The sequence below is a fragment of the Arachis ipaensis genome, chromosome B10 (genome assembly GCF_059453495.1).
Source record: "Arachis ipaensis isolate K30076 ecotype BB chromosome B10, ASM5945349v1, whole genome shotgun sequence".
Classification (NCBI taxonomy): Eukaryota; Viridiplantae; Streptophyta; class Magnoliopsida; order Fabales; family Fabaceae; genus Arachis; species Arachis ipaensis.
In genome coordinates this window covers 27,003,322-27,075,410 of record NC_142435.1, presented here as the reverse complement: position 1 = coordinate 27,075,410, position 72,089 = coordinate 27,003,322, and the positions used below count along the sequence as shown (strand labels likewise).

At 38.5% G+C, this 72,089-nt stretch overlaps 3 non-coding genes across 3 annotated transcripts; 1 reads left to right on the top strand and 2 right to left on the bottom strand.

Moving 5' to 3' along the window:
• Nucleotides 1–1,018: 1,018 nt before the first annotated feature.
• On the bottom strand, nt 1,019–1,126 carry LOC148579484 (small nucleolar RNA R71). The gene has a single exon (XR_015898735.1). It is a non-coding gene; the product is annotated as a small nucleolar RNA R71 (small nucleolar RNA).
• Nucleotides 1,127–27,601: 26,475 nt separating this feature from the next.
• On the bottom strand, nt 27,602–27,709 carry LOC148579483 (small nucleolar RNA R71). Its single transcript, XR_015897672.1, has one exon. It is a non-coding gene; the product is annotated as a small nucleolar RNA R71 (small nucleolar RNA).
• An 8,346-nt stretch (nt 27,710–36,055) lies between these two features.
• LOC148579482 (small nucleolar RNA R71) lies at nt 36,056–36,163 on the top strand. Its single transcript, XR_015899510.1, has one exon. It is a non-coding gene; the product is annotated as a small nucleolar RNA R71 (small nucleolar RNA).
• Nucleotides 36,164–72,089: the final 35,926 nt, after the last annotated feature.

Below are 72,089 nucleotides of genomic sequence, written 5' to 3'. Positions count from 1 at the left end.
TTTTCAAAATATCTTTTCTAACTTCCTAACTTCTTATCTTTTCAAATTTGTTTCAACTAACTAACTAACTTTTTGGTTGTTTCTTAACTTTTTCAAAACTACCTAACTAACTCTCTCTCTCTCTAATTTTCGAAAATATCTTCCCTCTTTTTCAAAAATTTCTTTTTTACTAACTAATTATTTTTATTTTTAAATTTTAAAAATTTTTCGAAAATTTCTAACATTTTTCAAAAACCATTTTTCAAAAATCACTAACTCTTTTTCAAAATAATTTTCGAAAATTATCCCTCCCCCATCCTATTCTACTTATTCATTCATATCCTAACATCTCATCTCACATCTCTTCCATCGGTACAGTTGTGTTTCTTCCTTTACATCACATTCTTTGTCTCCCCCTCTTTTCTTCCACTCACAAAGGGATCCCTATACTGTGGTATAAAGGATCTCTATTATTATTATTTTTCTGTGCCTTCTTCTTTGTCATATGAGCAGGAGCAAGGACAAGAACATTATTGTGGAAGCAGATCCAGAACCTGAAAGGACTCTGAAGAGAAAATTAAGAGAAGCTAAAATACAACAATCCAGAGATAACCTTTCAGAAATTTTCGAACAGGCAGAGGAGATGGCAGCCGAAAATAATGATAATGTAAGGAAGATGCTTGGTGACTTTACTGCACCTAATTCCAATTTACATGGAAGAAGCATCTCCATTCCTGACATTGGAGCAAACAACTTTGAGCTGAAACCTCAATTAGTTTCTCTAATGCAGCAGAACTGCAAGTTTCATGGACTTCCATCTGAAGATCCTTTTCAGTTCTTGACTAAATTCTTGCAGATATGTGATACTGTTAAGATTAATGGAGTAGATCCTGAAGTCTACAGGCTCATGCTTTTCCCTTTTGCTGTAAGAGACAGAGCTAGATTATGGTTGGATTCTCAACCCAAAGACAGCCTGAACTCTTGGGATAAGCTGGTCACGGCTTTCTTAGCCAAGTACTTTCCTCCTCAAAAGCTGAGCAAGCTTAGAGCTGATGTTCAAACCTTCAGACAGAAAGAAGGTGAATCTCTCTATGAAGCTTGGGAAAGATACAAACAGTTGACCAAAAAGTGTCCTTCTGACATGCTTTCAGAATGGACCATCTTGGATATATTCTATGATGGTTTATCTGAGCTATCAAAGATGTCACTGGACACTTCTGCAGGTGGATCCATTCACCTAAAGAAAACGCCTGCAGAAGCTCAAGAACTCATTGACATGGTTGCTAATAACCAGTTCATGTACACTTCTGAAAGGAATCCTGTGAGTAATGGGACGCCTATGAAGAAGGGAGTTCTTGAAGTTGATACTCTGAATGCCATATTGGCTCAGAATAAAATATTAACTCAGCAAGTCAATATGATCTCTCAGAGTCTGAATGGAATGCAAGCTGCATCCAACAGTACTCAAGAGGCATCTTCTGAAGAAGAAGCCTATGATCCTAAGAACCCTGCAATAGCAGAGGTAAATTACTTAGGTGAACCTTATGGAAACACCTATAACTCAACATGGAGAAATCATCCAAATTTCTCATGGAAGGATCAAAAGCCCCAACAAGGCTTTAATAATGGTGGAAGAAACAGGTTTAGCAATAGCAAGCCTTTTCCATCATCAACTCAGCAACAGACAGAGAACTCTGAACAAAATGCTTCTAATTTAGCAAATCTAGTCTCTGATCTATCTAAGGCCACTGTAAGTTTCATGAATGAAACAAGATCTTCCATTAGAAATCTGGAAGCACAAGTGGGCCAGCTGAGTAAAAGGATCACTGAAATCCCTCCTAGTACTCTCCCAAGCAATACAGAAGAGAACCCAAAAGGAGAGTGCAAGGCCATTGACATAAGCGCCATGGCCGAACCTGTGAGGAGAGGAGAGGACGTGAATCCCAAGGAGGAAGACCTCCTGGGACGTCCAGTGGTCAATAAGGAGCTTCCCTCTGAAGAACCAAAGGAATCTGAGACTCATCTAGAGACCATAGAGATTCCATTGACCCTCCTTATGCCCTTCATGAGCTCTGACGAGTATTCCTCTTCTGAAGAGAATGAGGATGTTACTGAAGAGCAAACTGCCAAGTTTCTTGGTGCAATCATGAAGCTGAATGCCAAATTAATTGGCATTGATACTTGGGAAGTTGAACCTCCCTTGTTCATCAATGAACTAAGTGATCTGGATCAACTGACATTGCCTCAGAAGAGACAGGATCCCGGAAAGTTCATAATATCCTGTACCATAGGCACCATGATCTTTAAGGCTCTGTGTGACCTTGGTTCAGGAATAAACCTCATGCCCCTCTCTGTAATAGAGAAACTGGGAATCTATGGGGTGCAAGCTACTAAAATCTCACTAGAGATGGCAGACAGCTCAAGAAAACAGGCTTATGGACAAGTAGAAGATGTATTAGTAAAGGTTGAGGGCCTTTACATACCTACTGATTTCATAGTCCTGGATACTGGAAAGAAAGAGGATGAATCCATCATCCTGGGAAGACCTTTCCTGGCCACAGCAAGAGCTGTGATTGATATTGACAGAGGTGAAATAGTCCTTCAATGGAATAAGAACTCCCTTGAGTTTAAAACTCAAGGATCTCCCTCTGCAACCATGAAGAGGAAGCATGAAAAGCTTCTCTCAAAGCAGAGTCAACCAGAGCCCCCACAGTCAAACTCTAAGTTTGGTGTTGGGAGGCCACAACCAAACTCTAAGTTTGGTGTTAAACTCCCATATCCAAACTCTAAGTTTGGTGTTGGAGAGTCTCAACAAAGCTCTGCACATCTGTGAGGCTCCATGAGAGCCCACTGTCAAGCTATTGACATTAAAGAAGCGCTTGTTGGGAGGCAACCCAATGTTTATCTAATTCTTATTTTTATTGTTTTTCATGTTTTCTTAGGGTCATGATCATGTGGAGTCACAAAATAAATATAAAAATTGAAAACGGAACCAAAAACAGCAGAAGAAAAATCACACCCTGGAAGAGCATCTGTCTGGCGTTCAGCGCCAGAACAGAGCATGGTTCTGGCGCTGAACGCCCAAAATGGGCAGCTTCTGGGCGCTGAACACCAGAACAGGCATGGTTCTGGCGTTCAACGCCAGAAATGGCACACAGATGGGCGTTGAACGCCCAAAATGGCCACCAACCTGGCGCTGAACGCCCAGAGTTGGGTACAAGGGCATTTTTACATGCCTAATGGGTGCAGGGATGTAAATCCTTGAACACCTCAGGATCTGTGGACCCCACAGGATCCCCACCTACCTCCACTCACTTCTTCTCACCACTCTCTTTCACACAACCCCATAAACACTCTTCCCTAAAAGCCCTTCACCAATCACCTCAATCTCTCTTCCCCATTAAACCTTCACCACTCACATCCACCCACTCTTCCTAATAAACCTACCTCATAAACTCCACCTACCTTCAAAATTCAAAACCAACTTCCCACCCAAACCCACCCATATGGCCGAACCAATACCCCCCCCTCCCTACCCTATATAAAGCCCTCCATTCTTCATCAACTTCAGACAACACACCCCTCTACACTCCTCTTGGCCGAAACCACATCTCCCTCTCCCTCTCCATATTTCTTCTTCTTCTTCTTCTATTCTTTTGTTTATTGCTCGAGGGCGAGCAATATTCTAAGTTTGGTGTGGTAAAAGCATAGCTTTTTTGTTTTTCCATTACCATTGATGGCACCTAAGACCGGAGAATCCTCTAGAAGAGGGAAAGGGAAGATAAAAGCTTCCACATCCGAGTCATGGGAGATGGAAAGGTTCATCTCCAAAGCCCATCAAGACAACTTCTATGGCAAGAAGAAGGTGATCCCTGAGGTCCCTTTTAAACTCAAAAGAAATGAGTATCCGGAGATCCGACATGAAATTCGAAGAAGAGGTTGGGAAGTTATAACAAATCCCATCTAACAAGTCGGCATCCTAATGGTTCAAGAGTTCTATGCCAATGCATGGATCACCAAGAACCATGATCAAAGTAAGAACCCGGATCCAAAGAACTATGTTACAATGGTTCGGGGGAAATACTTAGATTTTAGTCCGGAGAATGTGAGGTTGGCGTTCAACTTGCCATACATGGAAGAGAACGCACGCCCCTACACAAGGAGAGTCAACTTTGATCAAAGGTTGGACCAAGTCCTTATGGACATATGTGTAGAAGGAGCTCAATGGAAGATTGACTCCAAAGGCAAGCCGGTTCAACTAAGAAGATTGGACCTCAAGCCTATAGCTAGAGGATGGTTGGAGTTTATTCAATGCTCACTCATTCCCACTAGCAACCGGTCTAAAGTTACTATAGACCGGGCCATCATGATCCATAGCATCATGATTGGAGAAGAGGTGGAAGTTCATGAGATTATACCTCAAGAACTCTACAAGGTGGCTGACAAGTCCTCCACCATGGCAAGGTTAGCCTTTCCTCACCTCATTTGCCACCTATGCAATTCAGCTGGGATTGACATAGAGGGAGATATCCTCATTAAAGAGGAAAAGCCCATCACTAAGAAAAAGATGGAGCAAGCAAGAGAGCCCAGTCATGGAGCTCAAGAGGCGCAAGAAGCTCATCACCATGAGATTCCGGAAATGCCTCAAATGCACTTTCCTCCACAAAACTATTGGGAGCACATCAACACCTCCCTAGAAGAATTGAGTTCCAATATGGGACAATTAAGGGTGGAACATCAAGAGCACTCCATCATGCTTCATGAAATAAGAGAAGATCAAAAAGCAATGAGGGAGGAGCAACAAAGACAAGGAAGAGACATAGAAGAGCTCAAGGACATCATTGGTTCCTCAAGAAGGAAACGCCACCATCACTAAGGTGGATTCGTTCCTTGTTCTTCTTTCTTCTGTTTTTCGTTTTCTATGTTATGTGCTTATCTATGTTTGTATCTTCATTACATGATCATTAGTAGTTAGTAGTGACTATGTCTTAAAGTTATAAATGTCCTATGAATCCATCACCTCTCTTAAATGAAAAATGTTTTAATTCAAAAGAACAAGAAGTACATGAGTTTCGAATTTATCCTTGAACTTAGTTTAATTATATTGATGTGGTGACAATGCTTCTTGTTTTCTGAATGTATGCTTGAACAGTGCATATGTCTTTTGAAGTTGTTGTTTAAGAATGTTAAATATGTTGGCTCTTGAAAGAATGATGACTAGGAGACATGTTATTTGATAATCTGAAAAATCATAAAAATGATTCTTGAAGCAAGAAAAAGCAGCAAAAAAACAAAGCTTGCAGAAAAAAAAAATAGGCGAAAAAAAAATAGAAAGAAAAAGAAAAAGCAAGTAGAAAAAGCCAATAACCCTTAAAACCAAATGGCAAGGGCAAATAAAAAGGATCCCAAGGCTTTGAGCATCAGTGGATAGGAGGGCCTAAAGGAATAAAATCCTGGTCTAAGCGGCTAAACCAAGTTGTCCCTAACCATGTGCTTGTGGCGTGTAGGTGTCAAGTGAAAACTTGAGACTGAGCGGTTAAAGTCAAGGTCCAAAGCAAAAAAAGAGTGTGCTTAAGAACCCTGGACACCTCTAATTGGGGACTTTAGCAAAGCTGAGTCACAATCTGAAAAGGTTCACCCAATTATGTGTCTGTGGCATTTATGTATCCGGTGGTAATACTGGAAAACAAAGTGCTTAGGGCCACGGCCAAGACTCATAAAGAAGCTGTGTTCAAGAATCATCATACTGAACTAGGAGAGTCAATAACACTATTCGAAATCTGAAGTTCCTATAGATGCCAATCATTCTGAACCTCAATGGATAAAGTGAGATGCCAAAACTATTCAAGAGGCAAAAAGCTATAAGTCCCGCTCATATGATTGAAGCTCTGTTTCACAGATAGTTTAGAATTTATAGTATATTCTCTTCTTTTTATCCTATTTGATTTTCAGTTGCTTGGGGACAAGCAACAATTTAAGTTTGGTGTTGTGATGAGCGGATAATTTATACGCTTTTTGACATTGTTTTTAGTATGTTTTTAGTAGGATCTAGTTACTTTTAGGGATGTTTTCATTAGTTTTTATGTTAAATTCACATTTCTGGACTTTACTATGAGTTTGTGTGTTTTTTTGTGATTTCAGGTATTTTCTGGCTGAAATTGAGGGACTTGAGCAGAAATCAGATTCAGAGGTTGAAGAAGGACTGTTGATGCTGTTGGATTCTGACCTCCCTGCACTCAAAGTGGATTTTCTGGAGCTACAAAACTTGAAATGGCGCGCATCCAATTGCGTTAGAAAGTAGACATCCAGGGCTTTCCAGAAATATATAATAGTCCATACTTTGGCCAAGAATTGACGACGTAAACTGGCGTTCAACGCCAGCCTTCTGCCCAAATCTGGCGTCCAGCGCCAGAAAAGGATCCAAAACCAGAGTTGAACGCCCAAACTGGCACAGAAACTGGCGTTCAACTCCACAAATGGCCTCTGCACGTGCAACACTCAGGCTCAGCCCAAACACACACCAAGTGGGCCCAAGAAGTGGATTTATGCATCAATTACTTACTCATGTAAACCCTAGTAGCTAGTTTATTATAAATAGGACCTTTTACTAGTCTTTTGGACCATCTTTGGATCCTGGATTGTATTTTGATCCTGTGATCTCGTTTAGGGGGCTGGCCATCTCGGCCATGCCTGGATCTTCCACTTATGTATTTTCAACGGTAGAGTTTCTACACTCCATAGATTAAGGTGTGGAGCTCTGCTGTTCCTCAAAGATTAATGCAAAGTACTACTGTTTTCTATTCAATTCATCTTATTTCGCTTCTAAGATATCCATTCGCACCCAAGAACGTGATGAAGGTGATGATTATGTGTGATGCTCATCATCCTTCTCCCTTACGAACGCGTGCCTGACAAACACTTCCGTTCTACATGAAATAAGCTAGAATGAATATCTCTTAGATCTCCTAACCAGAATCTTCGTGGCGTAAGCTAGAATGATGGCGGCATTCAAGAGAATCCGAAAAGTCTAAACCTTGTCTGTGGTATTCCGAGTAGGATTCAATGATTGAATGACTGTGACGAGCTCCTAACTCGCGATTGCAGGGCGTTAGTGACAGACGCAAAAGGATAGTAAATCCTATTCCAGCATGATCGAGAACCGACAGATGAATAGCCGTGCCGTGACAGGGTGCGTGAGCATATTATTCACTGAGAGGATAAGATGAAGCCATTGACAAGGGTGATGCCTCCAGACGATTAGCCGTGCCGTGACAGGGCATTGGATCATTTTCCCGAGAGATGACCGAAAGTAGCCATTGACAGTGGTGATGTATCACATAAAGCCAGCCATGGAAAGGAGTAAGACTGATTGGATGAAGATAGCAGGAAAGCAGAGGTTCAGAGGAACGAAAAGCATCTCCATTCGCTTATCTGAAATTCCTACCAATGAATTACATAAGTATCTCTATCCCTATTTTATTATATAATATTCGAAAACACCATTATCACTTTATATCTGCCTGACTGAGATTTACAAGGTGACCATAGCTTGCTTCATACCAACAATCTCCGTGGGATTCGACCCTTACTCACGTAAGGTATTACTTGGACGACCCAGTGCACTTGCTGGTTAGTTGTATCGAAGTTGTGACAATTATGAATTAAGATCAGAGCACCAAGCTCTGGAGCCATTACCAGGATTTGTTCGAGCCTGGAGATCACAATTTCGTGCACCAATAGCCTAAAGGGCATTCTCCTGTAGGCGAAGACTCCAAATGGGCATGTGAAGGAAGTCTTTTCTTGATCCTTGGGATCCACCACTATTTGATTGTACCCAGAATACCCATCCAAGAAGCAATAATAAGCATGGCCGGCCAGTCTTTCCAGCATCTGATCAATGAATGGGAGGAGAAAGTGATCTTTTCTTGTAGCATCATTCAATCCTCTATAATCTATGCACATCCTCCATCCAGTCACTGTCCTGGTGGGGATCAACTCATTCTTCTCATTGATGATGACTGTCATTCCTCCTTTTTTTGGTAAAACTTGAACCGGGCTCACCCATGAGCTGTCAGAGATTGGAAAGATTATCCCAGCATTCCATAGCTTCATGACTTCTTTTTGAACCACCTCCTTCATGGCTGGGTTGAGCCTTCTTTGGGGTTGAACTACAGGCTTTGATTCTTCCTCTAACAAAATTTTATGCATACAAATGGCAGGGCTGATGCCTTTAATATCCTCAATTGTCCAACCCAAGGCTGTCTTGTGAGCTTTCAACACTTCGATCAACCTTGTTTCTTCTTCCATGTTCAAGGAGGAGTTTATGATTACTGGCAAGGATTCTGCTTCTCCAAGAAACACGTATTTGAGGTGTGGAGGAAGAGGCTTCAGCTCCTGTTTTGGCTTATCCTCATCCTTGTCTTCAATGGATATTTCTACCACTTCCTCTCCTTGTTCCTCCTGGTTGTCATCTTCCAATAACTCATCCTCCACTTCTTCTTCCTGTTGCTCTTGATAGTTGGCTTCAAATATTTCTTCTACCAGACTTTCTATCATATCCACCTTCATGTAGTTCTCTTGCTTAGGGGGGTGTTGCATTGATTTGAAAACATTGATGACCATTTGCTCATTGTGCACCCTGAAGGTCATTTCTCCCTTTTCTACATCAATAGTAGCTCTTGCTGTAGCTAGGAATGGTCTTCCCAAGATAATTGAGTTGTTTTCTTCCCCTTCTGTGTCCAAAATCACAAAGTCCGCAGGGAAGATAAACTCTCCAACCTTCACTAGTAGATTTTCTACAACTTCATTGGGTGTCTTGATTGATCTATCGACCATCACTAGTGACATCCTGGTAGGTTTGATTTCTTCTATGGCAAGCTTTCTCATCATTGAGAGCGGCATCAAGTTGATACTGGCACCTAGATCACAAAGAGCGTTCTCTAATGTCATCTTGCCTATGGTGCATGAAACCACAAAGCTCCCTGGATCTTTAAGCTTTGGTGGGATACCCCTTTGGATCACAGCACTACATTTTTCAGTGAGCATAATGGTTTCCTTCTCATGTCAGCTTATCTTTTTATTGATAAGCTCTTTCAAGAACTTTTCATATAGAGGCATATGCACTAATGCCTCAGCTAGAGGGATATTGATCTCCAATTTCTTGAAGACTTCAAGGAATTTGGAGAAGTGTTGATCCTTGATCTCTTTGTTGAACCTTTGAGGATAGGGTAAGGGAGGTGTGAAGGTCTTCACTCCCTGCCTTTGTTCCTTGGCTGGTTCTTCCATTATTTGCTTCCCTTTCCTTAAATCTTGTGGCTGGTAATCCTTTTCTTGAGCCTGCTTGCCTGCTGTCAACTCTTGTTTGTTGTTGGCATCCTCTTTCTCAGCTTGCTTCTTGTCATTCTCCTTTGGCTTCTTGGTTTCTTCTTCGTCTTTCACCAAGATCTTTCCACTCCTAAGTTGGATGGCTTTGCATTCCTCTTTAGGATTTGGAATGGTATCACTTGAGAGTGAGCTTGTTGACCTTTCAATTACAATTTGCTTAGATAGTTGCCCAATCTGCCTCTCTAGGTTTCTTATTGAGGCTTCCTGATTCTTGCTTGTTATCTCTTGGTTCTTCACCATCTTTTCTATTAATATCTCTAAGTTGGAAATTCTTTGAGTGTCTTGTGATGCTTGTGGCTAGTTGTGAGATGTTGAAGGTTAATGGTAGGTGTTTTGGTTAGTGGTTTAGTTATTGGGTGGATAGTAGCTGGAATTTGGGTGGTTGTTTTGGGATTTTCTATATGAATTATGGTTTGTGTTTTGCTGGTTGTTGTTCTGGTTGTTTCTTGAGTTGTTTTGGTTTGAATTTCTTTGTCATGGTTGTTGGTTTTGAGTGTGGTTATCTCCCCATCTTAGGTTTGGATGGTTCTTCCAAGAAGGATTGTAGGTGTCACCATAAACCTCATTTTAGCCAGAGCCTTGGTTGTTCACATATTGCATCTGTTCTTGCTGCTGATCTTCTTGATTTTCTTCATTTTACCCCCATGTGGTTGATGGCTGGATTGTATTTACTGCTGTAACTTACAGGCTATCAATCCTTTTATCCATTTGCTCAAATTATTGTTTGATTTGCTGCTGCATTATCTTATGTTGAGCTAGGATGGTGTCTACTCCTTCCAACTCTAGCACTCCTTTCCTTTGTGATGGTTGGCGTTGTCTCTGATGGCCAAAGAATTATTGATTGTTTGCCACCATATCAATGAAGTTTTGAGCCTCCTCTGCTGTCTTCATCAATTGTAAGGAGCTTCTTGCTGAATAATCTAGTGCTTCCTGAGCCTTCATAGTCAAACCTTCATAGAAGTTTTGAAGGATGTCCCATTCATTAAACATTTTAGGGGGACATTTTCTAATCAGGACCTTGTACCTCTCTCATGCCTCATAGAGAGATTCAGCATCCATTTGTGTGAATGTTTGCACCTCATTCTTGAGCCTGATGATCCTTTGAGGTGGGTAAAACTTGGCCAAAAATTTATTCACTAGATCCTCCCAGCTAGTGATGCTTCCTTGTGGAAAGGTTTCAAGTCATTGAGCAGCCTTGTCCCTTAATGAGAATGAAAACAGCAACAATTTGTATGTTTCTAGATGCACATCATTAGACTTCTCTGTATCACAAATCCTCAGAAAGGTAGACAAGTGTTGGTTTGGATCCTCCAAAGGGCTTCCTCCATATGAGCAATTGTTCTGTACCAATGTAATGAGCTGGGACTTCAATTCAAAGTTATTTGCATTGACATTTGGGGTAAGGATGCTACTCCCACAATGCCTTGGGTTAGCAAACGTGTAAGAAGCCAAAACTCTTCTCTAAGGTTGACCATTGTTGTTGGCCACTCCTACTGGTGGATTTGTTGGATTTGTTGAGTGTTCCTCCATCTCTTGGAATTCTTCTTCTGAATCCTCTTCTTCTCTAACAATTCCTTTCCCTCTTGCTTCTCTTCTTAACCTTCGAAGAGTTCTTTTGTCAGTTTCACAGAAGGGAGGCATTCCTCTCCTTGCCTCTGTCATAAAACTACAACAACAAGAAACACCAGAGCACTCTGTAGCTTGAGTGCAGTCAGAGTTAGTAGAGATAAAGTCTCAAATAGTTAGTGTGCTAGTTAAAAACAAAGAAAGTAAACAAAAATAAAGAAAAAGTGCTTAATCTAGACCACCACCTTACTTAATCATTGTCAATCTAATCAATCCCCAGCAACGGCACCAAAAATTTGATGTGTGGAAAACGATCCAACACGAAACTCACCGGCAAGTGTATCGGGTCACATCAAATAATAATAACTCACATGAGTGAGGTCGATCCCATAGGGATTGAAGGATTGAGCAATTTTAGTTAGGTGGTTAATTTAGTCAAGCAAACAAGTGGTGATTTGAGTGATTTGTATTCAACCGAAGCTAAATTGCATGAAATTTAAAAGGAGAGGGGTAATTGACTGTAAATTAAAGGGCAAAGAAAGTAAAGAAGCTGAATCTTAAAGTGCAAGTACTATAAATGACTGAAACTTAGATTACAAAAAATGTAAATAGCTGAAGCTTAGAGTGCAAGAAATGTAAATTGTTTGAATAGTAAAGGGCTTTGGGAGCTGGGATTTCAGAAATTAAACAAGAGAGAGTAGATGACAATCAACAGAGAAGTAAAAGATGAAGTAAAATGCAGCAGATCTAAACAGACAAGAAAAATTTCTTGAAGAAGCAAAACAGAAAGTAAATTCAACTCAATTTCACAAACTAAAAGAGAAGTTGAAGATCTCAGGGTTTGAATGAGACTAGAAAACAAGTCTAGATCTCAATTCCTTCCTTGATCCAACAGAGAATAATTGCAGAAGAAGTAGAGATGAAAGCAGTAAAGGAAACTTGGATCCAAATCACAATTCCTTGAAATTATGCAGAAAATAAATAAAGAGAGATCTCAGATCAAGAATGAAACAGAATTCCTCCAATTCTCAATCCAAGATTCAAAACAAGAGTGAAGAGTGTAGAAGTAAGAACAAAGAGGAAGAGAATTCAATTCTCAATCCCAATTCCCAAACCCCAAAGCAAAAATCTAAAATTGAGCTCCAAAATGAAAATGAAAAGTAAAAGTGTCTCCAAGGTAAAAAGGGAAAAAAAGGTAAAAAGTACTCTCTAAATCAAACTAACTTCTATTTATACACTTCCTATTTTTGAATTTCATAATTTGGAGTGGGCCTTTCAATTTTGTGAAGAATTGAATTTGGGCCATGGGTGCTGCTCCTAGGGTAGTGCTCGGTTGATGGAGTGAGCGCAGCACTCCCCCTTTGTTTGCCTTGCCAAATTGGTTGCGTGACAAGCTCCTTGGGCAGCCCTCCTAGCGCTCGGTTGACAAGGAGAGTGCAGCACTCCCTTGTCCGTGTCACACTCGCTCATTTCCTTAGTAAAACAAGAAGGGTAGCGCTCAGTGAATTGGGAGAGCGCAGCATCCCTTTCCTTGTTAATGAGCCCCAGCTTTGAACCTTGAGGAGAGTGACGAACTGATTTTCTTTCGGTAAAGAATTTTCACAAATATATAATCGCGTTGTAGGGATAGCTTCTAAACCAACAGAAAATCCTTTCGTACAAAAGTTTTGATTGTCACTTAAGCAAACCCAATAAAATTGATAACCGAGTATTTAAACCTCGGGACGTCTTCTCAAGGAACTGCAGGGAGGTATGTTCTTATTATTGGTTATGAGTTTTGTAAATTGGGGTTTTGAAAGTAAGGAACAAATAATTTAAATGACAAATAAAATAAATAAACAACTGTAAAATAAACTCTTGGCAAGGTATGAAAATTCGGAAGTCCTATCCTAGTTGTCCTTATCAATGGTGATGAGAATTATATTTTGCTCTCCACTAAGTCAACCTCTAACTATAAAGGTAAGTCGAGCGGGTAAATCAATTTAACGCCTAAAGTCCTAGTCAATTCCTAAGGAAAGACTAGAGTTATAGGAATTTAAATCAATCAGCAAGGATATCAGTTATCAATCACGATGAGTTTAACAACTCAAGAGTTACCAATTAATCAACCAAAGCTAAAAGGGGAAAATCTTAATTATTAATGTAAATAAAGGAAAGCAGTCATAATTCTGAAATACCTCAAATTATATTAAATAGAAAATTAAATCTAAACATGAATGGTTCATAAGCCAAATTGGCAATAAAAGTAATTAAAGGGTAACATTAAAATAACTGAAAGTAAAAGAGAAATATAAAGTAAAAGGAATGTTGAACCTGATGAAGAGTTGAAATTCTAAATCATTTAAGAGGAATCCTAATCCTAAAAACCTAAGAGAGAGGAGAGAACCTCTTTCTCTAAAAACTACATCTAAACTATGAAAAGTGAATAATTGAAGACCTCATAATGAATGGATGCATTCCCCCATTTCATAACCTCTAATCTGTTCCTTCTGGATTTGGATCTGGGCCAAAAAGGGTTTCAGAAATCACTGGGAGCATTTTCTGTATTTTCTGGTGTGTGACGTCTGTCACGCGTTCGCGTCACTGCCAGTTTCTTCAAAAACTCCATTTTGTGCTTTCCTTCCATTTTTGTATGTTTCCTTTCCATCCTTTAAGTCATTCCTGCCTTAGAAGATCTGAAACTACTCAACACACAAATCACGGCATCGAATGGTAATAAAAGGGTAATTAAAATAATTATTTTTATGGCATAGGAAACATGTTTTTCACATATATCACATAATAAGAAAGGGAAAGTAAAACCATGCAATTTACATGAATAAGTGGGTGAAGGGTTAAATAAATCACTTAAATTGAGCACAATATATATCATAAAATATGGGTTTATCAACCTCCCCACACTTAAACAATAGCATGTTCTCATGCTAAATCCAAGATAAAGAATAAGGTAAGGTTAAAGTGGTGGAATCTCATGCAATGCAATCTATTCTAAATGCAACTACCTAAATGAATCATGCAATTCTAATTGTTATTCACTTGTATATAAAACTTACATAGCCAAACCCTAGATAATGTTAAAGCACTTTTACAATTGAGATGGGTAAAAATATTTTACAAACTTGCAAGACAATCAACAGTTCAAGCAGAGATATATGGTGATGAGCTATTGAATCCTCACTGGATTTTGTGTTTACTCTGTAGTCACTCAGTGTTTATTGGGTTAATTACTCTATTCTTATTTTTATCCTTACTTTCTATAATTTTGTTCTTCATCTAACCAATCAACAATTATAGAATACAGTCATACAAAAATCATGAGGTCATTTTCAAGGTTGTAATGGGGCCAAGGTAAAGGTAAGGGTATATGTATAAGGCTAAGTGAGCTAATAAGTGAATCATTGATTAGTCTAAGATCTCACCTAACATACATATTTTGTAATTCAAAGCTTCTTAACCTATTTGCCCAAATTTTCTCACTTTGTATTGCAAGCTCATGCATTAACTTTAATTTTATCCCATGTGCATTGATTCTTTTTTTTTTTTTTTTTGCAATTGGGGAATTTTTGTATCCCCTTAATTAAATACCAAAAATAAACTTTTTTTTAATGCACATGGTAATTCAATTGTTTTGATTTCACATGAGCATGCTTTCCAAATTTTTTTTATTTTGAAACATCTTTATTCTTTTCAACTTTCTACCCTTGTTTCTATCATCCATGTTCCCATAAAGTTCCCCACACTTAAACAATACACAATTTCTATCTTAAGCTAACCAAGGATTTAACTTGGGATTTTTATTTTGTTTTTTTGCTTAAGGCTAGTAATGTGGTTTATAGAACAAGAGGGGATTAAAAAGCTCAAGGGGGCTAACAAGGGTGATGTAAAAGGTAGGCTAATTTGGGATAAGTGAGCAAATATTTCAAGCAATGGCCTCAATCATCTCTTAGTATGTATCTATATTCTATATTGGACATATAGATTAAAACAAAGCAAAGAACATCAGAATAAAAAGAAGGGCAAAACACACAGGAATGAAATTTATGGTTTGAATATAACCATACAATTAAGCTCAAAACTCAGGCTGTGTGTTCTCTAGCTCAAAAATCATATATCAGTTATACATGTCATGCAAGTAGAAATTAAGAGTTCCCATTATTCTCAATGTAAATTTTTTTTTTTTGGGTAGCTTTAAAGTTTTAGTATTCCTCCTTGATGAAATGTTGTTAACTAACTAACATGTTATGCTCTATATACAAGGTGTGTGGATTGTTTTTGATTATGTTAAAGTCTCTAGTTTACTTCCTTTTTATTTTCAATTTAAACCAAATTATCATATGCTAAAAGGGTAAACTATACTAATTAATCAACATGTTCTATAACTAATAAGTTTAGAATTGCAAACTAAACTAAATGGCTAAAATATGAACTAAAGTGAAAAATGCAGAAATAGAGTAAAAACACATGAAAAGAACAGTGTATAAGTACTGAAAGATAAAAATAAAGATAAAGATAAAAATACAGAAAAATAACCAAAATAAAATAAAAGAGTCTGTAGTGGTTCACCAAAAAGATATGCCAGAGATGGCGACCTCCCCACACTTAAAATAAAGCATCGTCCTCGATGCTCACTCAAGCTAGGTGTGAAGGAGTGTCATCACTGGAAGGATGGGCTGCTAGAGTCTCAGTGGGGACCTGAGGATCGGCAGACTGGATGAGGGTAGGAGGATCTGTCTGCTGTAGTGGCGGCTCTGACTGGATATGAATCTCTGTATCTGCGGCCTGAATCTGCTGTGGCACCTCCTGCTGTGGTGCAGCCTGCTCTGGTCTTGCCTGTGCTACCTGGGTAGGTGTCTCCTCCTCGTGATCATCCTCCTCCACCTCAGATATATCAGAAGGGGTGTCAGGCTCGGAGGGGATGTCGCCGCCGGATCGGATCATCAACTTGACGTGCTCATAGCGTCGCTTGTTGCATCGCTCCATACGACGATGAGTCGATGCACCAAATGGTAAATAGGCTCAGGAGCAGGTGGAGGTGAAGTGCGTGGGGCTGGTGCAGTAGTGGATGAAGAAGGGGCAGCTGAAGGGGTGGCTGCCTCATCAGGAGCAGTGAGGAATGGAGGCATGTAGCCTAAAGCCAGAAACTTCCTGCTATAAGGAATGATCTTCTTGCAGTCCGCAGTAGTCAGCTTCGCATCAGCATCCTCCCAAGGCACATCAGCTCAACGGCCTAGCTGGGTGACCAGGTAAGGGAAAGGAAGGGTGCCTCTGACATGGACCTTGGCCATATAGTGCCGGATGAATCGTGACAGATACAGGTCCTTACCCTCCAGCACACACCAGAGAAGGGTAATCATAGTGGCAGGCAGCTCCGTCTCATGAGTGCTCGGCATAACAAAGTTGCTCAGGATCTGGTGCCAGAGCCGAGCCTCATCATTCAGATACATAAGCTTGATTCCTTTAGGCATTGTGGTGTTCTTACCCATGACCCAGGGGACAGTCGGATCAAGGGCTATCCTCTCCTTGACAGTATCCCAGTCGAATCGTATAAACCTCATATCCTCTTCAACCTTTTGGTAACCGTCAGGCTGATCTGACTTAGGCTGAAGGTGCAGAATATCCTCAATGGCCTCTTCAGTGATCAGTATCTGTTTCCCTCTGAGGTTTACTACATCCAGGGAAGTCTTGAAATAGTTGCAGTAAAACTCTCTTACCCAAGAAGCATTGACCTCAGTCAAATTTCTCTCCAAGAAGAACCAGCCTCTTTGTTTGATCTGATCGGAGGTGTACTGCTGTAGTTCTTCTGGAATTTTTAGAGTCCTCTCCAGGTACAAATTTCTAGAGATGGCAAACACTGGATACTTCAGCTCACAGTATCGGTTTGCAAACTTAATGGGATCATTGGCAGGGAGGAGCTGGTCAGCCTTCTCTTGCGGGGTAAAGTGCTTTTCCCGCCAGGAGTCATCATGCATGATGTCCAGGATGGACATAGAGGATTCATCTCTTTTCCGTTTGCCGGTTGTTGCCTTTCCTTTTCCCTTTCTTTGAGGGTCAGACATCCTGAAAAACAGAAATCTAGGATATAATAAAAGCAGGAAAACAAGTAGGCAAATAACAAGATAAGCACAAAGTGGCAAAGGAGCAGTAGAATTATGAAATGAGTTAAAGAAATGTATATTTTGGATTGTTTCGGAGGTAAAAATCTGATATGAGAAATCACAATCCAAAATATTTTATGAGTGGAATACTTGTTAATTAGGAGCAACAATAATCATTCCATGAGTTAAAAAGTTGAAAGATTTAGTCAGAGAGCAGAGGGGGAAGTTGGAAAGTTAAAAGTGGGTAAAATTGAAAAAGAGGTTAGAAAGCGAAAATCAGTGAGTTAGTAAAAAGAAAGTCAGAGTAAGTGGCATGATGATTGGTTTCTAAGTAACAAGAATTTCACAATTTTAAGCAACAGACAACTCATATTCAAGCAAGGAAATCAAGTTATTGATGATTCATATAGATATAGAAATAGCGAAAAGTGAAATCTAATCATCAATAATGTGATTTATTAACCGGGAAAATAGAGGAATAAGAATGCTGGCCCGTGCATTCATGAATTGGTTTGGTAAAAGCTGAGGAGTGCCAAATTCAAATTGCCAAAACCAAAACATGAATGAATATCAAAACAATTTACAGAAAATTGGGCAGCATTCCGGCTAAAATTGGATGTTCCCGGGTAATAAACAGCAAGCAGAATAGTTCATATAAATTAAAGTAAAGCTGCAAATACATATACGGAATATGAACATGAAAAAAATAGTGTAAAAAAAAGCAGCATGAAACAGTGAAGAACAACATATGAACAGTATTAACATCACAGCAACAACAGAATTGCGAAAATTATAAAACAAGTAGCAAGAACAGCGCAATTAATCAGGCCTAAATCTACTAACCACATCCTAGCTACCTAACCACCTAGAATCCACTACAAACATGCATTTCTAACTAGCCTAATTTGAACATAATTGGAAAAATATGCAACTAACTACGAATGAAAGAAAAATGGCGTTCGGCGGAACCTGGTAGGCGTATGAACAAAGCTAGGGAACAGAGAGATGGCGGGGGTGTGGTGGTGGTGCTGGGAGGGGGCACAGCAGGGTGGTGGCGGAACAGGGTGGTTGGCGCGGTGGTGGGTGGCTGTTCCTGGTGGCAGGGGGTAGGGTTAACGGTGAAGGGGGTGGTTTAAGAAAATGGGGATGAGGGTGGTGGTGGTGGGAGGCGCGGCGGTGATGGCGTGGTGGTGGTGGTTGGCCGCGGTGGGGGCAACGGTGGTGGAGGGAAGAAGAGAAGAGAAAGAGAAGAAAGGGAGGGAAGGAAGAATGAGGGGGTGGGCGTCGCGGTCGTGGCTGGGTGGTCGGCGCTGGTGCGGTGGTCAGGGGTGGTTGGCGGCGGCGATGGGTGCAGAGGAAGGGGGGAGAGAGAACAGAGGGGTTGGGGAAGGCGAGTGGGGCGCGATGGGGGTAGGGTTTCGCGTCACTGGGGTTAGTGAATTTGAATCCACGCGAACGCGTGGGGAACGCGGTCGCGTGGCTAGGGTGGAATGGGGTTGACGCGATCGCATGGAATGGGTGAAAGGATGAATGACGCGGTCGCGTGAGGCATGCGACCGCATCGCTGGAAATTATGCTAAATGCACAATTCCAGCGTCGGTTTAGCGCAACTCTCTGTCTCCATTGGGGTGCCATAATATCCACGTGACACGAACGCGTCGCTCACGCTTTCGCGTGGGATGAGTTTTTGTGCAAGTGATGCGTTCGCGTGATGGACACGAACGCGTGAGCCATTTTGTGCTAAACGCACAACAGCCGCACGATTCCAGCCCAGATTTCTGGGCGTTGGATTTTTATGCCGATTTCTAGATCACGCATTCGCGTGATTGACACGGACGCGTGGGAGGTGTTTTTCGCCACTGACGCAAACGCGTTAGCAATGCGGTCGCGTCGCACGTTTTTTTTTATATATGCAGGTATGCAATTATGCAGTATGCAATGCTAATGCAAATGCTATGAATAACATCCAGGTTCAATAAAAATAATATAACATAAAATCAAATAGTACGGAATAAAAATTGAAAAAGAAACAACCATACCATGGTGGGTTGTCTCCCACCTAGCACTTTTAGTTGAAGTCCTTAAGTTGAACATTGGATGAGCTTCCTGTTATAGTGGCTTATGCTTAAATTCATCCAGAAATCTCCACCAATGTTTGGAATGCCAGCAGCCTCCGGGGTCCCAAACTAGGCATGTGAAGCCTTCGAGCAGCTTCAGAAAGGTTCTCAGATTCCCGGGGTGACGAATGTCAGAATAGATTCCAGGATCCCAAACTTTGCTTTTAAATCTGCCTTTATCTTGATCTATATGCTTCCATCCGGGCGGTTTAGAAATTGTATTCTCACCAAGATGACCAAACGTCTTCCGTGATCCATTCAATTGAACTTGATACCAATCCTTGCACTTCGAATTGAAGCGTGGAACCTTATTGGATCTTGTACACCAGCTCTGAGTGCGAGCCATTTCCCTCTTACTCTTAAAGCCGCAGAGAGCTCTAAACTGGCCATCTGTTTCAAGCAAACCATATTCAAGTGGGAAAGTAAAGATAAAGGTTAAGGATTGTACCCACTTAAAGCTTGTATTAGGTGGTAATGGCCTTGGGGTGGGTGTTTCCAGTGGTTCTGTAAGTTCTACTCCCTTGTAATTTTCTGTGAATTCCTCCACTTCTTTGCAAAATTCTTCAGTTGCAACTGCGTCCTGATCAAAGTCTTCTATGTCTTCCTCATCACTTAAGTTATACGTGGGAGGTTGAGAGAAATCTACCTCGACGTCATCTTCGTATTCACTTGGGTAAGGTTCTGCAGGCTCAAGGAATTCAGTTGCGGATGTGAATTCGTGACTAGGAGAGCTTGATTCAAGATCGTCACTGCCCATGGAATCAACTTCTTGGTCTGTTCCGTCCAATTTTTCACAAGGCATATGCTGTGGAGGTTGTGCACTGTCCTCCTTGGCATCAATTTCGGACTTCTCAGTGGAATCCTCTACGGTTCTTAATTCCCATGCAGGTTCAACATCTCCTAAATCTTCAACTACTTCCTCCTCTACAACTATCATGGCTTCCTCTACTCATTCCAGTACAAAGCCATGCTCCTCATTGTCCACCGAGGTATCTAGTGTCTCCTTCATGCTACGCTCTTCTTTTGATTCTCCACATGCAGCCATGGGAGTACCTTGAGTTCTCAGATGTTGGGAAGCTATTAAATTTACTACTTTAGTCACGGCAGTAGTGAGTTCCAGTACGCCCTTTTCTATCTTTGCTTGCCCTTGAAGAAGAACACGAAGTTTGTCATTCACTGGAGGTTAGGGTGGGTGTGAAGTTTCTGGTGCGCAGAAATCATGACGGTTCATTCCTTGGTAACGGTGCTAAAAACTTAATACGCACGTTCATAATCTTAGTTCTTTGTCACAACTTCGTACAACTAACCAGCAAGTGCACTGGGTCGTCCAAGTAATAAACCTTACGTGAGTAAGGGTTGATCCCATGGAGATTGTCGGCTTGAAGCAAGCTATTGTCACCTTTTAAATCTTAGTCAGGCGGATTCAATTGATTATGGAGATTTAATAATTAAAAGATAAATAAAACATAAATTAAAGATAGAGATACTTATGTAATTCATTGGTGAGAATTTCAGATAAGCGTATGAAGATGCTTGTTCCTCCTGAACCTCTGATTTCCTATTGTCTTCATCCAATCATTCATACTCCTTTCTATGGCAAGCTGTATGTTAGGTATCACCGTTGTCAATGGCTACATCCTGTCCTCTCAGTGAAAATGGTCCAATGCGTTGTCACTGCATGGCTAATCATCTGTCGGTTCTCGATCATACTGGAATAGGATCCATTGATCCTTTTACGTCTGTCACTACGCCCAGCACTCGCGAATTTGAAGCTCGTCGCAGCCATCCCTTCCCAGATCCTACTCGGAATACCACAGACAAGGTTTAGACTTTCCGGATCTTAAGAATGGCCGTCCATGAATTCTAACTTATACCACGAAGACTCTGATTAAGAAATTCCAGAGATATTCATTCAATCTAAGGTAGAACTGAAGTGGTTGTCAGGCATGCGTTTATAGGTTGGGAATGATGATGACTGTCATGATCATCACATTCATATTGAAGTGCGAATGAATATCTTAGAATCGGAATAAGCTTGAATTGAATAGAAAAATGATAGTACTTTGTATTAATTCATGAGGAACAGCAGAGCTCCACACCTTAATCTATGGTGTGTAGAAACCCTACCGTTGAAAATACATAAGAATAAGGTCTAGGTATGGCCAAATAGCCAGCCCCAAAAAGGTCTAAGATAGCATAAAACTGATCAAAGATGATCCGATGATGTAAATACAATAGTAAAAAGTCCTATTTATACTAAACTAGTTACTAGGGTTTACAGAAATGAGTAAATGATGCAGAAATCTACTTCTGGGGCCCACTTGGTGTGTACTTGGGCTAAGCATTGAGCTTTACACATGTAGAGGCTTCTCTTGGAGTTAAACGCCAGTTTGTAACCTGTTTCTGGCATTTAACTCCACTTTGCAACTTGTTTCTAGCGTTTAACTCCAGAATGCAACATGAAACTGGCATTGAACGCCAGTTTGCATCATCTAAACTCGAGAAAAGTGATGACATGTCATCATGTCATGTTTTTCTATGCTTTTTCATACAAGAAATTGATAATTAGTGCTTAAATATTGCATTCTTTTATGCTTAAATGGTATATTTCTTTGATCTTTTAATTTTATAAATTTGGTAGGAAATAAGAAGAAAAAGAAGCAAAGAAGCACAAAATAAGCTAAAAAGGAGAAAAAAAAGAGTTTTTGGGCACACTTTGAAGTTAGAGCACACTTTGGAACCTTAGGCCATGCTTTTAAAAGCATAGCCCATGACCATGGAACCGTGGCATTTAATTATTAATGTCATCATGATACATATGCACATGCATAAATACCACGGCTAATGAAATAATTAAAGCATGCATGCATTATTAATGCCAATCAAGTTACGTTAATGCATAAAGTAAACATATGCATGCATTTGATTATTAATTGACCAAAAATGAAAGCCTGCATGAAGCTTTAATTAATTATGCCAATTGGCAATTAACAATGCATTACATGCTTGCATTAGTTTCTACAATTAATGCATTAGCACTTTTAATGAAAGCATGCAATACAAAGGCATGGTGCTAAGTTAAGTCTCTCAACCGAGCGCCATAAGGATCTAAGGAAACAAGGCAAAAAGCATAAGCGCTCGGTTAACTCAGTTAACCTTTTCGGGCTCCTCCCCAAAGAAAAATAAAGTGGAAAACCAAGGAGTGGAGGCCACAAGGTTCGAACCTTGCACCTAAGGGACAAGAGAAGCGCTACATTCCATTGTTTCACCAAGAAAAATTGCTCCACATGGGCTTCACCAGGATTCGAACAAAGGACCTTGTGCATCCAAGCTTGAAGCGCTACTCTATAATGAAATTTGGTGAGCAAATTGCATCACCCATGGTTCGAATTAGGGGCTCATTAAACAAGAAAGGGGCGCTCAGTTCACTCAATTAACTGAGCGCTATGGAGTGTGACACGGACAAGGCTTGGTGCGCACAAGATTTGGCAAGGCCAAGGCTCGATCAAGGAAGCTTCTCCCAAGGCCATGGAGCGCTGCGCTCTTTTACTTAACCGAGCGCTATGAAGGCTGCTACGAGGGAAGCTTAGTGCGCAACAAATTGCAAGGAAACAAGGCATTGGGCGCTCAGTTAAAACACCCAACTGAGCACTCCCCTGGAAGGTGTCCATGGTCCATTTTCAATCAAAAGCCAATATCCGGATCCACTCTTCTTCAAATCCAAAGCAATCAAGGCCCAATTAACATCACTCAAAGGCACAAAGATCAATTAGTTTAGGAATTTATTTTAATTTTTTTAGAATTTCAATTTGATTTTCATTCTTGTAAAAAGCCTATGTAAGGCATCATTTTCATTTTGGTAAAAGGGGGTTGGCTCCACTAAGGAGAATTAGCATTAGAGAGCTCTCTCTCTTTAGTTTTCTTTTCTTTGTTTTTGAATCTTGGGTGGAGAATTGAAGGAGTTCTGTTTCATTCTCCCTCTGAGATTTTCCTTTGTTTGCCTTGATGCATAATTTCAGTGAATTGCAATTTGAATCAAAGTTCTCTTACTGCTTTCATCTTCATTTCTTCTTCAATCTGTCTGCTGTTGAATCAAGGAAGGGCTTGAGATCTAGACTTGTTTTCTAGTCTCTTTGATTCCCTGAGATCTTCAATTTTATTTTGCAATTGAGCTGAGCTCTTGGCTACTCTTCTATTTTTGTTATTTCATTGAAATTGTTGATTCCTCTTAAGGATTTGAGAATTGATCTAAGTTTTCTTGCTGCTTTTAATTCTCTTGCACTTCTACATTTCTGTTTTGATATTGAATTGATCTGTTTCGGAATTTCAGCATCTGAGCATTCTTTAATTCACTGCACTTCACAATTTCAATTCTGTTTTAATCCCCAGCATCCAATTTCCTTTATTCTTCCGGTAATTTAAATTTCCAGTTGCTTGATCTATTGCTTTCTTTAATTTCCAGCACCCACTCCCCTTTACTTTTCATGCAATTTACTTTTCTTGCAATTTAAGTTTCGGCTATTTTACTTTCTTGTTCTTCAAGTTTTCTGCCCATTTACTTCCTGCACTTTAAATTCTCTTGTTATTTACTTTCTGCTCCACCAATTATCACACAATTCACTCAATGTTAGCTTGACTAAACTAATCACCCACTAAAGTTGCTTGATCCATCAATCCCTGTGGGATCGACCTCACTCTAAGTGAGTTTTACTACTTGATGCGACCCGGTACACTTGCCAGTGAGTCTTGGGTGTTTGGAAATTCGTTTTTCCACAAAAACCCCATCAAAAAGTATGAACTATTATATATTGCTGGAAAGCCCTGAATGTCTACTTTCCAACGCAATTTAGAGCGCGCCATTTGGAGTTCTGTAGCTCCAGAAATTCCACTTTGAGTGCAGGGAGATCAAAATCCAACAGCATCTGCAGTCTTTCTTCAAGCTCAGCCCAAGCACACACCAAGTGGGCCCCGGAAGTGGATTTATGCATCAATTACTTACTTCTGTAAACCCTAGTAGCTAGTTTATTATAAATAGGACTTTTTACTATTGTATTAGACATCCTGGATTGTATTTCTGATCCTGTGATCACGTTTTGGGGGCTGGCCATTTGGCCATGCCTGAACCTTTCACTTATGTATTTTCAACGGTAGAGTTTCTACACTCCATAGATTAAGGTGTGGAGCTCTGCTGTTCCTCAAGGATTAATGCAAAGTACTACTGTTTTTCTATTCAATTCAACTTATTCCGCTTCTAAGATATTCATTCGCACTTCAACCTGAATGTGATGAACGTGACAATCATCATCATTCCCTATGAACACGTGCCTGACAACCACTTCCGTTCTACCTTCGATTGAATGATTATCTCTTGGATCTCTTAATCAGAATCTTCGTGGTGTAAGCTAGATTGATGGCGGCATTCATGAGAGTCCGAAAAGTCTAAACCTTGTCTGTGGTATTCCGAGTAGGATTCTGTGATTGAATGACTGTGACAAACTTCAAACTCGCGAGTGCTGGGCGTAGTGACAGACACAAAAGGAGGGTGAATCCTATTCCAGCATGATCGAGAACCTTAGATGATTAGCCGTGCTGTGACAGAGCATTTAGACCATTTTCACAAGAGGATGGGATGTAGCCATTGACAACGGTGATGCCCTTGCATAAAGCCAGTCATGCAAAGGAGTAAGACTGATTGGATGAAGACAGCGGGAAAGCAGAGATTCAGAGGAACGAAAGCATCTCTACACGCTTATCTGAAATTCTCACCAATGAATTACATAAGTGTTTCTATCCTTAGTTTATTATCTATTTTCGAAAACTCCATAACTATTTTATATCTGCCTGATTGAGATTTACAAGGTGACCATAGCTTGCTTCATACCAACAATCTCCGTGGGATCGACCCTTACTCACGTAAGGTTTATTACTTGGACGACCCAATGCACTTGCTGGTTAGTTGTATCGAAGTTGTGACAAATTATGAATTGAGATTAGAGCACCAAGTTTTTGGAGCCATTACCAAAGATCATAATTTCTTGCACCAAGTTTTTGGCGCCGTTGCCGGGGATTGTTCGAGTTTGGACAACTGGCGGTTCATCTTGTTGCTCAGATTAGGTAATTTTCTTTTTGTTTTATTTTCAAAAAGTTTTCAAAAAATTTTTTCAAAAAAAAAATTCTTTCAAAAATTTCTCTTTTGTTTTCAAAAAAAAAAAATTTTTTAAATAAAAATGTTTTCAAAAAAAAAATATATTTTTTCTTCAGAATTTTTAAGAATGAATTCTAGTGTTTCATGAAGCATGTTGAAGCCTGGCTGGCTGTAGGGAATGTCAGGCGTGTCATGTCTGAGTTACATACTAAAGCTTGGCTGGCTATTAAGCCATGCCTGACCCTTTGATAGGAGCTTTAGACTAAAGATTGTAAGATTCCTGGAATTCATATTAAAAATTTTGGAATCCTTATTTTTCTTTTTCAAATGATTTTCGAAAAATATAAAATAAAAATACCAAAAAAATTTCATAAAATCATAAAAATAAAAAAAAATTATTTTATGTTTCTTGTTTGAGTCTTGAGTCAGATTTAAAGTTTGGTGTCAATTGCATATTCATCTTGCATTTTTCGAAAAATTCATGCATTCATAGTGTTCCTCATGATCTTCAAGTTGTTCTTGGTAAGTCTTCTTGTTTGATCTTGATGTTTTCTTGTTTTGCATCTTTTCTTGTTTTACATGTGCATTTTTGCATCCATAGAGTCTAAACATGAAATATTTCTAAGTTTGGTGTCTTGCATGTTTTCTTTGCATTAAAAATTTTCAAAAATATGTTCTTGATGTTCATCATGATCTTCAAAATGTTCTTGGTATTCATCTTGACATTCATAGCATTCTTGCATGCACTCATTGTTTTGATCCATAACTTTCATGCATTGCATCATTTTTAATGTTTTTCTCTCTCATCATAAAAATTCAAAAAAAATATATATCTTCCCCTTTTTTCTCTCATAAAATTTGAAAATTTGAGTTGACTTTTTCAAAACTTTTTAAAATCTAGTTGTTTTTATGAGTCAAATCAAATTTTCAATTTAAAAATCTTATCTTTTTCAAAATCTTTTTCAAAAATAAAATCTTTTTCATTTTTCTTATTTATTTTCGAAAATTTTAAAAATATTTTTCAAAAATCTTTTTCTTATCTTTATCTCCTAATTTTCGAAAATAACATCATCAATTAATGTTTTGATTCAAAAATTTCAAGTTTGTTACTTACTTGTTAAGAAAGATTCAAACTTTAAGTTCTAGAATCATATCTTGTGATTTCTTGTGAATCAAGTCATTAATTGTGATTTTAAAAATCAAATCTTTCTCAAAACTAATTTCAATCATATCTTTTCAAAAATATCTTCTTATCTTATCTTTTTCAAAATTTGATTTTAAAATATCTTTTCTAAACTTCTTATCTTCTTATCTTTTCAAAATTGATTTTCAAATTTGTTTCAACTAACTAGCTAACTTTTTGTTTGTCTCTTATCTTTTTCAAAACTACCTAACTAACTCTCTCTCTCTAATTTTCGAAAATATCTTCCCTCTTTTTCAAAATTTCTTTTTAATTAACTAATTATTTTAATTTTTTTTTAATTTTCGAAAAAAAATTACTAACCTTTTTCAAAAACTATTTTCGAAAATCACTAACTCTTTTTCAAAAAAATTATTTTCGAAAATTCTCCTTCTCTCTCATCTCCTTCTATTTATTTATTCATCTACTAACATCTCCTCATCTCACATCTCTGCTCTCCTCACCCTTGTGCTTCTTTTCTTACATTACATTCTTTGTCCCCTTCCTTTCTTCCACTCACACAGAGACTTCTATACTGTGGTATAAAGGATCCCTACTATTATTATTATTATTATTTTTTCTGTGCCCTCTTCTTTGTCATATGAGCAGGAGCAAGGACAAGAACATTCTTGTTGAAGCAGATCCAAAACCTGAAGGGCCTCTGAAGAGAAAACTAAGAGAAGCTAAATTACAACAATCCAGAGATAACCTTTTAGAAATTTTCGAACAGGAAGAGGAGATGGCAGCCGAAAATAATAATAATGCAAGGAGGATGCTTGGTGACTTTACTGCACCAAATTCCAATTTACATGGAAGAAGCATCTCCATTCCTGCCATTGGAGTAAACAACTTTGAGCTGAAACCTCAATTAGTTTCTCTGATGCAGCAGAACTGTAAGTTTCATGGACTTCCATCTGAAGATCCTTTTCAGTTCTTAACTGAATTCTTGCAGATCTGTGATACTGTTAAGACTAATGGAGTAGATCCTGAAGTCTATAGGCTCATGCTTTTCCCTTTTGCTGTAAGAGACAGAGCTAGAGTGTGGTTGGATTCTCAACCCAAAGACAGCCTGAACTCTTGGGATAAGCTGGTCACGGCTTTCTTAGCCAAGTTCTTTCCTCCTCAAAAGCTGAGCAAGCTTAGAGTGGATGTTCAAACCTTCAGACAGAAAGAAGGTGAATTCCTCTATGAAGCTTGGGAAAGATACAAGCAGCTGACCAAAAAGTGTCCTTCTGACATGCTTTCAGAATGGACCATCCTGGATATATTCTATGATGGTTTATCTGAGCTATCAAAGATGTCATTGGATACTTCTGCAGGTGGATCCATTCACCTAAAGAAAATGCCTACAGAAGCTCAAGAACTCATTGACATGGTTGCTAATAACCAGTTCATGTACACTTCTGAGAGGAATCCTGTGAGTAATGGGACGCCTATGAAGAAGGGAGTTCTTGAAATTGATACTTTGAATGCCATACTGACTCAGAACAAAATATTGACTCAGCAAGTCAATATGATTTCTCAGAGTCTGAATGGAATGCAAGCTGCATCCAACAGTACTCAAGAGGCATCTTCTGAAGAAGAAGCTTATGATCCTGAGAACCCTGCAATAGCAGAGGTGAATTACTTAGGTGAACCTTATGGAAACACCTATAACCCATCATGGAGAAATCATCCAAATTTCTCATGGAAGGATCAAAAGCCTCAACAAGGCTTTAATAATGGTGGAAGAAATAGGTTTAACAATAGTAAACCTTTTCCATCATCCACTCAGCAACAGACAGAGAACTCTGAACAAAATACTTCTAATTTAGCAAACTTAGTCTCTGATCTATCTAAGGCCACTGTGAGTTTCATGAATGAAACAAGGTCTTCCATTAGAAATTTGGAAGCACAAGTGAGCCAGCTGAGTAAAAGGATCACTGAAATCCCTCCTAGTACTCTCCCAAGCAATACAGAAGAAAATCCAAAAGGAAAGTGCAAGGCCATTGACATAACCACCATGGCCGAACCTGTAAGGGAAGGAGAGGACGTGAATCCCAAGGAGGAAGACCTCCTGGGACGTCCAGTGATCAATAAGGAGTTTCCCTCTGAGGAACCAAAGGAATCTGAGGCTCACCTAGAGACCATAGAGATTCCATTAAACCTCCTTATGCCATTCATGAGCTCTGATGAGTATTCCTCCTCTGAAGAGAATGAGGATGTTACTGAAGAGCAAGCTGCCAAGTTTCTTGGTGCAATCATGAAGGTGAATGCCAAATTATTTGGTATTGAGACTTGGGAAGATGAACCTCCCTTGTTCACCAATGAACTAAGTGATCTGGATCAACTGAGATTGCCTCAGAAGAAACAGGATCCTAGAAAGTTCTTAATACCTTGTACCATAGGCACTATGACCTTTGAGAAGGCTCTGTATGACCTTGGCTCAGGGATAAACCTCATGCCCCTCTCTGTAATAGAGAAACTAGGAATCTCTGGGGTGCAAGCCATTAAAATCTCATTAGAGATGGCAGACAATTCAAGAAAACAGGCTTATGGACAAGTAGAGGACGTGTTAGTAAAGGCTGAAGGCCTTTACATCCCTGCTGATTTCATAGTCCTAGATACTGGGAAGTATGAGGATGAATTCATCATCCTTGGAAGACCCTTCCTAGCCACAGCAAGAGCTGTGATTGATGTGGACAGAGGAGAACTGATCCTTCAAATAAATGAGGACAACCTTGTGTTTACAACTCAAGGATCTCTCTCTGCATCCATGGAGAGGAAGCATAAAAAGCTTCTCTCAAAGCAGAGTCAAACAAAGCCCCCACAGTCAAACTCTAAGTTTGGTGTTGGGAGGCCACAACCAAACTCTAAGTTTGGTGTCAAACCCCCATATCCAAACTCTAAGTTTGGTGTTGGGAGGTCTCAACAAAGCTCTGCACCTCTGTGAGGCTCCATGAGAGCCCACTGTCAAGCTATTGACATTAAAGAAGCGCTTGTTGGGAGGCAACCCAATGTTTATTTATCAAATTTTCATTGTTTTTCATGTTTTATTAGGTTCCTGATCATGTGGAGTCACAAAATAAATATAAAAATTGAAAATGGAATCAAAAATAGTAGAAGAAAAATCACACCCTGGAGGAAGACCTTACTGGCGTTTAAACGCCAGTAAGAAGCATGTTTTGGGTGTTCAACGCCAGAACAGAGCATGGTTCTGGCGCTGAACGCCAGAAATGGGCAGCATCTGGGAGTTTGAATGCCAGAAATGCACCCTGGAGAAGAGCTGGCGCTGAACGCCCAAAACAAGCATGGTTCTGGCGTTCAACGCCAGAAATGGGCAACAAATGGGCGTTCAACGCCCAGAACAAGCACCAATCTGGCGCTGAACGCCCAGAGTTGTGTGCAAGGGCATTTTGCATGCCCAATTTGGTGCAAGGTTGTAAATCCTTGAACACCTCAGGATCTGTGGACCCCACAGGATCCCCACCTACCTCTACTCACTTCTTCTCACCCTCTCTTTCTCCATTCATGGTCATCCCTTCTGTTTTCCATTTACCACTCACATCCATACACCCACCTATCTTCAAAATTCAACATCTCTTTCCCACCCAATCCCACCCATATGGCCGAATACACACATCCCTCCATCTCCTCCATATCTTCTTCTTCTTCTTCTATTCTTTCTTCTTTTGCTCGAGGGCGAGCAACATTCTAAGTTTGGTGTGGTAAAAGCATAGCTTTTTTGTTTTTCCATAACCATTAATGGCACCTAAGGCCAGAGAAACCTCAAGAAAGAGGAAAGGGAAGACAATTGCTTCCACCTCTGAGCCATGGGAGATGGAAAGATTCATCTCACAAGCCCATCACTAAGAAAAGGATGGAGCAAACAAGAGAGCCCACTCATGGAGCTCAAGAAACACATGAGGAAGCTCATTATCAAGAAATCCCTGAGATACCTCAAGGGATGCACCTTCCTCCACAAAACTTTTGGGAGCAAATCAACACCTCCCTAGGAGAATTAAGTTCCAACATGGGACAATTAAGGGTGGAACATCAAAGAGCACTCCATCATCCTTCATGAAATTAGAGAAGATCAAAAAGCAATGAGGGAGGAGCAACAAAGACAAGGAAGAGACATAGAAGAGCTCAAGGACATCATTGGTTCCTCAAGAAGGAAACGTCACCATCACTAAGGTGGACTCATTCCTTGTTCTTACATTCTCTGTTTTTCATTTTCTCAATGTTAAGTGCCTATCTATGTTTGTGTCTTATTACATGATCATTAGTAGTTAGTAACTTTGTCTTAAAGTTATGAATGTCCTATGAATCCATCACCTCTCTTAAATGAAAAATGTTTTAATTCAAAAGAACAAGAAGTACATGAGTTTCGAATTTATCCTTGAACTTAGTTTAATTATATTGACGTGGTGAAAATGCTTCTTGTTTTCTGAATGTATGCTTGAACAGTGCATATATATTTTGAAGTTGTTGTTTAAGAATGTTAAATATGTTGGCTCTTGAAAGAATGATGATAAGGAGACATGTTATTTGATAATCTGAAAAATTATAAAAATGATTCTTGAAGCAAGAAAAAGCAGCAAAGAACAAAGCTTGCAGAAGAAAAAAGAGAAAAAAAATGGCGAAAAAAATAAAAAAAAAAAAGAAAGAGAGAAAAAGCAAGCAGAAAAAGCCAAAAGCTCTTAAAACCAAGAGGCAAGAGAAAAAAGCCAATAACCCTTAAAACCAAAAGGCAAGGGCAATAAAAAAGATCCCAAGGCTTTGAGCATCAGTGGATAGGAGGGCCTAAAGGAATAAAATCCTAGCCTAAGCGGCTAAATCAAGCTGTCCCTAACCATGTGCTTGTGGCGTGAAGGTGTCAAGTAAAAACTTGAGACTGAGCGGTTAAAGTCAAGGTCCAAAGCAAAAAAAGAGTGTGCTTAAGAACCCTGGACACCTCTAATTGGGGACTTTAGCAAAGCTGAGTCACAATCTGAAAAGGTTCACCCAGTTATGTGTCTGTGGCATTTATGTATCCAGTGGTAATACTGGAAAACAAAGTGCTTAGGGCCTCGGCCAAGACTCATAAAATAGCTGTGTTCAAGAATCATCATACTGAACTAGGAGAATCAATAACACTATCTGAACTCTGAGTTCCCATAGATGCCAATCATTCTGAACCTCATTGGATAAAGTGAGATGCCAAAACTATTCAAGAGGCAAAAAGCTACAAGTCCCGCTCATCTGATTGGAGCTATGTTTCATTGATAGTTTGGAATTTATAGTATATTCTCTTCTTTTTATCCTATTTGATTTTCAGTTGCTTGGGGACAAGCAACAATTTAAGTTTGGTGTTGTGATGAGCGGATAATTTATACGCTTTTTGGCATTGTTTTTAGTATGTTTTTAGTAGAATCTAGTTACTTTTACGGATGTCTTCATTAGTTTTTATGTTAAATTCACATTTCTGGACTTTACTATGATTTTGTGTGTTTTTCTGTGATTTCAGGTATTTTCTGGCTGAAATTGAAGGACTTGAGCAAAAATCAGATTCAAAGGTTGAAGAAGGACTGCTGATGCTGTTGGATTCTGACCTTCCTGCACTCAAAATGGAATTTCTGGAGCTACAGAACTCAAAATGGCGCGCTTCCAATTGCGTTGGAAAGTAGATATCTAGGGCTTTCTAGCAATATATAATAGTCTATACTTTGCCCAAGTTTAGACGACGCAAATAGGCGTTCAACGCCACCTCTCTGCCCAATTCTGGCGTCCAGCGCCAGAAACAAGTTGCAAAGCGGAGTTCAACGCCCAAAATGGCACAAAAGCTGGCGTTCAACTCCAAGAATGACCTCTCCATGTGCAAACTTCAAGCTTAGCCTAAGCACACACCAAGTGGGCCCCGGAAGTGGATTTATGCATCAATTACTTACTTCTGTAAACCCTAGTAGCTAGTTTATTATAAATAGGACTTTTTACTATTGTATTAGACATCCTGGATTGTATTTCTGATCCTGTGATCACGTTTTGGGGGCTGGCCATTCGGTCATGCCTGAACCTTTCACTTATGTATTTTCAACGGTAGAGTTTCTACACTCCATAGATTAAGGTGTGGAGCTCTGCTGTTCCTCAAGGATTAATGCAAAGTACTACTATTTTTCTATTCAATTCAACTTATTCCGCTTCTAAGATATTCATTCGCACTTCAACCTGAATGTGATGAACGTGACAATCATCATCATTCCCTATGAACGCGTGCCTGACAACCACTTCCGTTTTACCTTCGATTGAATGATTATCTCTTGGATCTCTTAATCAAAATCTTCGTGGTGTAAGCTAGATTGATGGCGGCATTCATGAGAGTCCGAAAATTCTAAACCTTGTCTGTGGTATTCCGAGTAGGATTCTGTAATTGAATGACTGTGACGAACTTCAAACTCGTGAGTGCTGGGCGTAGTGACAGACACAAAAGGAGGGTGAATCCTATTCCAGCATGATCGAGAACCTCAGATGATTAGCCGTGTTGTGACAGAGCATTTGGACCATTTTCACAAGAGGACGGGATGTAGCCATTGACAACGGTGATGCCCTTGCATAAAGCCAGCCATGGAAAGGAGTAAGACTGATTGGATGAAGACAGCGGGAAAGCAGAGATTCAGAGGAACGAAAGCATCTCTACACGCTTATCTGAAATTCTCACCAATGAATTACATAAGTGTTTCTATCCTTAGTTTATTATCTATTTTCGAAAACTCCATAACTATTTTATATCTGCCTAACTGAGATTTACAAGGTGACCATAGCTTGCTTCATACCAACAATCTTCGTGGGATCGACCCTTACTCACGTAAGGTTTATTACTTGGACGACCCAGTGCACTTGCTGGTTAGTTGTATCGAAGTTGTGACAAATTATGAATTGAGATTAGAGCACCAAGTTTTTGGAGCCATTACCAGATATCACAATTTCGTGCACCAGAGGTGTTGATTTGCTCCCAATATTTTTGTGGAGGGAAGTGCATCGTGAGGAATTTCCTCATGCTCTTGTTGGGGTCCATGATCTCTTGTTTTGCAGTCAAATGCTCTACTACTGAGCTATGGACCCTTGAGATGAATCTCTCCATCTCTCATGACTCAGAGGTGGAAGCAATTGCCTTCCCTTTCTTCTTTCTAGAGGTTTCTCTGGCCTTAGGTGCCATAAATGGTTATGGAAAAACAAAAAGCTATGCTTTTACCACACCAAACTTAAAATGTTTGCTCGTCTCCGAGCAAAAGAAGAAAGAAAGAAGGAGAAGAAGAAAAAGAATGGAGGAGATGGAGGGAGAAGGTTTATTCGGCCAAGGGTAAGAAGAGAGGGTTGTGTTGTGTGAAAAGGAAGAAAGAAAGAAGGGTTTATATAAGGGTGGGATGGGATTTAGGGTTCGGCCATTTGGGTTGGGGTTGGGAGGATGGATGTGAGTGGTAAAGAGGTGATGTGAAAGAGTGATTGAGGTGATTGGTGAAGGGTATTTGGAAAAGAGAGTTATGAAAAAGTCTGAAGAGGAGAGAAGAAGATGTGGGGATCCTGTGGAGTCCACAGATCCTGAGGGGATCCTGTGGGGTCCACAGATCAAGTGGGGTCAAGGACTTAACATCCCTGCTCCAATTAGGTGTGTAAAACGCCCTTGCTGTGCAATCCTGTCGTTTAACGCCAGACTGCTGCTTGTTTCTGGCGTTGATGCTTGTTTCTGGCGTTAAACGCCAGACAGATGCTTGTTTCTGGCGTTTAAACGACAGACTGCTCTCCTCCAGGGTGTGCTGTTTTCAATGCTGTTTTTCATTCTGTTTTTGATTTTTCAGTAGTTTTTGTGACTTCACATGATCATCAACCTAATAAAACACGAAATAACAAAAAGAAAATAAAATAGATATGATTAAATAACATTGGCTTGCCTCCCAACAAGCGCTTCTTTAATGTCAATAGCTTGATAGTGAGCTCTCATGGAGTCTCACAGATAATCAGAGCAAGGTTGGAACCTCCTAACACCAAACTTAGAGTTTGACTGTGGGGGCTTTGGTTGACTTTGCAGTGAGAGAAGCTTTTCATGCTTCCTCTCCATGGTTATAGAAGGAGATCCTTGAGTTTCAAACACAAGGTTGTCCTCATTCAGTTGGAGGGCCAACTCTCCTCTGTCCACATCAATCATAGCTCTTGCTGTGGCTAGGAAGGGTCTTCCAAGGATGATGGATTCATCATCATCCTTCCCAGTGTCTAGGATTATGAAATCAGCAGGGATGTAAAGGCCTTCAACCTTTACTAACACGTCCTCTACTAGTCCATAAGCCTATTTTCTGGAGTTGTCTGCCATCTCTAATGAGATTCTGGCAGCTTGCACCTCAAGGATCCCAAGTTTCTCCATTACAGAGAGTGGCATTAAGTTTACTCCTAACCCTAGGTCACACAGAGCCTTCTCAAAGGTCATGGTGCCTATGTTATAGGGAATTAGGAATTTACCAGGATCCTGTTTCTTTTGAGGTAATTTCTGCCTATCCAATGCATTCAGTTCATTGGTGAGGAAGGGAGGTTCATCTTCCCAAGTCTCATTACCAAATAGCTTGGCATTTAGCTTCATGATTGGACCAAGGTATTTAGCAACTTGCTCTTCAGTAATGTCTTCATCCTCTTCAGAGGAAGAATACTCATCAGAGCTCATGAAGGGCAGAAGGAGGTTCAATGGAATCTCTATGGTCTCTAGATGAGCCTCAGATTCCTTTAGTTCCTCAAAAGAAAACTCCTTATTGATCACTGAACGTCCTAGGAGGTCTTCCTCACTGGGATTCACGTCCTCTCCCTCCCATGTAGGTTCGGCCATGATGGTTAAATCAATGGCCTTGCACTCTCTTTTTGGGTTTTCTTCTGTATTGCTTGGGAGAGTACTATGAGGGATTTCAGTGACTCTTTTACTCAGCTGGCCCACTTGTGCCTCCAAATTCCTAATGGAGGACCTTGTTTCATTCATGAAACTCACAGTGGCCTTAGATAGATCAGAGACTATATTTGCTAAGCTAGATGGGTTCTGCTCAGAATTCTCTGTCTATTGCTGAGTGGATGATGGAAAAGGTTTTCTATTGCTAAACCTGTTTCTTCCACCATTATTAAAGCCTTGTTGAGGCTTTTGTTGATCCTTCCATGAGAAATTTGGATGATTTCTCCATGAGGGATTATAGGTGTTTCCATAGGGTTCACCCATGTAATTCACCTCTGCTATTGCAGGGTTCTCAGGATCATAAGCTTCTTCTTCAGAAGATGCCTCTTTAGTACTGTTGGATTATTCCTTCAATCCATTCAGACTCTGAGAGATCATATTGACTTGTTGAGTCAATATTTTGTTCTGAGCCAATATGGCATTCAGAGTATCAATTTCAAGAACTCCCTTCCTCCGAGGCGTCCCATTACTCACAGGATTCCTTTCAGAAGTGTACATGAACTGGTTATTTGCAACTATGTCAATGAGTTCTTGAGCTTCTGCAGGCATTTTCTTTAGGTGAATGGATCCACCTGCAGAATGGTCCAGTGACATCTTTGATAGCTCAGACAGACCATCATAGAATATATCCAGGATGGTCTATTCTGAAAGCATGTCAGAAGGACACTTTTTGGTAAGTTCCTTGTATCTCTCCCAAGCTTCATAGAGGGATTCACTTTCCTTTTGTTTGAAGGTTTGAACATCCACTCTAAGCTTACTAAGCTTTTGAGGAGGAAAGAACTTGGCTAAGAAAGCCGTGACCAGCTTATCCCAATAGTTCAGGCTATCTTTAGGTTGAGAGTCCAACCATACTCTAGCTCTGTTTCTTATAGCAAACGGGAAAAGCATAAGCCTGTAGACCTCGGGATCAACCCCATTGGTCTTAACAGTATCACAGATTTGCAAGAATTCAGTTAAGAACTGAAAAGGATCTTCTGATGGAAGTCCATGAAACTTGCAATTCTGTTGCATCAGAGAAACTAATTGAGGTTTAAGCTCAAAATTGTTTGCTCCAATGGCAGGGATTGAGATGCTTCTTCCATGTAAATTGGAATTTGGTGCAGTAAAGTCACCAAGCATCTTCCTTGCATTGTTATTATTTTCGGCCATGTCTCCTTCTTTTTCGAAAATTTCTGTCAAATTTTCTCCAGAGAGTTGTGCTTTGGCTTCCCTTAGCTTCCTCTTCAGAGTTCTTTCAGGTTCCTGATCAGCTTCAACAAGAATGTTCTTATCCTTGTTCCTGCTCATAAGAAAAAGAAGGAAAAAAAAAAAAGAAAATATAGAATCCTCTATGTCACAGTATAGAGATTCCTTTATGTGAGTAGAAGAAGAAGAATCCAAACACAAGGGTGAGGAGTGGGTTCGAATTCTTAGATGAAGAGGAGTGTTAGTAAATAAATAAATAAATAATTAGAAGGAGATGAGGGAGAAAAATTTTCAAAAATCATTGAAAAGAAAAGAAAAATATTTTTGTTTTTAATTTAAAATTAAAATTAGAATTCAAAAATTAATAAAGGAAAATTGAATCAAATTAAATTAAATTTAAAACAATTAGTTAATTTAAAAAGGAATTTTGAAAAAGAGGGAAGAGATTTTCGAAAATTAGAAAGAGAGAGTTAGTTAGGTAGTTTTGAAAAAGATAATAATCAAACAAAAAGATAAGATTGATTGAAAAAGATTTGAAACTTAATTTTTGAAAAGATAAGAAGTTAGAAAAAAAGTTAGAAAAGATTTTGAAATTGATTTTGAAAAAGATGTGATTGAAACTTATTTTGAGAAATATTTGAAAAAGAAGTTTAAAAAAAGATTTGATTTTGAAAATTAAAGTTGATTACTTGACTAACAAGAAACAAAAAGATATGATTTTAAAATTTAAAGATTGGACCTTTCTCAATAGGCAAGTAACAAACTTAAAAATTTTTGAATCAATCACATTAATTGTTAGTAAAGATTTTTAAATTATGAAATAAAATAAGAAAAAAGATTTTTGAAAATCAATTTGAAATTTTCGAAAATCATAAAAGAAAAATGAAAAAGATTTGATTTTTGAAAAAGATAGAATTTTTAAATTGAAAATTTGATTTGACTCATAAGAAACAACTAGATTTTAAAAATTTTTGAAAAAGTAAACTCAAATTTTTGAATTTTATGAGTGAAAAAGGGAAAGATATTTTTTGATTTTTGAATTTTTTAATGATGAAAGAGAAAAACATCAAAAACACTCAATGCATGAAAATGTTGGATCAAAACAAATGATGCATGCAAGAACACTATGAGTGTCAAGATGAACACCAAGAACACTTTGAATGTCAAGATGAACACCAAGAACTTATTTTTGAAAAATTTTCAAGAAAAGAAAACATGAAAGACACCAAACTTAGAAATTTTTAATTTTTAGACACTAACAAATTGAAAATGCATATGAAAAATAAGAAAGGATGCAAAGCATGAAAATGCAAAGATCAAAAAAAGAAATTCATCAAGAATGACTTGAAGATCATGAAGAATACAATGCATGAATTTTCAAAAAATTTTAATGAAATTAAAAAGATGCAATTGACACTAAACTTAAGAATTGACACAAGACTCAAACAAGAAACATAAAATATTTTTGGTTTTATGATTTTATTAATTTTTTTGGATTTTTCGAAAATTAATTTGGAAAAAGAAAAATAAGGATTTCAAAATTTTTAATAGGAATTCCAGGAATCTTGCAATGTTAGTCTAAAGCTCCAGTCCAGGAATTAGACATGGCTTACTAGCCAGCCAAGCTTTCATTGAAAGCTTCGGTCCAAAACACTAGACATGGCCAATGGCCAGCCAAGCTTCATCAGATATTGATACCTCCCATGTATACAACAACTATGTGTGTAACTGCCAAATGGGTGAAGATCAACAAGCTCTTGTGATGATAAATTGAAACCCCGGTCCAAAAGATTAGACATGGCTTACAGCCAGCCAGAATTCAACAAATCATTATGAAACACTAGAATTCATTCTTAAAAATTCTGAAGAAAAATATATTTTTGAAAATATTTATTTTTATAATATTTTTTGTATTATTTTCGAAAATAAGAAATAAAAGCTTAAAAATAAAATAAAATTACCTAATCTGAGCAACAAGATGAACCGTTAGTTGTCCAAACTCGAACAATCCCCGGCAACGGCGCCAAAAACTTGGTGCGCAGAAATCGTGACGGTTCATTCCTTGGTAACGGCGCTAAAAACATAATACGCACGTTCATAATCTTAGTTCTTTGTCACAACTTCGCACAACTAACCAGCAAGTGCACTGGGTCGTCCAAGTAATAAACCTTACGTGAGTAAGGGTCGATCCCACGGAGATTGTCGGCTTGAAGCAAGCTATGGTCACCTTGTAAATCTCAGTTAGGCGAATTCAATTGATTATGGAGATTTAATAATTAAAAGATAAATAAAACGTAAATTAAAGATAGAGATACTTATGTAATTCATTGGTGAGAATTTCAGATAAACGTATGAAGATGCTTGTTCCTCCTGAACCTCTGCTTTCCTATTGTCTTCATCCAATCATTCATACTCCTTTCTATGGCAAGCTGTATGTTAGGCATCACCGTTGTCAATGGCTACATCCTGTCCTCTCAGTGAAAATGGTCCAATGCGCTGTCACTGCATGGCTAATCATCTGTCGGTTCTCGATCATACTGGAATAGGATCCATTGATCCTTTTGCGTCTGTCACTACGCCCAGCACTCGCGAGTTTGAAGCTCGTCGCAGCCATCCCTTCCCAGATCCTACTCAGAATACCACAGACAAGGTTTAGACTTTTCGGATCTCAAGAATGGCCGTCCATGGATTCTAACTTATACCACGAAGACTCTGATTAAGAAATCCCAGAGATATTCATTCAATCTAAGGTAGAACTGAAGTGGTTGTCAGGCACGCGTTCATAGGTTGGGAATGATGATGACTGTCATGATCATCACATTCATATTGAAGTGCGAATGAATATCTTAGAATCAGAATAAGCTTGAATTGAATAGAAAAACAATAGTACTTTGTATTAATTCATGAGGAACAGCAGAGCTCCACACCTTAATCTATGGTGTGTAGAAACTCTACCGTTAAAAATACATAAGAACAAGGTCCAGGCATGGCCGAATGGCCAGCCCCCATAAAGGTCTAAGATAGCATAAAACGGATCAAAGATGATCCGATGATGTAAATACAATAGTAAAAAGTCCTATTTATACTAAACTAGTTACTAGGGTTTACAGAAATGAGTAAATGATGCAGAAATCCACTTCTGGGGCCCACTTGGTGTGTGCTTGGGCTGAGCATTAAGCTTTACACGTGTAGAGGCTTCTCTTGGAGTTGAACGCCAGTTTGTAACCTGTTTCTGGCGTTTAACTCCACTTTGCAACCTGTTTCTGGCGTTTAACTCTAGAATACAACATGGAACTGGCGTTGAATGCCAGTTTGCGTCATTTAAACTCGGGCAAAGTATAGACTATTATATATTGCTGGAAATCCCTAGATGTATACTTTCTAACGCAATTAAGAGCGCGCCATTTGGAGTTCTGTAGCTCCAGAAAATCCACTTTGAGTGCAGGGAGGTCAGAATCCAACAGCATCTGCAGTCCTTCTTCAACCTCTGAATCTGATTTTTGCTCAAGTCCCTTAATTTCAGCAAGAAATTACCTGAAATCACAGAAAAATACACAAACTCATAGTAAAGTCCAGAAATGTGATTTTTATTTAAAAACTAATAAAAATATACTAAAAACTATGTAAAAACAATGCCAAAAAGCGTATAAATTATCCGCTCATCAGTTTCATTGGTTGGGGGAGAGGGTTCAAAACAAGAATGTGGTGGTTCTTGGGAGTAATTGGATTGGGATTGTGGTAGATAAGGGTCATATGGTGGTGAATGGTGAAAAGGAACTTGTGAGTGTGGTGGTTCAAATCTACATTGAGAGGATGGTCTATAAGCACAGGGTGGGGGTTGTTGGTGATTACAAGGGGATCCACCATGTCTATTAGCTTGGTATGCATTGTATAGTGGTCCTCATCCATGATATCCTGGAGGATGTTGTTGCCTAAAGGGTTGATCAGATCCTCTTGGCTCCATCCATCTTTGATTGCTCTGACCTTGATGCATGTTCCTGCTATAACTTCTGTTCCCTTCAACAATATTAGAACCAAAATCAAAGCGAGAGGGATGAGAATTCATAGTAGCTAATAAAATAAAAAGGAAAAAAAACAAAAATAAATAAACAAGTAAAAGAAAAATATTTACAATAACCAATAATAAGGCACACGTTTGCAGTTCCCCGGCAACGGCGCCATTTTTGACGAACTGATTTTCTTTCGGTAAAGAATTTTCACAAATATATAATCGCGTTGTAGATATAGCTTCTAAACCAACAGAAAATCCTTTCGTACAAAAGTTTTGGTTGTCACTTAAGCAAACCCAATAAAATTGATAACCGAGTATTTAAACCTCGGGTCGTCTTCTCAAGGAACTGCAAGGAGGTATGTTCTTATTATTGGTTACGAGTTTTGTAAATTGGGGTTTTGAAAGTAAGGAACAAATAATTTAAATGACAAATAAAATAAATAAACAACTGTAAAATAAACTCTTGGCAAGGTATGAAAATTCGGAAGTCCTATCCTAATTGTCCTTATCAATGGTGATGAGAATTATATTTTGCTCTCCACTAAGTCAACCTCTAACTATGAAGGTAAGTCGAGTGGGTAAATCAATTTAACGCCTAAAGTCCTAGTCAATTCCTAAGGAAAGACTAGAGTTATAGGGATTTAAATCAATCAGCAAGGATATCAGTTATCAATCACGATGAGTTTGACAACTCAAGAGTTACCAATTAATCAACCAAAGCCAAAAGGGAAAAATCTAAATTATTAATGTAAATAAAGGAAAGCAGTCATAATTCTGAAATACCTCAAATTATATTAAATAGAAAATTAAATCTAAACATGAATGATTCATAAGCCAAATTGGCAATAAAAGTAATTAAAGGGTAACATTAAAATAACTGAAAGTAAAAGAGAAATATAAAGTAAAAAGGAATGTTGAACCTGATGAAGAGTTGAAATTCTAAATCCTTTAAGAGAAATTCTAATCCTAAAAACCTAAGAGAGAGGAGAGAACCTCTCTCTCTAAAAACTACATCTAAACTATGAAAAGTGAATAATTGAAGATCTCATAATGAATGAATGCATTCCCCCACTTCATAACCTCTAATCTGTGCCTTCTGGACTTGGATCTGAGGCAAAAAGGGTTTCAGAAATTGCTGAGAGCGTTTTCTGTATTTTCTGGTGCGTGGCTGATGAGCAGATAATTTATATGCTTTTTGGCATTGTTTTTAGTATATCTTAGTTGGTTTTTATTATGTTTTTATTAGTTTTTAAATAAAAATCACTCTTCTGGACTTTACTATGAGTTTGTATGTTTTTCTGTGATTTCAAGTATTTTTTGGCTGAAATTGAGGGACCTGAGCAAAAATCTGATTCAGAGGCTGAAAAAGGACTGCAGATGCTGTTGGATTCTGACCTCCCTACACTCGAAGTGGATTTTCTGGAGCTACAGAAGCCCAATTGGGCGCTCTCAATTGTGTTGGAAAGTAGACATCCTGGGCTTTCCAGCAATATATAATAGTCCATACTTTGCCCGAGATTTGGTGGCCCAAACAGGCGTTCCAATTCAGCTCAAGAATTCTGGCGTTTAACGCCAGAACTGGCACAAAAGCTGGAGTTAAATGCCCAAACTGGCACAAAAGCTGGCGTTTAACTCCAAGAAAAGTCTCTACACATGGAAGCTTCAATGCTCAGTCCAAACACACACCAAGTGGGTCCGGAAGAAGGTTTCTGCATTAATTACCTATTTCTGTAACCCTAGGCTACTAGTTTTCTATAAATAGGACCTTTTGCTATTGTATTTTCATCTTTTGATCATCTTGGAATCATGTTTTGATGATTGAACCCTCTTTGGAAGGCTGGCTATTCGGCCATGCCTAGACCTTTTGTTCTTATGTATTTTCAACGGTGGAGTTTCTACACACCATAGATTAAGGTGTGGAGCTCTGCTGTTCTTCATGAATTAATACAAGTACTATTGTTTTTCTATTCAACTCAAATCTATTTCTTCTACAAGATATTCATTCGCACCCAAGAACATGATGAATGTGATGATTATGTGACACTCATCACCATTCTCACCTATGAACGCGTGCCTGACAACCACTTCTGTTCTACATGCAAACAAGCTTGAATATGTATCTCTTGGGTTTCTAATCTAAGATTAGAACCTTCGTGGTATAGGCTAGAATTATTGGCGGCCATTCCTGAGATCCGGAACGTCTAAACCTTGTCTGTGGTATTCTGAGTAGGATCTGGGAAGGGATGACTGTGACGAGCTTTAAACTCGCGAGTGTTGGGCGTGTGACAGACGCAAAAGGATCAATGGATCCTATTCCAACATGATCGAGAATCGACAGATGATTAGCCGTGCGATGACAGCGTGCGTAGAACATTTTCACTGAGAGGATGGAAAGTAGCCATTGACAATGGTGATGCCCAACATAAAGCTTGCCATGGAAAGGAGTATGAATGATTGGAAGAAGGCAATAGGAAAGCAGAGGTTCGAGAGGAACAAAGCATCTTCATATGCTTATCTGAAATTCCTACCAATGAATTACATAAGTATCTCTATCTCTATCTTTATTTTATGTTTGATTCATATTTTAATTATCACTCCTCCATAACTATTTGAATCTGCATGACTGAGATTTACAAGATGACCATAGCTTGCTTCAAGCCGACAATCTCCGTGGGATCGACCCTTACTCACGTAAGGTATTACTTGGACGACCCAGTGCACTTGCTGGTTAGTTGTGCGGAATTGTGACAAAGTGTGATTCACGTTTGAGAGCTCCAAGTCTTTGGCACCATTGTTGGTGATCACAATTTCGTGCACTGATGCCAAGGCATCTTAGGCAAGTTTCACTAGCCTTTTTCTTTTATTTTTAGTTGTTTTATGCATTTTCTTGAGCCTTAAGTAATCATTTGGGCCAAATAGTCATGCTTGTCTTAAATCATTCAACATGAAGATTTTGATGCAAATTCCATGAGTTTTTAGTTATATTCCTTGAATGCTATGAATGGAAGAATTCTCATGAATTTTAGCAAGATTTTGATGCAGTTGTTTGGATGATTTCAGGGAAGAAGAGGCTAGGCAAGGAAGCAACAAAATCAATAATGGAAGCTTGAATATCACATGTGGAGTTTAAGCTCCAGTTTAAGCTTAAACTGGAGCTTAAACGCCAAAATCATGAAAGCTGAAAGTGGCGTTTAACTTCCAGTTTAACCTTAAACTGGAAGTTAAACGCCAGAATTGAGAAATGAACCAGGATGGCTTTCCTCCATTTCCACGTTTAAGCTTCAGTTTAACCTTAAACTGAAGCTTAAACGTGTTCGACAATTCCACACTCCAGGGTTGCCTTCTTCCATTTCCACGTTTAAGCTTCAGTTTAACCTTAAACTGAAGCTTAAACGTGCTCGAGCTTGTGCCTCCAGGGAGTGCCAGCGTTTAAGCTCCAGTTTAAGCTTAAACTGGAGCTTAAACGTGTTATATGGAACAGCTTGACCATGCCTTCTTCAAACATAAATAACTTGAGCTACAAAACTCCAAATGAGGTGATTCAAAATGCATTGGAAAGAAGACATCTAGAGCTTTCCAAGCATATATGGCATGCATGGTGGATACTAAAAATTGAGGGAGAAAATAGCCCCGTAATGTGCATAGAAGAGCATAGTACCAACATGCAATCAGGCCAGCTGACCTCTTCACCTTCCATGGAGTATAACTCGAGTTGTAGAACTCCAAATGATGCGCTTCCAGTTGCATTGGAAAGTAGACATCCAGAGCTTTCCAACGATATATAGAAGTATAGGGTGGACAATGCAACTGAGCTCCCAAAATTGGCATTTTCGAGCACGTTTAAGTGACTTAAACGTTGGCTTAAACGCTGTCAAACCAACCAGCAACCTTGTCACCTTCAATCAAGCTTAACTTGAGCTATAGAGATCCAATTGAGGTGCTTCCAGTTGCGTTAGAAAGCTGACATCCATAGCTTTCCAAGGAGGTATAATAGTCTATATTTGGCATCAAATTGGCAAGGTTGACAAGAGAACAAAGTGACGACTCAAGAAAGGGGGTGCAACGTTTGAGTGTAGTTTAATGGATCATTATCCTTTTTGGATCAATTATGTCACTCTACCCTTCAAGCAAGCAAGGCCCATCAACAACACTAAATCAAGGCCACAAGAATCATCTAGAATAGTTTATTTCCATTTGATTGTAATTTGCTTTGAATTTCATTTTCATTTTGTAATTTAGGGAGCCTATTTAACGGCCTTAGTTTCTGCATAAAAAAAAGGACTTTGGGGATTGAGGGGGAATCCAGCCCCTGAGGGGGAAATCGGGGGAGAGAACTTTGAATCATTTTCTTTTAGTTTTGTAATTGAATTTAGAGCTATGACTCACTAAACCCCTTTCATTGGGTTAGGGAGCTCTATTGTAATTCAATGAATCAATAATAGTTTTATCTTCTTCTTCAATCTTTTCTCTTGAATTTTGTTAGAAAGCTTCTCGATCTAATTCCATTGGGTAGTTGTCTTGGGAAAGAAACTACCCATAATTGGAATCCTTCGGAACCTTGGGAAAGGAATGGAGGATTCATGCTAGAGAAGCTTTCTCACAGTGAATTGGATTGGGGTTTGGATGGATATTGTGACATGTAATCCTACCAAATTGTGGTTCATGAAACTGTGTGGTATAATCAGTGATCGAGCATCATCTCTTCTTATGAACATTTAAACCAAGGGATTGGGAATTTGTTCATTTTTAGAGAGAATTGGTGAGCCAAGGGATTGGGATCCAATCATATAAGATTGCCAAGCAAAATTCAATGAATGCATTGATTGAGGAAGGAATAAAAATGTTTTGATTCGGAGATCTCAATATCTCCTAACACCCAATGAATTCCCCATTTCTGATCTACCACTTTCTCTTTACATTCTGCAATTCAATTCATGCAATCACCCCTATTCCCTTTTAATTTCAGCAATTTAGCTTCTCGCTCTTTAATTCATGCAAATTTAAGATTCCGCAATTTCAATTTCTTGCCATTTACGTTTCCCGCCAATTTTACATTCCGCAACTCTCATCTAATTCTTGATTCCGCTCAACTAGACACACTTCTAATCCGAATTGCTCATTCAACCAATCCTTGTGGGATTCGACCTCACTCTATTGTGAGTTTTTACTTGACGATAACCGGTGCACTTGCCGGAAGGAATTTTGCCGATCGTGCAATTTCCTAAATCGTAGCATAACAAGTTTATGCGCATCAAGTTTATGGCGCCGTTGCCGGGGATTGGTTTTCGATTGACAATTCTCCAATTGGAAGTTAACTAGATTGAACAATTTTTCTTTTCTTTTGTTAATAGTTTTTGTTTCAGTTTATTACTGCTAATTTCTGCAAATTTTAATTTGTTTTCTTTGCTTATTCACTTGTTAGCATACTAACCACTAGCTGTTTGTGATATTGCCTCACTATGGAATTTCCACTATCTTTGGATGAGTATTGTTTGAGACTGAGCACATTGCAAAAAAGAAAAGAGTATCCATCATCTTTTGGTCAATCAAAATTCATGAGAAACTCTCCACCACCACAGAATGATTCATGTTATTATGCTCATGGTGGGTGGGAGTATCAGGAACAGGAAACGGGGTACTTCCCAGAGCCACAAAATGGTCCATGTTTTGGTGAATTTGATCACTACTCAAGTTGTGGCTGGGAAGATCAAAACCAAAGAGATTTCACTTATTCACACCCCATTCATCAAGAGCCATCACCTCTGAATTATCCAACCTCACCTCCTAGTTTTACATATCCAAATTCTTCATCACTTGAGCATTTCTCAGCACAAAATTCCTTCTCAAATTCATACAAATCATTTCACTATCCACAAGACTCATTCCACTACACACAAGAGTCATACCACTACCAACACTCCAACCAAAGACTCTATCAGCCCACACAAAACACATACTCCCAGCCACCCTATCACAGCCAAGATAATCAACCTCATCAACCCAATCCGAACCAATCACTTCATGATCAGTTAACCAGGATAGAAGGAATGCTTGCAACTATGGGCAGAGATGTGGCTGATTTGAAAGGCTTTAAGGAAGAAGTGATATCCAACTTACAAAATCAAGGTGCTGCCATTCAAAAGCTAGAAGCACAAATTGGATATCTATCAAAGCAAATCCCTACCCACAATTCTTCTAGTGATACCATGGCAAACCCAAGGGAGGAATCAGAAGAACAAGAAAGGGAGAAAGTCAATCAAGGGAGATCACACTCCAATGAAACAGAGAGTTGCAAAGAGGAAGGGTTCATTGAACCACAAATTCAGGAAGCTTTTGATGAACAGGATACTCCAACTGTCCAACAACAACCAAGTTCTGAGATCAAGGATGTGAAGGCAGTAGAAACAAGCACCAAAATGAGGATTGTGACCGAGAAACAAAGGACCATATCCATGAAGAAGAGAAGGTCGAAGAACAATCCAACTCCTGAGCCAACAGGCAAGTTCACTCAAGCCAATCACAAGGGAAAGCTTGCTGGAAAGAGGCATTCACAACAAGGGGCACTAACTAGCTCCTTTATCCACTTGAAGTCATTCCTCTTAACAAACTGGAGGAAGAGGAAGAAAGTCAGGAACAGCATGTCAAGCTAATGACAGTAAACGAGCGTTTGTTGGGAGGCAACCCAACCAAAGGTAGTTTTTCTTTTCTAGTTATTTCAATAAAAGAGTTAAGTAGATTTATCTGTATTGCAAGGAGCTAAGTTTGGTGTTGCACACCAAAACAATTCAAGGGTGAATGTGAGATTCTAAGTTTGGTGTTCCACCAAAAACTTCATTAAAAGCACATTTCTACCTCAGCATGACTAGTCACTAGCTCCAACCAATCAGGGAAACTACTTAAACAATAGTTTAATTTCTAGTTCATAGTTATTTTCTTAATAAAAGCACATGAGGTTTTCTGCATATGATCCAAATTGCTGCATATGGCAAGGAACTAAGTTTGGTGTTCACACACCAATCTAAGTTCAGAGGCCTACAAACATACATGCATGCTAACCAATTCTCAAAGTGCTTGGGGAACAAGCAACTTCTAATAGCTTTGCAGGAAGACAATCAATCTCATGGAAGGAATATACATCATCATCAAAGAGAACACCAAGGCTAGGAAGGATGATGAACAACAAAGAAGATGCTAAAAGGTTGTATTGTCACTTAATTGCTTGTACTTTGAATTGCTGATATTGGAAGTTTGCATGCACCCCTGCTTTAAGTTTGAGTCATTGCAGTTTTTGTTTGTCTGTTTGTTTAATTTCCAAATAAGTGATAGTCTAAGTGTCTGGATAAACTTCACTTGCTTAAATGTATGCTTGCCATGCTTGTTCTGTTTCCAAAAATAAAAGAAAAGTTTGAACAAAAGTAACTCAATTCCATTTAGTAAGAAATCAAATAAGATTAAGTGGTGGTATGCATGTTTGATTGAATAGTCAGCTCACTAAGAAATAAAGTTAGAATTGTCATTTTTAGTGGAAATTAGGATGCTGTCTATGGATCTTGATGAATAAATGTCTTTGGCCATGAAAAAGAAAGAAGAAGAAGAAGAAAAAGCCACTGAAAAAGGGCAACCAAAAAGCAAAAAAATTGAGAAAATAAGCTAGGCACCAATGGTTTGAACTTCTGAGACAAATGCCTGTGGTGTTTATGTATTAAGGATATGCTTGGATGAATAGGTTCTGAGGAGTGTTTCAACACTTGGTAACTTGGGTTAACTAACCCGGGATTATCAACCAAAAGTCCATTATCAAGAGCAACCTAAATACAAAACATTTAGTCACACAAAGAGGTGCTGGGTACCAATGTCTCAAGAAGAAATGTGAACTAAAATGCCTGTAGTGGATATGTGTAGTGCACTGATAAGAAAAAGAAAATGCCAAAGGCTTGTGCAACACATGACACTGAGCAACAAGGAGCAAATAAGCTCAAAGAAAAAGAAAAACAAAGAAAAGAAACTTGCCAAGGATATGTGAATAACAAGAGGCCATAGCAGTGTTTTAGTGGAAACATAAAAAGTGACATTCTTACCTAAGAAACAATAAAGTGATGCTGCAACAACTTTCTGCATGAACACGCCATTAATCAATGTCAATTACTTACTGATATGGCTAATAAATTTACTTTCTGTTTCATTCTTTCTTCTCAATAATTCAGAACTTGCTTGGGGACAAGCAAGGATTAAGTTTGGTGGTGTGATGCCAAGGCATCTTAGGCTAGTTTCACTAGCCTTTTTCTTTTATTTTTAGTTGTTTTATGCATTTTCTTGAGCCTTAAGTAATCATTTGGGCCAAATAGTCATGCTTGTCTTAAATCATTCAACATGAAGATTTTGATGCAAATTCCATGAGTTTTTAGTTATATTCCTTGAATGCTATGAATGGAAGAATTCTCATGAATTTTAGCAAGATTTTGATGCAGTTGTTTGGATGATTTCAGGGAAGAAGAGGCTAGGCAAGGAAGCAACAAAATCAATAAAGGAAGCTTGAATATCACATGTGGAGTTTAAGCTCCAGTTTAAGCTTAAACTGGAGCTTAAACGCCAAAATCATGAAAGCTGAAAGTGGCATTTAACTTCCAGTTTAACCTTAAACTGGAAGTTAAACGCCAGAATTGAGAAATGAACCAGGATGGCTTTCCTCCATTTCCACGTTTAAGCTTCAGTTTAACCTTAAACTGAAGCTTAAACGTGTTCGACAATTCCACACTCCAGGGTTGCCTTCTTCCATTTCCACGTTTAAGCTTCAGTTTAACCTTAAACTGAAGCTTAAACGTGCTCGAGCTTGTGCCTCCAGGGAGTGCCAGCGTTTAAGCTCCAGTTTAAGCTTAAACTGGAGCTTAAACGTGTTATATGGAACATCTTGACCATGCCTTCTTCAAACATAAATAACTTGAGCTACAAAACTCCAAATGAGGTGATTCAAAATGCATTGGAAAGAAGACATCTAGAGCTTTCCAAGCATATATGGCATGCATGGTGGATACTAAAAATTGAGGGAGAAAATAGCCCCGTAATGTGCATAGAAGAGCATAGTACCAACATGCAATCAGGCCAGCTGACCTCTTCACCTTCCATGGAGTATAACTCGAGTTGTAGAACTCCAAATGATGCGCTTCCAGTTGCATTGGAAAGTAGACATCCAGAGCTTTCCAAAGATGTATAGAAGTATGGGGTGGACAATGCAACTGAGCTCCCAAAATTGGCATTTTCGAGCACGTTTAAGTGACTTAAACGTTGGCTTAAACGCTGTCAAACCAACCAGCAACCTTGTCACCTTCAATCAAGCTTAACTTGCGCTATAGAGATCCAATTGAGGTGCTTCCAGTTGCGTTAGAAAGCTGACATCCATAGCTTTCCAAGGAGGTATAATAGTCTATATTTGGCATCAAATTGGCAAGGTTGACAAGAGAACAAAGTGACGACTCAAGAAAGGGGGGTGCAACGTTTGAGTGTAGTTTAATGGATCATTATCCTTTTTGGATCAATTATGTCACTCTACCCTTCAAGCAAGCAAGGCCCATCAACAACACCAAATCAAGGCCACAAGAATCATCTAGAATAGTTTATTTCCATTTGATTGTAATTTGCTTTGAATTTCATTTTCATTTTGTAATTTAGGGAGCCTATTTAAAGGCCTTAGTTTCTGCATAAAAAAAAGGACTTTGGGGATTGAGGGGGAATCCAGCCCCTGAGGGGGAAATCGGGGGAGAGAACTTTGAATCATTTTCTTTTAGTTTTGTAATTGAATTCAGAGCTATGACTCACTAAACCCCTTTCATTGGGTTAGGGAGCTCTATTGTAATTCAATGAATCAATAATAGTTTTATCTTCTTCTTCAATCTTTTCTCTTGAATTTTGTTAGAAAGCTTCTCGATCTAATTCCATTGGGTAGTTGTCTTGGGAAAGAAACTACCCATAATTGGAATCCTTCGGAACCTTGGGAAAGGAATGGAGGATTCATGCTAGAGAAGCTTTCTCACAGTGAATTGGATTGGGGTTTGGATGGATATTGTGACATGTAATCCTACCAAATTGTGGTTCATGAAACTGTGTGGTATAATCAGTGATCGAGCATCATCTCTTCTTATGAACATTTAAACCAAGGGATTGGGAATTTGTTCATTTTTAGAGAGAATTGGTGAGCCAAGGGATTGGGATCCAATCATATAAGATTGCCAAGCAAAATTCAATGAATGCATTGATTGAGGAAGGAATAAAAATGTTTTGATTCGGAGATCTCAATATCTCCTAACACCCAATGAATTCCCCATTTCTGATCTACCACTTTCTCTTTACATTCTGCAATTCAATTCATGCAATCACCCCTATTCCCTTTTAATTTCAGCAATTTAGCTTCTCGCTCTTTAATTCATGCAAATTTAAGATTCCGCAATTTCAATTTCTTGCCATTTACGTTTCCCGCCAATTTTACATTCCGCAACTCTCATCTAATTCTTGATTCCGCTCAACTAGACACACTTCTAATCCGAATTGCTCATTCAACCAATCCTTGTGGGATTCGACCTCACTCTATTGTGAGTTTTTACTTGACGATAACCGGTGCACTTGCCGGAAGGAATTTTGCCGATCGTGCAATTTCCTAAATCGTAGCATAACAAGTTTATGCGCATCATGCACCAAATTTTTGGCACCGTTGCCGGGGATTGTTCGATTTTGGACAACTGACGGTTCATCTTGTTGCTTAGATTAGGTACTTTTCTTTTTATTTTTCAGAATTTTTAAGAATGAATTTTAGAGTTTCAAGGTGATGTTCTTATCATCACAAAAGCTGATTGATTCTCATCAATTTAGCTGCTGAATGTAATGTCCTGCTGAAGCTTGGCTAGCCATGTCTAATCTTTTTAGACTGAAGCTTTAGACTAACATTGCATGATTCCTGGAATTCTTATTAAAAGTTTTGAATCTCTTTATTCTCTTTTCCATATAATTTTCGAAAAATCACAAAAAAAAAATTTATAAAATCATAAAATCAAAAATATTTTTATGTCTCTTGTTTGAGACTAGTGTCTAATTTTTAATTTTGGTGTCAATTGCATGTCTTTCTTCTTCTTGCATTTTTTCGAATATATGTAATATGTTCTTCATTGATCTTCAAGTTGTTCTTGATGATTTCCTAGCTCTGATCTTTAAATTCTCTTGTTTTGTGTGTTTTGTTGTTTCTTACATGCATTTTGAAATTGTTATAGTCCTTAGTATACAAACTTCTAAGTTTGGTGTCTTGCATGCATTGTTTATTTGATCTTAGTTGCATTTTTTTATTGTTTCTCATCATTAAAAATTCAAAAATATTTTCAAAATTGTGTCTTTTCAAGTCAATAATACAGAGAATTGAAGATTCAGAACATTCAGCAGAGGAATTAAACAGAAAAAGCTGGGCGTTCAAAACGCCCAGTGAAGAAGGAAAACTGGCGTTTAAACGCCAGCCAGGGTACCTGGCTGGGCGTTTAATGCCAAAAAAGGTAGCATTTTGGGCGTTAAACGCCAGAATGGATGCCATTCTGGGCGTTTAACGCCAGGATGACACTAGAGGGAAGATTTTGTTTTTAATCCAAATTTTTTTCAAATCTTCATAATTTTTCAAAATCAAATCTTTTTCAAATCATATCTTTTCAATCATATCTCTTCAAAATCAATTTCTTTCCATTTTTTTTATTTTTTACTATTTTCGAAAATCCTTGCTACAATTAGTAATTTAATTCAAAATTTTCAAGTTGTTACTTGCCTATTAAGGAAGGATCAAATTTTAAATTCTAGAATCATATCTTCTAATTTCTTGTTAGTCAAGTAATCAACTTTAATTTTAAAACCTTCTTTTTAAAAATTGATTTTCAATCATATCTTCTCAATCATATCTTTTCAATCACATCTTTTTCAAAAATTAATTTTCAATCATATCTTTTTTATTTCTAATTTCAAAATCTTTTTCAAAAATCACTTAATTTCTTTCCCAATTTTAATTTCGAAAATCATCAATCAAATTTTCAAAATTTCTTTTAATTATTTCAAAATCTTTTACTTTAATTTCAAAAATTCTTCCCCTCTTCTCACATCCTTCTATTTAAGGACTAACACTCCTCCACTATCAACAATTCGAACTCTATCCCTCTTGATAAGTTCGAATTCTTCTCTCTTTCTACCTTCTCCTTCTATTCTTCTTTTCCTATGACACTTCAAGGAATCTCTATACTGTAACATAGAGGATTCCATACTTTCTTGTTCTCTTCTCTTTCGTATGAGCAGGAGCAAAGACAAATGCATCCTTGTTAAAGCTGATCCTGAACCTGAAAGGACCTTGAAGAGAAAGCTAAGAGAAGCTAAAGCGCAACTCTCTCTAGAGGGCCTAACAGAGCTCTTCAAGGAGGAAGAAGCCATGGCAGCCGAAAACAACAACAATGCCAACAATGCAAGGAAGGTGCTTGGTGACTTTACTGCATCTACTCCTGACTTCTATGGGAGAAGCATCTCAATCCCTGCCATTGGAGCAAACAACTTTGAGCTTAAGCCTCAATTAGTTTCTCTAATGCAACAGATTGCAAGTTTCATGGACTTCCATTGGAAGATCTTCATCAGTTCTTAGCTGAATTCTTGCAAATCTGTGACACTGTCAAGACCAATGGGGTTGACCCTGAAGTCTACAGACTTATGCTCTTCCCTTTTGCTGTAAGAGACAGAGCTAGGATGGTTGGATTCACAACCCAAAGAAAGCCTGAACTCTTGGGAAAAGCTAGTCAATGCCTTCTTGGCAAAGTTCTTTCCACCTCAAAATCTGAGCAAGCTTAGAGTGGAAGTCCAAATCTTCAGACAGAAGGAAGGAGAATCCCTCTATGAAACTTGGGAAAGATACAAGCAATTGATCAAAAGGTGTTCTTCTGACATGCTTTCAGAATGGAGCATCATAGGTATCATCTATGATGGTCTGTCTGAACTGTCCAAGATGTCATTGGACAGCTCTGCTGGAGGATCTCTTCATCTGAAGAAGACGCCTGCAGAAGTTCAGGAACTCATTGAGATGGTTACAAATAACCAATTCATGTACACTTCTGAAAGGAACCCTATGAATAATGGGACAAATCAGAAGAAAGGAGTTCTTGAGATTGATACTCTGAATGCCATACTGGCTCAGAATAAAATATTGACTCAGCAAGTCAATATGATTTCCCAAAGTCTGTCTGGAATGCAAGCTGCACCAGGCAGTACTAAGGAAGCTTCCCCTGAAGAAGAAGCTTATGATCCTGAGAACCCAGCAATGGAAGAGGTGAATTACATGGGAGAACCCTATGGAAACACCTATAATCCTTCATGGAGAAATCATCCAAATCTCTCATGGAAGGATCAACAGAGACCTCAACAAGATTTCAACAAACAGTAATGGTAGAAGAAACAGGTTTAGCAATAGCAAGCCTTTTCCATCATCTTCTCAGCAATAGACAGAGGATTCTAAGAAGAGCCACTCTGACTTAGAAACCATAGTCTCTGACCTAATTAAAACCACTCAAAGTTTCATGACTGAAACAAGGTCCTCCATTAGAAATTTGGAGGCACAAGTGGGTCAGCTGAGTAAGAAAGTTACTGAACTCCCTTCTAGTACTCTCCCAAGCAATACAGAAGAGAATCCAAAGAGAGAGTGCAAGGCCATAAACACATCTCACATGGCCGAACCTGGAGAGGAGGAAGAGGCAGTGATCTCCACTGAGGAAGACCTCAATAGACGTCCACTGGCCTCCATGGAATTACCTGATGAGAAACCATGGGAATCTGAGGCTCACACAGAGACCATAGAGATTCCATTGAATTTACTCCTGCCATTCATGAGCTCTGATGCGTATTCATCCTCTGAAGAGGATGAAGATGTTACTGAAGAGTAAGTTGCTAAGTACCTTGGAGCAATCATGAAGCTAAACGCCAAGTTATTTGGTAATGAGACTTGGGAGAATGAACCTCCATTGCTCACTAAAGAACTGGATAACTTGACTAGGCAGAGATTACCTCTGAAGAGACAAGATCCTGGGAAGTTCTCAATACCTTGTACCATAGGCACCATAACCTTTGAGAAGGCTCTGTGTGACCTAGGGTCAAGTATAAACCTCATGCCTCTCTCTGTAATGGAGAAGCTAGGGATCATTGAGGTACAAGCTGCAAGAATCTCACTGGAGATGGCAGACAATTCAAAGAAACAGGCTTATGGACTTGTAGAGGATGTCTTGGTAAAGGTTGAAGACCACTACATCCCTGCTGATTTCATAATGCTAGAGACTGGGAAGTGTGTGGATGAATCTATCATCCTTGGCAGACCCTTCCTAGCCATAGCAAAAGCTGTAATTGATGTTGACAGAGGAGAATTGATCATTCAAGTGAATGAAGACTCCCTTGTGTTTAAAGCTCAAGGATATCCCTCTGTAACCATGAAGAGGAAGCATGAAGAGCTTCTCTCAATACAGAGTCAGACAGAGCCCCCACAGTCAAACTCTAAGTTTGGTGTTGGGAGGTTCCAACATTGCTCTGAACATCTGTGAGGCTCCATGAGAGCCCACTGTCAAGCTATTGACATTAAAGAAGCGCTTGTTGGGAGGCAACCCAATTTTTAATTATCTATGTTAAATTTCTATTTTCTTTTATTATTTTATGTTTTCTGTAGGTTGATGATCATGTGAAGTCACAAAAACAATTAAAAAAGCAAAAACAGACTGAAAAACAGAATGAAAAATAGAACACTCTGGAGGAGAAACTTACTGGCGTTTAAACGCCAGTAAGGGTAGCAGAATGGGCGTTAAACGCCCAGTCTGGCACCATTCTGGGCGTTTAACGCCAGAAATGGGCACCAGACTAGCGTTTAATGCCAGGAATGGGCAAGAAGCTGGCATTAAACACCAGAAATGGGCAGCAGCCTGGCGTTTAATGCCAGGATTGGCAGAAAGGGGCATTTTTGCATGCCACTTAGTGCAGGGATGAGATATCCTTGACACCTCAGGATCAGTGGACCCCACAGGATCTCCACCTACCTCACCTCTCTCTCTCTTCTTCACCCATTCACCAATCACCTCAATACCTCTTCCCCAAAAACCTCTCACCTATCAAATCCCACCATTCTCTTCACCACTCACATCCATCCTTCATAAAACCCCACCTACCTCACCATTCAAATTCAAATCACTTTCCCACCCATAATGGCCGAACCATACCCCCCTCTCCACTCCTATATAAACCCATATTCACTCCTTTATTTTCACACAACATACACACTACTTCTCCCCCTTGGCCGAAATACCAAGCCCCATCCATCTCCTCTATTTCTTCTTCTTCTACTCTCTTCTTTCTTCTTTTGCTCGAGGATGAGCAAACCTTCTAAGTTTGGTATGGTAAAAGCGTTGCTTTTTGTTTTTCTATAACCATTTATGGCACCTAAGGCCGGAGAAACCTCTGGAAAGAGGAAAGGGAAGGCAAAAGCTTCCACCTCCGAGTCATGGGAGATGGAAAAATTCATCTCAAGGGTGCACCAAGACCACTTCTATGAAGTTGTGGCCAAGAAGAAGGTGATTCCCGAGGTCCCTTTTAAACTCAAAAAGGGTGAATATCTGGAGATTTGACATGAGATTCGAAGAAGAGGTTGGGAAGTTCTCACTAACCCCATTCAACAAGTCGGAATCTTAATGGTTCAAGAGTTCTATGCCAATGCATGGATCACCAAGAACCATGATCAAAGTGTGAACCCGGACCCAAAGAATTGGCTTACAATGGTCCGAGGGAAATACTTAGATTTCAGTCCGGAAAATGTAAGGTTGGCATTCAACTTGTCCATGATGCAAGGAGATGCACACCCCTACACTAGAAGGGTCAACTTTGATTAAAGGTTGGACCAAGTCCTCATAAACATTTGTGAAGAGGGCGCTCAATGGAAGAGAGATTCAAGACGGAAGCCGGTTCAACTAAGAAGGCATGACCTCAAGCCCGTGGCTAGGGGATAGTTGGAGTTCATCCAACGCTCAATCATTCCCACTAGCAACCGTTCTGAAGTTACTATAGACCGGGCTATCATGATTCATAGCATCATGATTAGAAAGGAAGTAGAAGTTCATGAAGTCCTCTACTTTGGCAAGGTTAGTCTTCCCTCATCTCATTTGTCACCTCTGCAATTCAGCTGGAATTGACATAGAGGAAGACATCCTCATTGATGAGGATAAGCCCATCACTAAGAAAAGGATGGAGCAAACAAGAGATCCCACTCATGGACATGAGGAAATTCCTCACCATGAAATCCCTGAGATGCCTCAAGGGATGCATTTTCCTTTTTTAATTGGGAGAAAATCAACACCTCCCTAAGAGAATTAAGTTCCAACATGGGACAACTAAGGGTGGAGCACCAAGAGCATTCCATCCTCCTCCATGAAATTAGAGAAGACCAAAGAGTCATGAGAGAGGAGCAACAAAGGCAAGGAAGAGACATTGAGGAGCTCAAGCACTCCATAAGATCTTTAAGAGGAAGAACTAGCCGCCATCACTAAGGTGGACCCGTTCTTTAATTTCCTTGTTCTTTATTTCTCTGTTTTTCGAAAATTATGCTTTATGTTTATCTATGTTTGTGTCTTTATTACATGATCATTAGTGTCTTAGTGTTTAAGCCTTGAAGCTATGAAAATGAATCCATCACCTTTCTTAAATGAAAAATGTTTTTAATTGAAAAAGAAAAAGAAGTGCATGAATTTCAAATTTTAAAACAGTTTAGTTATTTTGATGTGGTGGCAATACTATTGTTTTTCTGAATGAATGCTTGAACAGTGCATATTTTTTGAATTTGTTGATTCATGAATGTTAAAATTGTTGGCTCTTGAAAGAATGATGGAAAAGGAGAAATGTTATTTGATAATCTGAAAAATCATAAAATTGATTCTTGAAGCAAGAAAAAGCAGTGAAAAGCTTGCAGAAAAAATATATATATGCGAAAAAAATGAATGAAGAAAAAAAAAGAGAAAGAAAGAAAAAGAAAAAGCAAGCAGAAAAAGCTAATAGCCTTTTAAACCAAAAGGCAAGGGTAAAATAAAAAGGATCCAAGGCTTTGAGCATCAGTGGATAAGAGGGCCCACAGGAATAAATTCCTGGCCTAAGCGGCTAAACCAAGCTGTCCCTAACCATGTGCTTGTGGCGTGAAGATGTCAAGTGAAAACTTGAGACTGAGCGGTTAAATTCGTGGTCCAAAAGCAAAAAGAGTGTGCTTAAGAGCTCTGGATACCTCTAATTGGGGACTCTAGCAAAGCTGAGTCACAATCTGAAAAGGTTCACCCAATTATGTGTCTGTGGCATTTATGTATCCGGTGGTAATACTGGAAAACAAAATGCTTTGGGTCACAGCCAAGACTCATAAAGTAGCTGTGTTCAAGAATCAACATACTTAACTAGGAGAATCAATAACACTATCTGGATTCTGTGTTCCTATAGAAGCCAATCATTCTGAACTTCAAAGGATAAAGTGAGATGCCAAAACTGTTCAGAAGCAAAAAGCTAAAAGCCCCGCTCATCTAATTAATATTGATCTTCATAGATGTTTTTGGAATTCATTGTATATTCTCTTTTTTTTATCCTATTTGATTTTTAGTTGCTTGGGGACAAGTAACAATTTAAGTTTGGTGTTGTGATGAGCAGATAATTTATATGCTTTTGGCATTATTTTTAGTATGTTTTTAGTATATTTTAGTTGGTTTTTATTATGTTTTTATTAGTTTTTAAATAAAAATCACTCTTCTAGACTTTACTATGAGTTTGTGTGTTTTTCTGTGATTTCAGGTATTTTCTGGCTGAAATTGAGGGACCTGAGCAAAAATCTGATTCAGAAGCTGAAAAAGGACTGCAGATGCTGTTAGATTCTGACCTCCTTGCACTCGAAGTGGATTTTCTGGAGCTACAAAAGCCCAATTGGCACGCACTCAATTGCGTTGGAAAGTAGACATCCTGGGCTTTCCAGCACTCAATTTTGGGTTGACTTAGTCAAAATTTTTTAAAATTTAGTTGTTTTTTGGTAGTCAAGCCAAAATTTCAATTTAAAAATTCTATCTTTTCAAATCTTTTTCAAAATCAAATCTTTTTCATTTTTCTTTTAATATTTTTGAATTCTTTCTTAAAATTTTTCAAAATCTTTTTCTTATTTTTTTATTTCATAATTTCCGAAATTATTGCTAACATTTAATGTTTTAATTCAAAAATTTCAATTTTGTTACTTTCCTGTTAAGAAAGGTTCAATCTTTAAATTCTAGAATCATATCTTTTAGTTTCTTGTTAGTCAAGTCATTAACTTTAATTTTCAAAATCAAATCTATTTAAATTTCTTTTTCAAATCTTTTTCAAAATAAATTTCAATCATATCTTTTTCAAAACTTAATTTCAAAATCTTTTTCTAACTTCTTATCTTTTCAAAATTTATTTTCAAATCTTTTTCAATTAACCAATTGACTTGTTTGTTTTAATTTTAAAAAAGTTTACTATTTCTTATCTTTTTCAAAACCACCTAACTACCTTTCCACTTCTAATTTTCGAAAATAACTAACCACTTTTTCAAAATTCTTTTTAATTAACTAATTGTTTTAAATTCTAATTTTATTTGATTTCTTTTCTTAAATTTTGAATTCTAACTAATAATTAAAATAAAAACAAAAATATTTTTCTTTTCTTTTAATTAATATTCGAACCATCTTTCTCTGTGTGTTCGAATTTCTTCTTCTTCTTTCTTCATTCTATTCTTCTTTTCCTCTGACACATAAAAGAATCTCTATACTGTGACATAGAAGATTCCTCTTCTTTTCTATTCTCTTCTTTTTCATATGAGCAGAAACAGGGATAAAGACATTCTTGTTGAAGCTGATCCTGAACCTGAAAGGACTCTGAAGAGGAAGCTAAGAGAAGCTAAAGCACAACACTCAGGAGAGGACCTTACAAAAATTTTTGAAAAAGAAGTAGACATGGCAGCCAAACCCAATAACAATGGTGGAAAAATTCAGTTTGGCAATAGCAAACCTTTTCCATCATCTTCTCAGCAACAGACAGAGAATTCTAAGCAGAGCCTCTCTGACTTAGCAACCATAGTCTCTGATCTATCTAAGACCACTCTCAGTTTCATGACTGAAACAAGGTCCTCCATCAGAAATTTGGAGGCACAAGTGGGTCAGCTGAGTAAAAGAGTTATTGAAACTCCTCCTAGTACTCTCCCAAGCAATACAGAAGAGAATCGCAAAAGAGAGTGCAAGGCCATAACTATATCCAAAGTGGCCGAACCTGGAGAGAGTAAAAAGGATTTCCAGTGAGGAAGACATTGCTGGATGTCCATTGACCAATAAGGAGTTCCCTATTGAGGAACCAAAGGAATCTGAGGCTCATACAGAGACCATAGAGATTACACTGAACTTACTATTGCCATTCATGAGCTCTGATGAATATTCTTCCTCTGAAGAGGATGAAGATATTGTTGAAGAGCAAGTTGCTCGGTATCTAGGAGCAATCATGAAGCTGAATGCCAAGTTATTTGGTAATGAGACTTGGGAGGATGAACCTCCATTCTCATCAATGAACTGAATGCATTGGTTCAGCAGAAATTACCTCAGAAGAAACAAGATCCTGGAAGGTTCCTAATACCTTGTACCATAGGCACCATGACCTTTGAAAAGGCTCTGTGTGACCTGAGGTCAGGTATAAACCTCATGCCACTATTTGTAATAGAGAAACTAGGGATCTTTGAGGTATAAGCTGCAAGAATCTCACTAGAGATGGCAGACAAATCAATAAAACAGGCTTATGGACTTGTAGGAGATGTCTTAGTGAAGGTTGAAGGCCTTTACATCCCTGCTAACTTCATAATTCTAGACACTGGGAAGGATGAGGATGAATTCATTATCCTTGGAAGACCTTTTCTAGCCACAGCAAGAGCTGTGATTGATGAAGACAGAGGAGAGTTAGTCCTTCAATTGAATAAGGACTACCTTGTGTTTAAGGCTCAAGGATCTTCTTCTGTAACCATGGAGAGGAAGCATGAAAAGCTTCTCTCAATACAGATTCAAACAGAGCCCCCACACTCAACTTCTAAGTTTGGTGTTGGGAGGCCACCATTAAGCTCTGAGTCTCTGTGAAGCCCTCTAAGAGCTCACTGTCAAGCTATTGACATTAAAGAAGCGCTTATTGGGAGGCAACCCAATGTTATTTAATTATATTTATTTTAGACATTTGTTTTCCATTGTTATTTTATGTTCTCTTTAAGTTGATGATCATGTGAAGTCATAAAAATAGTTGTAGAAATAAAGAAAAATAAAAAACAGCATAAAAAACGTCACACCCTGGAGGACAGGCTTACTGGCGTTTAAACGCCAGTAAGGATAGTATTCTGGGCGTTTAACGCCAGAAATGACAGCATTCTAGGCGTTCAGAAAAACGCCCATTAAAGAAGGAATCCTGGCATTTAACGCCAGCCAGGGTATCTGGCTGGGCGTTTAAAATGGCAGTCAAGTGGGTGTTAAACGCCAGAATAGATAGCATTCTGGGCGTTTAACACCAGAATGACAGAAGGGAGGTAATTTTGTTTCCAATTCGATTTTTTTTTAATTTTTCATGTTTTAATTCATAATTTTTTTGCATCAAACATATTTTAAACTTTCATCTTTCAATTTCTATTTTCAAAAATTAATAATCTTTCCAATTCTTTTTAATTCTTTTCAATTCCTTCCAAAACATTTTCAAAACTTACATATCTTTTCAAATTCTTTTCAACTCTTTTTCTTGTATACATTAATATATTTTCAAAACTAATTGCATCACTCTTCTTTTACTCCCTTCTATCTTATTTTGCTTGAGGACGAACAAAGCTTTTAAGTTTGGTGTGGAAAAGCTCAGTTTTTTTGTTTTTCCATAACCATTAATGGCACCTAAGGCCGAAAAAACCTCTAGGAAGAGGAAAGAGAAGGCAGTTGCTTCCAACTCCGAGTCATGGGAGATGGAGAAATTCATCTCAAAAGCCCATCACTAGAAAGAGGATGGAGCAAACAAGAGAGCCCACTCATGGACCTCAATAAGAGCACTCCATTATCCTCCATAAAATCAGAGAAGACCAAAAGGCCATGAAAGAGGAGCAACAAAGGCAAGGAAGAGATATTGAAGAGCTAAAGCACTCCATGGGATCTTCAAGAAGAAGAACTAGCCGCCATCACTAAGGTGGACCCGTTCTTTAATTTCCTTGTTCTTATTTTTCTATTTTTCGAATTCTATGCTTTATGTTTTGTCTATGTTTGTGTCTTTATTACATGATCATTAGCGTCTAGTGTCTATGTCTTAAAGCTATGAATGTCCTATGAATCCTTCACCTTTCTTAAATGAAAAATGTTTTTATTTGCAAAAGAACAAGAAGTACATGAATTTTGAATTTTATCTTGAAATTAGTTTAATTATTTTGATGTGGTGGCAATACCTTTTGTTTTCTGAATGAATGCTTGAACAGTGCATATTTTTGAATTTGTTGTTTATGAATGTTAAAATTGTTGGCTCTTCAAAGAATAATGAAAAAGGAGAAATGTTATTGATAATCTGAAAAATCATAAAATTCATTCTTGAAGTAAGAAAAAGCAGTGAAAAGTAGAAGCTTGCGGAAAAAAAAAGGGAAAAAAAAGAGAAGAAAAAGAAAGAAAAAGAAAAAGCAAGCAGAAAAAGCCAATAGCCCTTTAAACCAAAAAGCAAGGGTAAAAAGGATCCAAGGCTTTGAGCATTAATGGATAGGAGGGCCCACAGGAATAAAATCCTGGCCTAAGCGGCTAAACCAAGCTGTCCCTAACCAAGTGCTTGTGGCGTGAAGGTGTCAAGTGAAAAGCTTGAGACTGAGGGGTTAAAGTCGTGGTCTAAAGCAACAAAAAAAAGAGTGTGCTTAAGAGCTCTGGGCACCTCTAACTGGGGACTCTAGCAAAGCTGAGTCACAATCTGAAAATGTTCACCCAATTATGTGTCTGTGGCATTTATGTATCTGGTGGTAATACTGGAAAACAAAATGCTTAGGGCCAAGGCCAAGACTCATAAAGTAGCTGTGTTCAAGAATCAACATACTGAACTAGGAGAATCAATAACACTATCTAAATTCTGAGTTCCTATGGAAGCCAATCATTCTTAACTTCAAAGGATAAAGTGAGATGCCAAAACTGTTCAGAAGCAAAAAGGCTACTAGCCCCGCTCATCTAATTAGAACTAAATTCATTGATAAGTTTGGAATTTATTGTATTTTCTCTTCTTTTTATACTATTTTGTTTTTAGTTGCTTGGGGACAAGCAACAATTTAAGTTTGGTGTTGTGATGAGCGGATAATTTATACCCTTTTTGGCATTATTTTTACATAGTTTTTAGTATGTTTTAGTTACTTTTTATTATATTTTTATTAGTTTTTATGCAAAAATCACATTTCTAGACTTTACTATGAGTTTGTGTATTTTTCTGTGATTTCAGGTATTTTCTGACTGAAATTGAGGGACCTGAGCAAAAATCTGAATCAGAGGCTGAAAAAGGACTGCATATGCTGTTGGATTCTAACCCTCCTGCACTCGAAGTTGATTTTTTGGAGCTACAAAAGCCCAATTGGTGCGCTCTTAATTGCGTTGGAAAGTAGATATCCTGGGCTTTCCAGAAATATATATAATAGTCTATACTTTGCCCGAGATTTGATACCCCAAACTGGCGTTCAAAGCCACCCTAAAACTTTCTGTTGTAAAACGCCCAAACTGGCACCAGAATTGGAGTTAAACGCCCAAACTAGCACCCAAGCTGGTGTTTAACTCCAAGAGCAGCCTATGCACGTGTAAAGCACAATGCTCAGTCCAAGCACACACCAAGTGGGCCCCGGAAGTGGATTTCTGCACTATCTGCACTTAGTTACTTATTTTCTATAATCCCCAGTAGCTAGTTTAGTATAAATAGCACTTTTTACTATTGTATTAGGGAACTTATGCCATATTTCACATTTGGAGGCTGGCCATTCGGCCATGCCTAGACCTCTTTTCACTTATGTATTTTCAACGGTGGAGTTTCTACACCCCATAGATTAAGGTGTGGAGCTCTGCTGTTCTTCATGAATTAATGCAATTACTACTGTTTTTCTCTCAATTCACGTCTACTTCTTTTCTAAGATACTCACTCCTACTTCAATCTGGAGAATGATATGATCCGTGACACTCATCATTATTCTCAATTCTATGAACGCATGACTGACAACCACTTCCGTTCTATCTGAGCTCAACGTAGTCATTGGGCGACAGCTTGAGTGTGTATCTCTTGGATATCTAATACACGGACCGAGTCTGTGAGATTAGTATCTTCGTGGTATAGGCTAGAACCAATTGGCAACATTCCTGGGATCCAGAAAGTCTAAACCTTGTCTGTGGTATTCCGAGTAGGATCTGGGAAGAGATGACTATGACGAGCTTCAAACCTGCGAATGTTAGGCACAAGTGACAGTGTGCAAAAGGATCAATGGATCCTATTTCGACGCTAACGGGAACCGACAGATGATTAGCCATGCAGTAGCTGTACCTGGTATTTTTCATCCGAGACGAGAAATCTGACAGTTGATTAGTCGTGCAGAAACCGTAGAGGACCATTTTCACTGAGAGGATCCTACAGCTTGCCATGGAAGGAAGTAACACATGGTTGGAAGAAGACAATAGGAAAGCAGAGGTTCAGAAGCAACAAAGCATCTCCAGACGCTTATCTGAAATTCCCACAAATGAACTACATAAGTACCCTTATCTTATTTTATGTTTTATTTATCTTTTAATTATCAAAACCTTATAACCATTTGAATCCGCCTGACTGAGATTTACAAGATGACCATAGCTTGCTTCAAGCCGACAATCTCCGTGGGATCGACCCTTACTCACGTAAGGTATTACTTGGACGACCCAGTGCACTTGCTGGTTAGTTGTGCGGAGTTGTGAAAAGTGTGAATCACAATTTCCCACACCAGTTTGCTAACCGTTATTGCAAACAGATGTTCCCCATCCTAGCTGAGAGGAACTACAATAATGAGCATCTACTCATTGTTCCAACACACTTTGTTGACCTTGTGGAGCCCCGAATTGAGAAGAGACAGTGGGGATTTTTGAGGAAGCAGTCGCGAGAGGCCAACTTATCCCGGGTAGTTGAATTCTACTCAAACTTCTACTCGCCTACTCTACAGACTGTCTTCATCCGTTAGCAGCAGGTCCCTGTCTCCGAGAGTGCCATACAGAGAGCACTGGACCTTCCACCTAGTCCAAATGGATGGGATGCATATCAAGAGGCATCTCATAAGCGTCAGATGTATCATTTCAACTGGGATAGTGTACTTGGAGTAATAGCCCAACCTGGCAGCACCTGGATCTACGGGCAGCATCGTTCAAAATCCAAGAGCATCTCAGCCTAGTCACTCACCCTGGAGGCTTGCGTGTGGGCACAGATTATGTCCCACTATGTCTTTCCGAGCACTCACGAGTCGACCTTCATAGCCGACATGGCTGTTCTCATCTGGTGCATCCTGACAGAGCAACCCCTCAACTTGCCCCAACACATCCGGCAAACAATGGGACACGTACAGATTGCGGGTAACCTGCCTTTTCCCGCATTGGTTTCAAATTTAGTCTCGGCAGTAGTGTGTCCTATCAGGCAGGAGACACAAAGGTCATGATCCCTAGGGCCGACCAGTATATCCCGAACGGGAAGTACATCAGGCCGCCAGTTCCCTCTGCAAGCCGGCCTGCAGGTCCATCTTTGGATACTCCTCCCTCTTCCACTCCACCATCATCTACACCACAAGCACCATCCATCCATCAGATGTTCCTCCAGATCCTTGAGAGATTCGACCGGCAAGACCGGCGAATGGAGTAAATGGAACGCCGTAACAAGCGCAGATACAACTATCTGAAGGACCTCATAGCTGGTACTCACCCACCTCCATAACAGAAGGACACCCCGGACTCCCCTTCATCCAGTAGCACAGGCAGCCAAGGCAAACCAGACACTGAAGGCGACGCTTCCAGCCCTCCCTTGCTCCTTACTGATGGCACGGAGGACCGTGTCAAGCTTTAAGTGTGGGGAGGTCAGTCCTTGACTTCCAGAGGTAACTTTTCTCTCTTAACACCAACATTTGACTTTTTCTTTTGTTAGATAGGACAGATTGCATGATAATAATTGTTTGCATGTATGTTTTGCTTAGTTAAAGTAATGAGTTTCTTTTCAAGACCCCTTTTTATAGTATTTCACTAATTTAAATTGAAAATTTTTTGTTAAACTTGTTTGAGGATTGTAATTTGGAACATAGGTTATAGCTAAGAACACACAACCTGTGAGATTTGAGCTTAATTATATGGTTACATTATTTAACCATAATATTTTATTCTTGTGTGTTTCATTCTCTATGATTATAATCTATATTTTGTTCCATTCTATATGTCCATTGTTTAGTGTATTTACATGCATACATATGATTGAGGCCATCATTCGTTATTAGCTCACTCATCCTAAATAGCCTACCCTTTCAATCACCTTTGTTAGCCACCTTGAGCCTTTCAATCCCTATTTGTTCTATATTTTACCACATCACTAGCCTTAAGCAGAAAAATAATTAATTACCTGATTTGAATCTTTGGTTAGCTTAAGATAGAGATTGTGTATCAATTAAGTGTGGGGAACCGTGGGAACTTGGGTTGATAAGAAAGTGTTGAATTTTATTGACAAGATATTGGGAATTTGGGTACATACTCATGTGAGACCAGAAAAATTAAAAAAAAAAACCCATGTGCATTGATATGTTATGTTTACTTTTACCTTAAAAAAAACCAAAAATATTCAAATAAATAAGTAATTAAATAAGAGGACAAAATTACCCCAATGCTAAGTTTAATAAAAGATCAATGCATATGTGATAAAGTTAAGAAAAATTTGGTACATGAGTATGTGATACAAAAGTGGGAATTATGGGTAGATAAGCATGATTTTGGAATTACATAGAGTGTGTGTGTATGTTAGGTGAAAGCTTAGGTTGATCAAAGATTTATATTTTAGCTCATTTGGCCATACATATATCCTCACCCTTACCTTAGCCCCATTACAACCTTGAAAAGACCTCATGATGTTTGCATTGGTATACTAAATTTTTGTTGATTAGTTAGATGAAAAACAAAGTCTAGAGAGCATGATTAGAGAAGAATAGAGTGAATTAACACTAGACACTTGAGAGATTGGAGTGCATATACACTACCAGTGAAAGTTCAATGCTTGATTCTATGTTCCCTGCTTTCATGAGCTATCTTCTTACAAGTTTACTTGTCTTTTATTGTGTGATTTGAATTAGTGGAATCTGATTTATTTTTGTCTTGGAGAGCTTATTTACTTTTAACCAAATAGATAGAATCATCTTAGCATATAGTTGCATTCACATTCATAGGTTGCATCTCATGAGTCTTACTTTCCCCCATTCATTCTTCATATCTTATTGAACTTAGCATGAGGACATGCTAATGTTTAAGTGTGGGGAGATTGATAAACCACTATTTTATGGTTTATCTTGTGCTCAATTGAGTGGTTTTTATCAAGTCTTTGCACACTTATTCATACACTTTGCATGATTTTACAATTCCTTCCTAGTTTTGTTCTATAATTGAAAATTTGCTTCCTAAGCCTTTAAATTATGTATTTTTAATTCCCTTTATACCATTCAATACCGTGATATGTGCGTTAAGTGTTTTCAAGCTTTATAGGGCAGGAATGGCTTAGAGAATGGAGACGAAGCTTGCAAAAAATGGAAGGAGCACAAGAAATAAAGGAGACAACCAACGAGAAGCGACGCGTACGCATGGCTCACATGTGCGCGTGAATCGGAGTTCGCACGGCGACGCATGCGTGTGCCTAACGCTTACGCGTGGTACGCGAAAATAACCAGCGACGCGTACGCGTGACTGACGCGTACGCGTGACATGCGCTACCTACAGAAATTGCAGAAAACGCTGGGGGCAATTTTGGGCCGAGCTTGGACCCAGTTTTCGGCCCAGAAACACAGACTAGAGCCAGGAGACGAGCAGAGACTCAACACACATTCTCATTCGCATAGTTTTAGTTTTTTAGATTGGAATCTTAGAGAGAAATCACTCTCCTCTAAGTTTTTTACACATTCATAGTTTTTATGCTTTTTATGCTTTTGCTTTGGATATTGAGAAGAGATACTACCTCCATTGAAGTCACTATTATTCTAGTTTGTTTTCTTATTCCTTTACTCTTTTGATTACTTATTAACCCTGTTCAAATAAGGATGTTGCATTTTGGGATTTATTAATGCAAAGAAGTATTTTTACCTTTAATTAATTTTCAGTTCCTATTTTATTTAGTTTATAATGTCTTCTTCTTACATTTCTGTGAACGTTGTATTCATGTCAATGGAGTAGACTCCCAACTTGACTTGGGGGTTGATTAAAAGGAGACCCTTGAGTTGGAATACTCAAGTGATTAGTTCAATTGGAAGTTGTTGGCTAATACTCTATTTACTAACGCTAATCCTTCCCAAGGGAGAGGGTTAGGACTTGCGAATAAGAGTTAGCTCAATCACTTGACTTTCTTTTATTTAGTAAGGGTTAACTAAGTGAAAATAACAACCTCTTGATACTACACTTGGGAAAATCCAACAAGGATAGAACTTCCAATTAATCTTTCCTCCGGTCAAGGCTTTTTATTATGAATACATAAATCTCTTTTAATTTACATTGCTTTAATTCACAACCCTTTATTTTTCTGTTCTCCAACTCTCAAATTTTCTCGGAAAATTCTTGACTGATAAAATAACACCCTTTTGTCATCTCGTTGGGAGACAACCTGGGATTCCTACTCCCAGTATTTTTATTCTAAATTTGTGACAACCCTTCTAAATTGATGAACGGATTTTCGTCGGTTAGGAACTGTAATCGCAACGTTATTTCTATATTAATTTCTTAATCGGCTAATTTCTACCCGCATCACAATGCAACCTACATCCAGTCTCCACTACAACGTTGGTGAAATTTTTACTATCTTTTAAGTATTACATACACCAATTCTCTAGGACTCAATATAATCTTATCTGAGACACATCATGCTTCAACATAAACTTGATTTGGTTATGTACCTACCTAAACTAGACACACTAAGTGCTTACTCAATTTAGCAAGGGATACCTCTCAGGTACTTGATACAAAATAGAAATACAACAAAAAAAAATCTGAAATCACTCTTGGCTTTTCTCTCAAGTGTATCACTCAGCCTTTTCTCTCAATGGCTTTTATCAAGTCTACCCATGTTGTTCGCCATTCGACCTTTCCTTCAAGTTGTGAAGCTTGATTCTTGAGACGGGACTCTGATACCAATTGAAGGTTCTTGATAGCCTAGAGAAGGGGGGTTGAATCTATGGCCTTCTTTAACTTTGATTAACAAAGCCTTAAACCAGAAATTGTAATTTGGCTTCAGTTTAGTCTGTGCAACCGATTATGCAGGAGACAATTTTGTTTTGTCTCATAAAACCAAAAAAACAGAATCAGAGCAGAAAGGAAGAAGATGACACAGCCATATATCCTAGTTCAGTTGCCTTGTGCAATGCAACTTCCATCCAGTCTCCACTACAACGTTGGTAGAATTTTCACTATCTTTTAAGTATTACATACACCAATTCTCTATGACTCAACATAATTCTATCTGAGACACATCAAGCTTCAACATAAACTTGATTTGGTTATGTACCTACCTAAACTAGACACACTAAGTGTTTACCCAATTTAGCAAGGGATACCTCTCAGGTACTTGATATAAAATAGAAATACAACAAAAAAAATCTGAAATCACTCTTGGCTTTTCTCTCAAGTGTATCACTCAGCCTTTTCTCTCAATGGCTTTTATCAATGCCTCTCTCTTTTGCCTATTTCCTCATAATGTATACAAAAAAAGATATGACATTGAAACAAACATACAAACAGTAAACCATGAAGGAGATGATGAATGGCAACCTTGATTCTATAAGAATAACCCAATATCTAAACTCAAAACATTATTCTTCATCTTGGCGGAGGGCTCTTTTTAGTGTAGGTGCAATGCTTTCAACACTTCAAACTCATTTTGTGAGGTTACACATTTTATTCTTTCTCGGGTTTTCTCTTCTTGCCGTTCAATTGAAAACCAATTTTCTTTTTGTATCTTGTTTCATCCATGGCTAGGGTTTCCTTCCAAAAGTCAACTTCTTGATCTTTGGACTAGCTGAACTCTTCTCTTCTCTTTTTTCAATCAAACCCAAAATTTAGAGATTTGGAATCAGGGCTCAGCCCCGTAGCAGACACAGCAGTAGCATCATTCACTACAATAAATTTGGGCTGAGGCAACCCTTTAAAAACGCTTCTTATAATAAGGAAAAGTGTTGCCTTTCAAAATACAACGCTTTTTGAGGGGTTGGCTATACGGCTGTTACCTTTGGTCTAAGGCAACGCTTTTGTGTATCAAAGGGAACCCTTTTTATGGCAACCTTCAAGAAACGTTGCCTTTTCTATAAAAAAAAAAAAAAAGCAACTCCACATAAAGGTTGCCTTAGAGAACCCAAACACAACACTTTAACAAAGACTTTATGGCAACTATTTTTACGAGTTGTATTTTCTAATACATAAAGCAACACTTGTCCAGATGTTTTTAAGTTGCCTTTTCATAGACCAGCAACACTTATCTAAGTTTATTTGCAGTTATCTTTTTTTAATACCTAACGCAACACTTTATTGAGTTTTTCTTAAGTTCTCTTTTTATTATATCTAAAACAATATATTTTACCTTTGTTATATTTATAAGATATATAGCACACATTAACAATATTTAAATATTTAAATTCAATTTAATCAATGTAGGGAGAATAAACTAATAATATATATTGCATGTATGTAGAAAAGTGTTCGAAGTGCCAATTAACATATTTGCTAAGTTACTAAGTCAAATAAATAATAAACATAAGTAAACAAAATACATGTTTTTCTCATTATGAACAAAAATTCTTTAACATTTATCATGAGGCAACAACTTGCTCTCCAAGCACGTTCAACAACTCCTTCGGAGATCTCTCCTCAATGACGATTTCTTCTCCGAAAGAAAGTGACAGATCAATTGAAGTCAGCAGTGCAGCCACATAAAAAGGTACATTGTGAAACTTGGCACACAAGGCAACGCTATAGGTCCCAATTTTGTTAGCTGTGTCACCTGCAATGACATTTGAAAGAAGATAACGAGAAACCTCATGATGGCTTTCTTACTTTAGAAAACAACCAAACAAATGATAGGGTATTTCCGATTTAACTCAATGTACCATTTAATGCAACATTGATTCTGATGATAAAAATTTGAGGAGTTCTACTTCTAGGAATTTTTCCTGTCCTTTTTCAAAAGTTATACATCTAAATTCTAATGCCTTTTTCAATTTTTGAGAACAAATCAATGATGAATTCTAAGAACTCCACTAACTTAAGTTTTTTCAAAAATCCTATAAACCAGAAGTCATGGCAGGGGCACCTGTTACAAAAAAAAATGAAACTCCTGTCAAGTACTCATGCAAAATGCTGAACCAAGATAAAAAGCCAGCAGCAATGTTAGACACAAACAAAGTTAAAACAACATCAATTTACACCTTACTCCTTCTAAACAACTTTCTAAAATGCTTCTAAACATAATACATTATAAAAGTTAAAGTTAAAGTTTGTTTTCGGTTAATAGATGAAGAAATGGATCTCATTGTTACTTGTTATCATTAAATTAAATTATTATTATTAACTTTTAATTAAAATTTTGATTATATATGTTTCTGATTATATAATACTTTTACAAATAAGCTCAAACTTAAATTAAAGCAGGACAAGACACATAATTTCATGTCTTAAAAGTTTAACATTGTTTCCTAAGCACTTGAAAACAGTCGCTACTAAAATATAACTTAGCATAGCAGAAAAAGCTCTTATCAAGGATTCAAGAAAAATGGAACTACAGTTAAGAGATTTAGAAGCATACAGAAGGTAAGGACGCCATGAATCGAAGGATCACACTAGTTGTTCTGTGGAATCCTTAGGCAAATTAGCTTCAAAAGAAATGATTCCCACATATTCACAAGCCTCCTCCTTTTTACGCACATAAGTTGCATATTCTTTCCTATCTCCAACCCAGGAGTCACTCTGATAACATCTTCATCCTGCAGACTTCTGCTGTTATCTCAGCTCTGATTTGCTTTGCCATTGACTTCTCATCAATCACTGATAAACCACTATTTTATGGTTTATCTTGTGTTTAATTGAGTGGTTTCATCAAGCCTTTACCCACTTATTCATATGATTTGCATGATTTTATAATCCCTTCCTAGTATTGTTTTATGATTAAAAACTTGCTTCCTGGAGATCTTTAATT